The sequence below is a fragment of the Numida meleagris genome, chromosome 4 (assembly GCF_002078875.1).
Source record: "Numida meleagris isolate 19003 breed g44 Domestic line chromosome 4, NumMel1.0, whole genome shotgun sequence".
Lineage (NCBI taxonomy): Eukaryota > Metazoa > Chordata > Aves > Galliformes > Numididae > Numida > Numida meleagris.
Window position 1 is genome coordinate 18,828,551 of NC_034412.1, and position 72,089 is coordinate 18,900,639.

At 37.4% G+C, this 72,089-nt stretch overlaps 1 long non-coding RNA gene across 2 annotated transcripts; it reads left to right on the forward strand.

Annotated features, from left to right (window-relative positions):
- On the forward strand, positions 38,923-55,541 carry LOC110398744. 2 transcript variants are annotated; one of them, XR_002438590.1, is made up of 5 exons: positions 38,923-39,004; positions 39,663-39,718; positions 42,012-42,163; positions 43,972-44,056; positions 55,118-55,541. It is a non-coding gene; the product is annotated as an uncharacterized LOC110398744 (long non-coding RNA). The 2 variants fall into 2 exon arrangements; XR_002438591.1 differs by lacking the exon at positions 42,012-42,163.

Here is a 72,089-nt window from a genome sequence, read left to right on the forward strand (position 1 = left end):
TAAGTTTTTAAGCATGTTTTGCCTTACTGCAACATTCAGTAATGAAAATATTGATCTTATTAACTGTGCTAATTAGAGCTGAATGAAATACCTCCAGCAACTGCTAGTGAATATGCAATGGAATAACAATTTGAAATTGCTTTTCTGGTGTTTACAGGAGATAAATATTGTCAGGGATGTTTACTGTTCAGGAATATTGTGAAAAGAGGGCATGGTAAATATTTGCACACTGTAGATTTTAAATTCATGTTTTAGTACTAGAAGTTTCTCTTGTAAAATCAAATAATACTTTTTAAAATTTATTTATTCCAACTAATCTGCTTAGTAGGAGAAACAGAATTAACCAGTCTTTGCTGCATGAGTTCAATTCAGAGTAATCCCCAGGTGCCATAGACTCAGAGTAGCGTATTTACAAACTTCTTAAAGAAGGAGATAATCCTTGGGTACTTTGGAGCTACAAAGCGGTGATACCTGTGGAGAAATGACTTACTCTCTTCTGACAGTGACCCTGGGTACAGCCTATGATGATAAATGACGAGCATGCACTGAGTTTAGACAAGGTATGCTTTAATACATACTAAAACAGTTTAAGTTTTTTGCATATCAGAAAAGATGATTCTATAAACTACACTGTGGAAATGCTGGAGAATATTCAGCTGGCTGATGGTGTGAGATTCCGTTGAACTTTAAATTAATAAATCACATCTACTTTAGAATGTTTTGCAATGAACTTGTCTTTTAGCAGATTGGAAGTGAGGTTCTGGGCCCATTTCTTTTAAACGTGTCCAGTAATGTGGGTATTGAGATCTCACCCTGAAGTATTAAATTTTGTTTTACCGTCTTCTAATAAGCTGCCAGTCTGATTCTGGCATATGTTCCAGTGATAGAACTAGCAGTTACCACTGTCAGAATGAACTGTTCCATTGCTAAAATACTGTAGCCATTTTAAGCAACATGTATGATTCACATGATTAATTCATTAGTGTATTAATCAGTTATATTTAGTTCTAATTATTTAACATTTTTAAAGTGTTTTTCAAATATAACATACTAAGCATGCATTAGGGATTTTCATTAATACTACGAGTCCATGAAATTTGGTTTTTGTTTTGCAAATACAGAAGAGAATTGGTTTTAGATCTGCCTTCAACATATGGGGCCAGAATGAAAGATGTACCAAATTTATCATGCTGCACTGGCCAAAAGCAGGCAGAGTTGACTCCAAAGTCTGGCATATACTCCTTAAAATGAGGCATTTTGCCATGTTTTTGTTGGAGAAGTACTAACTGGGGTAGTAAGAATGAAAATTCTTAATTAATAACATCAACGCTTATATGATTTTTTTCAGAATAAGGAATTCACTAACTTCTCCTCTCCTCCCTTTCTTTACACTGCTTAGTTCTTTTGCCTGTGTTATTCTGTGGATTTATGTTCTAGTATCTCAGTTCTTCGTGTACTTTCCAGGCCCAGTTCTGCAACTTAGAAATTGAGTTCATTCTTGATGGTTTCATTTTAGGCATCAGTCCCACCAAGTCTCTGGCATATGGGAATGTTGATGGAATGACTCACATGAATAAAATTAAGGTTGTGCTTAACTAATTGTAGGATCAGAGCTTTAGTCACTAGTGGAAATGTACATTTGATTTCCTCCTGGAATTAGCATAACAGATGGAGAAGAATATATTTCTAATGGAAGAGAGGTAGGGAGAGTCTGGGGCCAGGGAACAGGAGCAAGTCACAGCCTCCCAGGTGTCTGTTCTACCTGACAACTTTTCTTGCAAAATGAGAGACTTAAACTTCAGGATTTATTTATTTATTGCTTTTAGTATTTCTGATAATTGTAATAAGAAAAACACACACCAGAATCATAATAAAACAAGATAATTGGCTAGGATAGATCAAAAGCTCGTGTTTCCCAGCAGGTTTTCTCTCCCTCATGTGATTCCTTCTACCATTTTTAAAGCTAATCACAGCAACAAAAGCTGCTGTGAGACTCAGTTCTATTGTGATTTTTCTTCTGGTGTTGAAAACAGTAACAGTTGTACTCTCAGATAGGACCTCTGGATGCTTCAGATTCTATTTTCTTGGAATTTTGTCTCCATATAACTTGTTTTCATTATTGGAGTACTTATAAGAGTACTCGTCTTGTATTTGTTTATTACGTGTTTGAAGCCCAGACCTGTATATGAATAAGAACCTTAGACTCTTGTCAAGCTTATGTTAGATTTTATCTGCTCAGCATCTTCCCTGTATTTCTCCTTTGTTCTCAAGAAATGGTCAGGTATGGTCTTGTGTAAAGTAGACTTGTTTGCAGCAGTGTTTTTCTACCCATTCTTTAGATTAATGTATTGTCTGCTTCATCTCTTGTGTCCTGTGTGGTTGTCTTGGCTGGGTTCATGGGTCTAGATATTTACCAGCATGATTCAGACTCTTCCCAGATGCCTTACTGGCATGTTTGTATTTTGTTAGTAAACTTAGAATAGCTCTGTTCCAGCTACTCTACGAGTGTATTTTTAATGACGCTTCTCAAAGAGCGCACAAGCTGTTCTTTACTTTGAAAAATGTGCAGATCATTTGTCCATGAGGGCTTGGGGCTTGAAACAGTTCAGCAAGCAGAGATGGCTAGCAGAGAGGCAGCAGCCATTGCAGCAGTTTGCAGTCTTCTTCAGGGGAGACCATCATGGAACATCTGAGAGGTGCATTGGCTGGGAGCTTCTGGCTCGCTGCTTCTGGAGGCCTTCTGTCAGCTCTCACTGAAATCTGCTGTTGGCTCTTTCTTGATGAGGAAGTGCTACAGCTGCAGCTGACTGCTGCTCAGTCAACATGTAATGTCAAACACCATTCAGCTGGCTATATAAGAGCTGATTTTCCAGTTACAACTAGGACAGTGGTACCAGTTGTAGCAGCAGTTAGCAGGGTTGCAAAGTGGCCCAGAAATTATGTTCCAGTCAACAAGGGAATTCTTGAGACTGTGTAGTGCCAAGGGTCATGATCTCCAGCACTGGCTGGAGTGACTTGGCACATCAGAGGCCTCAACCAGACAGGTCTACAGTGAGAGAGTGCTGCCATCCAGATCTTGAACTAGGTTGTTTGATATCTCTTCCTGCATGAGGAACATAAGATGCAATGATAGAGATTCCTATTTGACATAAGGAAAAATATTTTTTTACTGTGAAGGTGATCAGGCACTGGAACATAGTCCCAGAGGATCAGATCCACCTACTTGTAGACATTCAACAACTGGGTAGAATAGACCCTGAGCAAACCAAATAGTAGGGGAGTACTGAGCAAACTGAGTAATGGGGGACTGGACAACAAAGGTCCTTACTGTCCTAAATTATTCAGTTTTTCTGTATTTTTAATGGAAACATGCTAGTTGCACAAAGCCTTCAAATATTGGCTTTGGCATTGTTTATGTGATTAGTTCAAATGAAAACCTAAAGAATGATGGCTCAATGGGACAGCAAGGATCTTCATTTACTGATCCCATTATTCAGAACAGTGCTTTAGTATTTCTCTTCCAGCAAATCAAAAGGCTTTTGAATTTCTCAGTTTAGCACAGAAATTAAAGGTGACTCTCTGATCACTTTTCAAGAAATGACCCTGTCAGATTTGATGTGGTATTGATTTAAGTTTGTTGAGGGAGAGGGAACATTACAATTCATCTGATGTGGCAGTCTCAGTAGCCTCACAGGGCTATGATTATAATTATAATTGCTGTTAATCACTAATTAGTACTGTTAATTAGTTAAGAATTAGAATAAGCCTGTCTTGTTCTGCTGTTGTATTGTTTATTTATTTATTTAGCAGAAATAGAGAAGGTAAATTAATTTTAGGAAGATTTAATTTATTTCCTCTCACAAGAAGAGTAGCTCTTCATCCTATTACTGCTTATCTTTCTATTTTATGAAACCTTACCTTGTAGAATAGCTGGAAAAGAGCAGCGACTATGTACATCTCTTCTCCTTAGGAGGATTCTTGCTCTTTTACAGTACCTTCGCTCTATAATATAATTGTGGATCTGTGCCTGTTCAAGCCAGTGGAGGACTTGCCTTTGACTTCAGTGGCAGTAGAAGCAAGCCCCATGTGTCAGTAATTTATTTTTCTGTTTCAGAAACAGAAGTGACAGGGCTGGAGTATGCTTACAGTTTCTGATTCCTGTGCAGTGATTATGCTGAGGATTTTGCTATGTATCATGTCAAGAAGCACTCTGAGAAGCAGTTCTCTTGGCTCTTTGAAGCATGAGTTTGTAGAAATATTTAATTTCCTCTTATGGAGATTTGTGCTTTGAAACAGTAGTTGGCAAGAGAAGATAATGACTCATGGTGCCCTGAATTTCCAGAATAGGGGAAGACTGAACCAAATAACTTTGCTCAGTAGCTGTGGGGAAAAAATGGTATGTGATTCTCTTGCTTTCAATCTGTCAGTTTAAGGTCCACATTTTTCAAAAATTCAGGCAAAATTCAGAGGTTCTTGAAATGTTATGTGAATGATTCCAAGTAATTTCAGGGATGAAAACATGAAAACCTTCACCTGTGTAAGGGTGAATACTGGCTTACCCAAGGCAGGAGTACTGAGACTGAGGACTGGCATGCATACATGGTCCTTGTTTGAAAGAGTTATTCAAAACTGGGGGGGGAAAGCAGCATCATGGAATCATAGAATCATAGAATTAGCTAGGTTGGAAAAGACCTACAAGATCATCCAGTCCAACCATCCACCTACCACCAATAACCCCACTAAACCATGTCTCTCAACACAACATCTAAACATTTCTTGAACACCTCCAGGGATGGTGACTCAACCACCTCCCTGGGCAGCCCATTCCAGCGCCTGACCACTCTTTCAGAAAAGTAGTATTTCCTCATGTCCAGCCTAAATCTCCTCTGGCGCAACTTGAGGCCGTTCCCCCTCGTCCTGTCACTAGTTACAAGAGAGAAGAGGCTGACCCCCAGCTCACTACAACCTCCCTTCAGGTAGTTACAGAGAGTGATAAGGTCTCCCCTGAGCCTCCTCTTCTCCAGACTGAACAATCCCAGCTCCCTCAGCCGCTCCTCATAAGGCCTGTGCTCCAGACCCCGCACCAGATTCATCACCCTCCTCTGAACACACTCCAGGGCCTCAATGTCTTTCTTGCAGTGAGGGGCCCAAAACTGAACACAGTACTTGAGGTGTGGCCTCACCAGTGCTGAGTACAGAGGGAGAATGACTTCCCTACTCCTACTGGCAACACTGTTTATGCCATTGGCCTTCTTGGCCACCTGGGCACACTGCTTGCTCATGCTCAGCTGAGCGTCGACCAATACCCCCAGGTCCACTTCTTCCACACAATTTTCCAGCCATTCTGCCCCAAGTCTGTAGCTCTGCCTGGAGTTGTTGGGGCCAAAGTGCAGGACCCAGCACTTGGTCTTGTTGAACCTCATCCCATTGGCTTCAGCCCAGAGATCCAGCCTGTACAGATCTCTCTGTAGGTCCTTGCTACCCCCTGCCAGCTTGGTGTCGTCCGCAAACTTACTGAGGGTGCTCTCAATGCCCTCATCCAGGTCATCAGTAAAGATATTGAAGAGGACAGGCCCCAGCACCAAGCCCTGGGGAACACCACTCGTGACCGGTCGCCAGCTGGATTTAACTCCGTTCATCACTGCTCGCTGGGCCTGGCCCTTCAGCCAGCTCCTTACCCAGCAAAGAGTGTACCTGTCCAAGCCACAGGCTGCCAGTTTCTCCAGGAGAATACTGTGGGAGACAGTGTTAAAGGCTTTGCTGAAGTCTAGGTAGACCACATCAACAGCCTTTCCCTCATCCACCAGGCGGGTCACTCGATCATAGAAGGAGATCAGGTTGGTCAAGCAGGACCTGCCCTTCACAAGCCCATGCTGGCTGGGCCTGATCCCTTGGTTGTCCTGCAAATGCTGCGTGATCTCCCTCAAGACTGTAATTCTACTACAAAATAGTAATGTATCTTCAGTTGTGAGTAGCCTTTTCTCAGCTGTCATTTTATTCTGAAAAAAAATAATGAGTGTCTATGCTGAATAAAGGTTTTAGACATTTACATCTCTGGAGCAGGGTTCTCTCATGTCTTTTAGGTACCTCATCTCAAATGTGGGCATGCTGTAAGTGTATGGAGTAACTGTTACGCAAATGATAATGCCCCAAAGTGGGGAAAAAATCAACAGTGATCATGTCTGAGTTTCTGTAGCAGCTAAAAGAATGTGGAAGGAGAATAAATTTACACTAATGGGGGAAAATTATTTGTCATTGTGTAAATAGTGTCAAATATCATTGGGTATATAATTACCAGAGTTTCTCTTAATTTTTTTTTTCCCTCGAAGTTCCCTTTCAAATTTCAATTACTTAGATTTATCATTTGAACTTTTTTGTTTTCATTTGTACTTGAAATATTTTTTATCCGCTCAAGGTTTTATCTCTTTTTCCAGGTCACTTGATTCTTAAAAATGCTCAGAATCCATCCATGTCCTCTGTTTTTAATTAAATTCTCCATTTGTTGATGTGGGTTTGCTTTTGCTTTTTTTTTTTTTTTTAACCACACTTTTACGTGTTTCAATGACTTTCCAGACATTCAGGGCCAGCTTTTGAGTACTACATCAACTTTTTCTTTTTCTTTACAAGGTGGAAATTCCCTGTCTTTTTTGTAATTTTGCAATCAGATATATAACAAGCATCTGACAATATATAGTGAGGGCTACCATGTAGCACTGTGATTAATAAACTGAACACGTACATGATGAATTAGTAGCTGTATTCATTTTATAGATATAATTAAAGGAAATGCTGTTACATCTCAGTTCCTATGAACTTATTTTAAATATGTACATGTTAGTAAAAAGTAAAGGTTTTCTGAGCTAAAGGTTATCGTGAGAAGGTGCTCCTGTGGCTCTTGCCACCCACAGAAGGGAAGTTTCCATACTCCCAGTCAGCCCAAGAGCTCTATGCATGGATTGTCTTGTTAGCCCAGGATTGAAGTCACTCCTTTAAATGGTCCCAAGCTGTCTGGAGAAGGAATGTAAAACTTGCTTCAGTCCTACAAATATCTTTTACCTTGAATGTAATGGTAGCACTTGAGTTGGAATGATAACTAACTTTGTCCAATAAATTACGTTGACCGTTGCATTAAAAGCCTATGTTCTTCAGTAGGAAAGTCTAAAGGCTGAGGCAAGGCCATACCTCTGGGACTATGTGAGGGTGGCTAGAGAGTGAGACAGTTGCTGTCAGACCACTGGGAATGTTTTTCATGCAGACGATGCCTTTTCCATGGACAGTGTATGATGAGAACAAGCTGTGGAATTACTTGCCTGTGCTTCAGTAGCAGTTTTCTTATACTCAGTTGCTTGCTGCAGGAAGCGACTGGTTAAGAGAAATGTTTAGTCTAGACTGTATTGTGCCCTGAAGAATTTAAAGGTACTGTCGAACCTGGTCAGAAAGAATAGTTCTTAGTTGTTCTGGTACCATAAAAATATGTGACAGCAGAATCAAAAATTAAGACAATAACTAAGTACGAAATATTCACTAGCAGGTTTTCCCCCTTGAGAAAGCTTGAGCTGCATATGACAAATCCCAGTCCTGTTGTTCTGCGCTGTTGTGCTGGGTGTGATGTAAGAGGCAAAATGCAATGGAATGTGTAAGTTCCTTTTGGATTATTATTCTTAAAGATGATGTGATGAGATGCTTGTAGAATATTAGCTGTATATGTCAGTGGTCTTGCTTTGATTACTTTGTGTCATTATGATCCTAAAATTACATGAAAAACATTTTTGGGGTGAATGGTGTTAATGTATTTTACAGCGTGATTGAATTAGCAGAATGTACTGAAACACAATCTGATTCTCAACAGCAGAAACTGAAACTAGAGAAGGGCATTTCATTTCCGGTAGACAAAAACAGTGATTTCCATGACTTTCTGAGTTCCTGCACCTTGACTTTTGTAATGTTTTGTTGATTTGACTGTAGTTATGATTTGCAATAGCAAAATAGAGAAGTGTTGTAATGGCAAGATCATTAAGGGATGATTTTATTTCCCACTGAAGCCTTTGACAAATGCTCTCTTCATGCAAGTGGGCACATTAGTGAAGTGTACCTCTGACTTAAGCATTTAAATTATGGACAAAGGCTTGTCTGAGTACTCTTCAAAGTAAGGAACTTAGAGCAATAAATACTCATTTCTGTTTCTGTCCCTATTGTCATCAGATCTGCTGGGGAAAGGGGATTAAAACCTTTCTCTGTAACTAAGGTATCCTTTAAGCAGATTTTTCTTGGCCCTGCAGAGTACAGGCTGCTGGCTAGAGTCTGTGCTTTCAGATGAGGACTCTGTGGTAACTCATTCTCTACAGCTGGAAGTTAGTGCTGCTGCAGAGGAAAACGTGGATTTGTTTCTGAGAAAAGAATAAGGAGTTTTCAGATAGGAGACTTTCGCAAACACTGCCTGATTGAGTCAGAAATCTGGCTATCTGTTCAGGCTTACTGATGTGATATACAATTTTTCATTAATGAGCTCAGAGGATGGCTGTAGGTAGCATCTATAAACAAAGGTACCACTTCTACCCTCATTTTTGTATCAGTATATGTAAAATAACAGAATGGCTTAGGTTGGAGGGGACCTTAAAAATCATTCTGTTCCAACCCCCCTTCCATGGGTAGGGTTGCCAACCACCAGGTCCAGCTGCTCATGGCTGGTTTCATGCCTCATCTGCCAGATTTCTTATTCTGGGGGATAGAGAGCTCTTGTGCTGTCAGAAGGACATCCTTAAACTGCTGCCAGCTCTGTTTTGTTCCTTCTGTTCCTAAGGACAGTTTCCCAGGAGATGTCATCCAGCAATTCCTTAAAAAAAAAACCTGAAGTTCACTCTCCTGAAGTTCAGAGTCCTGACTCCACCCTTTGGCAGGCCTGTGTCCCTCAAGATCATGAACTCAACCAGGGCATGGTTGCTGCAGCCCAGGCTGCCTCTGATCTTAACCTCTTTTATGATCTCTTCCGCACTGGTGAGCAGTCAGGTCCAGCAGTGCTTCAGCTCTGGTCGGTCTGTGCAATACCTGAACCAGAAAGTTGTCATCAGTGGACTCCAGGTGTTTCCTGGACTGCTTGCAGCTCACCATGTTGTTTCCTTATGCATCTTTTCATGCATCTTGCTGGTAGAAATCCCATCTTACTAGATACGAAAATATTAATATCTTCTAGGAGTTTAGTATTTTTTTCTACTTTAATGACTAGTTACTTGCAAATCAGCAAGAAACATAAGGATATTGAAACCACCTAGTTTTAATGATGAAGCAAATCATGAAGCTGGTAGTTTTCAGAGAGCCAAAAGGAGTCCTTCAAGAATTAGAACTTCATAATAGAAGCAAAATAAATAAAATTCAAAGGTCAGCTTGTACTGGGGAGCCGATAGAAGCCCTTATTACTCATTTTCTGGTTAATTTTTTTCATCATAAAATTTCTCACATACCTTCCCGTTCTTTTTTCCACAGCAGGTTCCACTCAGACAAAGGTTAACATGTACCTTCAGGTGTAGAATATTTGAGGAAAAATAAGTCTGGCTGCTGTGGATGAAAATTAGAATCATTTTTTATATAAGAGCCTAGAGAGTATACTAACTTAACTTTAACAAGTTCGCTTGAGAGTTAAAAACATGTGTCCTTCCTCTGCAGGTGCCCACAGAGCTTCCTTGATGGACAGGAAAGGGAGCAAGGATAGCTCCCATCCTGGTCATCCAAGTCAGTGACTTTAAAAAGAAGCAGAAAAACTGTGCATTTTGACACCAAAAGAAGGTTTTCAGGTGTGGATTGAATGCTGTAGATTTGTTGATTGAATGTTTATCCTTGTGACTTAAAATAATAATATGGAAAAATGTTAGAAATATTCTGGTAGTGAGTAAGCTGCACCCGATGGCTCACTGCATAGCATGTAACTTCTGTGGGCTGCTCTTCTGAGATGCCTCATTGTGTCTGATGTGGGGCTTTCAGCCTGCTCCAGGGCTCTGCTGCCTTTGGAATGAGGTGTCCTAGCTCATTGTCTTGTAGGCAGCAAGGTCAGTTTTTAGCTGTGACCCTCTGTGCTCTTCTTTCCTTTAAACCTCTGTGAAAACTGTGGCTGTAGTCCCCATACGTAAAAAGAATAGTTTTGTCATCTTTTTATTGAGGTAGTAAGAATAACATTCCTAGCTGAAGGCGTTAAGAACGTTACCTAGATGCAAATGAAAAGCGAAACAAAAAAATCACCAACAGGCAACAAAATCAAATGTATATATTAGAAATATATTGCCAGTACATTGAGTTAAACTGCTCTAAAGCTTTGTGTTCTGCATGACGAGCTGAACAAGAAGTGATACCACATAGAAACTTAAGATGAACAGAAAACAATTTGTCTGTGAATTGTCACTGCTCAGAGAAAAAATGTTTCTTTTTGGATATAAATAACCTTAAGTCTCTTCAGAAAATTATGTGATGATGGGCTGAGACCTACGTGCTTCTGCCCTCTTGATCTCTCTCATGAGAAATGGGACTTCAGTTCCCAGTGACAAAGAAAAAATTTAAAAGGGCCAATCTCACAGAGAATGCTGTCCAGATATCAGTGCAAACAATGCCTGTATCCTTTCACTGATGACACAGACTGGCTCATCTGCATCTGAATGGAGGTGAGAGAGAAAAACAGAGCTTATGGTTTATAAATCTTTATTGAACAAAACCTGCTTCCTGGGCCTTGCAGCTGTTTGAATGTTTCAGACAAAATTGCAATTTTCTCAAAAAATTCACTTTACTTACTACTTGTAGTAAACAAAATAGTTACAGATTGGGGTTATCTGTGGCAGTACATTAAATTATACATTTGAGTATGAGAGAATAAAGAGGATCATGCAGGCAAAGCAGATTGTGGATTCCACATGCTTCTACCGAAGGTGAAGTGTGATTCTCATTTTAAATTGTCCCTGTGCTAGGATTTTTATTCCAGGTGAATCTCAATAAGGCTTTCACAGAACACACATTTTCTAAATAGAATGACAGTCATTTAGTTCTGATTAGAGCTGGGTCTGAGCTGGAATATTCTGCCACTCCTTGTGCACTGTGCCCTGTGCATTTCTTATTGCCCTGAGCACTGGTTTCCTTTCTTAACATCCTTTGTGTTGCTGGGGTTGGCAGGCAGGCAGGAGAAGACGGACGTCTTCTGTCAGATCTTTCTCTCTATAACTTCTGTTAGTAATATACCTTTATTTTAAAGTAAAAGCTGGTAGCTAATTTAAGACCAGACCTCTGTGCAAAAAGCAGTTTGGGGGAAGAAAACTGGATAACCTTATTCCTGTCTTCTGTGTCTCTGAAAAGATTATGATGACGGATCTAAAAACTATTGGGAATAGATATTTCCATTTCTCAGAATCAACATTTTAAATTGAAGAAGCAGAATTTGAAAGAGAGTAGTTGTTTGCTTCATGAGTTAATAGACTGGGGCCGATAGCATGTACATAGACTTGCTATAGAGGGTTTTGTCATGTGGTCAAGAATACTGACATCTTGATGGCTTGCATTTGGAACATAGAAAATCAGAGAAGTTTTGAGAGATTGTCCTGAGACAACCCCACCCTTCTAATCTCTTGCATGTACTTCCCAAGCCCAGTTTCCAACAGTTCTAATAGGAAAAACATTGTAGCTTCCTTGGAAATGTATTTAAGCATTTAACTTTTTATAGAGTTAACGTTTTTCCCAGTATGGCATTTGGTTTCTTTTACAGCAATTCAAGCCCCTTTTTTTCTCATCCTATCTACAACAGATAGCAGTATCTTCTTTGCAGTGACTTCTGTTTTGAAGAATAACCATGTGCTTCAGGCTTTGGTTCTGCAGCTAAAGAAACTCCAATTTTTTTCTCATAGGTCATGCTTTTAAGACCTCTAATAATTTTTTTTTGTGCCCCTGGGGACATCTTTAGCTGGTCCATCTCATAAAGCAGTTTCCAGAACTTGATCCACTAATACAAGCCAAGGAATTACTAACGTTCCATTTTAAAGCTTATCATCATAGGTCTTAAGTACAAATGTCCAGTCATACATGAGACTTGCCTGGTTTTTAATGAAATTAATTGCTTTTATGTAGGTCTCATTCTGGTCTTCAAAAGCTGGAGAACATATTTTCTTACTACTCGAGTGTGAGCTGCTATTATTTCTCCACATATTCAGTGATCCTATGTGAATGCTTTTGGACATATACTTTTAATCTTCAGTTTTTTATATTGATAACTTCTGTAACACAATGTGGAATGAAAAATAAAAAAAAACCAACTTTTTTTGAGGGAATACACCCCAATTCTAAGTTTTCATTTACCATTATTTTACTGTGATATAAGCAACGCAGCCATGCTCCCAATTTTTCTTTACCATCTTTTATTTTTCTGTATTTCATCGGTCCTTCCCAAGTTTTTCATATCCAAACAAAGCAGTCCTCTTCAGTCTCTCATTATGTTTGAAGCTTTCTCTTTTCATTCTTCTTTTCTGAGGCTGCTAGTTAAACAACATTCTTTAAACTAGATTGTCAACCATTAAAGAGGTGTCTCCAGATGTAGCCAAAACATAGATTAGTATTAAAATGCATCATGTTTCTGGAAGTATGGGATGGAAAGGTCCTTACATTCATATTTGTAGAACATGATGCATACTGAAATGTTGATCTTAGATGCAGACACAGTCATCAGATTTTGAATGTCTTTTCTGTAATTTTTATTTATTTATATTTAATTCTCTCCTATTCCTTATCCAGCATTCTCACTTGAAATAAATAGATGATCATTATGAGCGTTCTTATATTTTAATTAGGTTTTATAGACTAGAAAAGTGTGTTCCTCAATTATTAAAAACTCAAAATTTTTCCTGACTTCTGGAGCAACAAGTACAAAAGAGATGTTACCCAGGCAGCAATGTGCACTCTGAAATATCAGTTTAGTTACTTTCAGCTTTTAATAACCCTTCTAGTCTGGACTGAGTCTCATCAGTTTGTAGCTGGAGAAAGCTCACGTTGAACAGATTTGCCTGTGTATCCATGGTAAAGGAGGTGGTTCCTCTGTGAGTCTAAGCCTTACTTTAAAATTTCTGTAGGTTGGTATGGATACACAAGGAGAGATGGCTGTGACTGAGGTAAGAATGGGCATGATTCCCTGCCGTCCTGTTATTTATTCTATTTGTTAAGATTGTAGTGCAGTTTCTTACATACTTTGCAGAAGTTGCGTTAGATACAGGAGTGAAAAGATTGGGTGGGTATCAGAGAGCTTTGCAGAACCCTTACAACTGTATTAATGGAACACTCTAATTGTAAATGTTGGGCAGAGTTCCACTATTTCTTTGTTTTGAGTGCTAAGTTGATGATTCCAAAAAAGGTGGGAAAAATAATTTCCGATGCAGTATTCTGATTTTCTTCCTCTATGAAAGCTCAGTGTTTTAACATGAAATTATTCTGTAGATCCACTGAAATTTCCAAACCAAAATGGTGGTACATTCTTTCTTAATATCTATTGATATGTATTTAATTCTGTCCCACTTTCCAGGATGGATATTCTGTTTCCAAAACATCTCCACTTTTTGCAAAACAGGTAGGTCATTCTGTCTGAACTTCTGTCTTTGGATGTCTGTTGACAGTCCTTCTGTGTTCTTTATTTTTCTCCTGTGTATAGCTTCACTAGAAGTTTACTGTTCCATGTGTCTTGTTTTGTTCATGGCAGTGGGATGGGTAAACATTTTGCTTGAACCTTCTTTTTGAGAAGAGTATTAGAGGAAAGCATCTGCTTTGCCAGACGTTCTGGCACATAGAAAGAAGGACCTGTCTCTAGGGCTGACCCCCTTCTTTGTCCTTTCTTGAACAGATAACAATTGAGGGAAGTGCTCATGTCAAACAGCACACTTGTATATCACAATGTAGATTTCCCCTGATTTTAAAGCTTGTGTTACACACTGTGATCTGGATGATGATTTTTCTTAAGTGCTTAGATGTGTATTCTTTAGTTCCTTCTCTCTATGAGTATGGAGCACTGGTTTCTCTCTGTCAAATTCATGCATTTACCTGTCATTAGGGTACAGCTTACCAGCGTTGCAAATTTTGACTTATTAAAGTTCACGTTGCCACAGAAACACTTTTGCTTTCAAAATTATTTATATTTCCTTTGGGGCAACTGACTTTTCTGTATTTTTCATCATGCCTCTTATTTCATTTTTAAATGAATTTCATAGCTAGGTACAGTACCCTACTGCGCACAATTATTGCACCAATATAAAATCTAAACGTTACAAAGTCATTTCCAAAATCTAGTCAGTTACTGGTACTTGGTTGCAAAAGAACCAAGAGAAAAATCCTTTTTCTTTTTTTGCCTTAAACTGGGTCATTTACCTGACATTTAAAATATTGCCTTTAATATTTCTTTCTGCCTCATTAGAGAATTAAATAATCCATGAAACAGTGTGAATTAAAAATCAATTCAAAATATTATGATATTGCTTTTGAAAAACTCTCACAAATCTAACATTACCCTCAGCTGATACCTCATATGTTGGTTAACAGCCAAATTAATGGAATATTCATCTGCAATTTCATAGAGCTAGCTCTTATTATCTAATTAAAGGTAAAAATCAGGACAACTATAGTTGTCTTTTGTAAATTAAAAGTCCTCTTTTATGTGCTTTGGAGGTGTCAGCTCTATTATAAGGACTAATTAGGCTTTTTACAACATCCTGGTACTGGGGAGGAAGTGGTATTTTATGTAGTTTAAAGATTATTAAGTGTCTTTAGCACATTGGGGTTAGATTTTTCAGAATTCCATCAGGGCTTACCTGCTGTTGCAAGAGGAAGTACTTTATTGTCTTGTAAGAAGAAATTGGGCTTTTTGAAGAATTAAATGCTTGTCTGTAATGCAAGCTTACAATTAAGAAAGCCACTGAAAAGAACCAGCAAATTGTTGTAAATGTGGTGGACTCCATCTGTTCACATCCACTTACAAATCTCAGCAACAGAGTACAAATTTTAAATCACCCATTGTTTGTAGAGGGCCTTTCATCTCAGTTAATTCTATGAAATGCTTTGAAGAATTACTGCTGCTCATCTCCCCTGCCCCAGCATAAACCGTATAACTCTACTTTGTTTTCTTTAAAAAATGTAAATAGCAGAAAAAAACAGATTAAGACTGCACGCCTTTTTTGTAATAAAAATGGACTGCCCTATTCATATGCAAGCTGTGCTACACTTCATTGAAGATCTCATGATTTACAAACCAGGTTGAGATTATGGCAAGAATGGTGGGGACCAACTTGTGATCATAAATTTTTTTAATGATTATGCTGTTATCATTGAGAATTTACCTATAATCACATTGCCCCATGCTTCAGTTTTTGCTCCTTTAATCTACCTGTTTTTACGTGCATTCATGTCTTGAGTGTGAAATCCCTTGAGCTTCTTCTTGCTAACACTTTAAATGCCTAACTAGAAGAAAGAAAATCAAATATGCACATGCTCACTTTGTCTATATTTTTAATGATAGAAAAACTGAGATAAAATTATGTTAAAGGTTGTACCAGTTGTGACAATTACAAAATTTAGCACTCTTGATTGTAAAATTTGCCCTTTGTGAACAGAAAATTAGTAGCTAGATCATAGATTTTTCTGAAGCTTTTACTATATGAGTAGATCGGTAGATGAAGCACTGTGAAGACTTTAATCAGTTCTAAAGCCTAATTTTCTTTAGCATGTGAAGTTACAAAAATATATCTTTGGCTTAACTGTCTAAACTGAAATTAAATGAGAAAGCTCGAGTGCAAGCGCAATGACTTTTTAATAGACTAACAACTGTTTTAAAAAAATGCAACACCCAAACATAATGGCCACTTTTGAAACTAAATTTTCAGTGTGGTGTTTAGGGATTTAACCATGCAGTGCACATTAGTGTTAATGGGAAACTGTCCAGCCAAATCCCTACACATTACACTGCAAATGTACTCCTTAGTGTTTAAAGCTGGCCTGTTAACACTTATTATGAAACTGCACTCAAGAAGGCAGATTAAGTATAATGGTACCTGAACATCTATTGCACAGCAATGTGGGTCTCCATTTCCACCCCATTCCCACTAGATCCTTTTTATTTTATTTTATTCAACTAAGTTCTTTATGAAAGTATATAGTAGCCTATGGAAAGGCATTTTCCCAGGCTGAAAAAAATAACTGTTTCCCGGGGACCCATTTGAATTCCTTTTGGCATGGAACCTGTGAAGGAATTATAAATGTAGCAGTAATCTTTTTCTTTTTCTCTTTTTCTTTCACATCTCTTCTTTTCTTCATTTCTTAAATAGTCTTCATGCCAATCCCAGCTATCCTTGACCAGAACTTAGAGGTGAGTGAGGATAACGTAATGGAGAAAGCCAGATGTAAATTTGCCAAACAACAATTTTTTAATTTGAAAATGCTGATTGTGTAAAACTAAATTTTGTATTGAATGCGCATAAGTTTAACTAAAACTTTCCCTATCCACTGCTCAACTATTCAGTGACTAAACTTCTACAACTATCTGTATCTGTGTTCAAGGTTGTTCAAGTTCTTGTGTATTATTTTGTTTTTATGTTCTTTAGGAAAAATAATAATGAAATGGAGTAGAATATAGTTGCTATGGAGTGACTCAGCAGAAAAGCATAATTGCTGTTATTCCTTCTTTCCCAGTCAGTGAAATGGATAACTATGTAGCTACAATCCAAATCTAATAGAACTCCCCACTTCTGTTAATATCTCTCACTTGCAGAATCATAGTCCCTGAAACACAATTTCTTGTGGTTCTTACCACCCACCCTTCTTATAACCTGTGCAAGGAAAACTGAACTCAGGTTAATCCTCTGTTCTTTGGGATGCTAAAACGGTATGTTGTATATTTAATGATACTACAATCTCATGTTAAAAAATCTTTCTATTTTTCCAGTCACAATGAGCATTTTCTTTTTACTGATGGAGTGTGTGCTTTAGAATAAATATACCTTGCAGTTTTTTCAATCTGAAATCTCTTAAAATTGGCATGCAGATAAATAACACATGCTCAGGGTGCTCATTAGTTATTTCCACAATTAGTGGAAAAATGCCACACCAATGTCTAAGGAGTTATTAGGGGCATTTCTGTAAGAATGTAATCAATTCTTTGCTCCATGTAGTTAGCCAAAGCCAGCACAACTAACTTTAAATGTCCTTTTAAGGAAATTGTAGAGACAAGTAAAACTAGATTTGAAAGACCACAAAAACACTGTAGATGCACTAATGTGGTTGAGGCTCTGGTGTATGGTATTTAATTTTGTCTCTTTATAATGCTTTTTTTTTTTTTTTTTACAGGATTATTTAAAAGTATGTGCGTGAATTTCCCATAAATTGCTGAGGTGGCTTATGATAACATTTTATTCTTTCTGCATCTTCTCTGTAATGTATGTAGTGTTAAACTATCCCTGTTGCATAAACATTTATTTAATGCCCCTCTCTGCACCTCTTCTTACCATACATTACAGCATTACCCTTGCAATACCATGATTACTTTCTGCCTCCACTTCATTTTGGGTTCTTGAATTTCCATGATTTGCCCAATGTCTGTCTCTTGTTGGGACTGCAGCTCACAGAGCTGCCTGCCAGCTGGGTGGCCTAGAATCTCCTCACCTGTGAGCAAAGCAGAGTATGTTCATTGTACATCCCTGTTTAAATAACTTCACAGAGTTCCTTACGCTACTGGCAGTATTGTCTGAGTGCCAGTCTTTTCACTTAACTTACTGTCACCTTAGCTCAGTTCATCACACCTACTGAGTATAATTGTGGCCACTACTTCTACCTTGATACGACATCTTTGGCTTTTCTAATGCCTCATCCAAATCCTGTCCCGCCGAACTTCTTTCTGTCCTCTGCAAATAAAATAATTAAAAACAAACAAACAAAAATCCCAGCATTATATTTTTTTGCCTAACTTGGTATCCTTTGCTCTACATGTTTGGAGAGCTTCTGTCTTTAATGGGCCTTGGCTTAGGGATCAGCTGTTGACTGGGATCACGCTGTGGCCAAGGAGGTGCTGAGCTACCCAAAAGGAAATGCTGGATGCAAGACCCTAAGAGCTTCTGGTTAGCTGGGAAGTTTCTATTGTTCCTTCCCTATGACAGTTACACAGTGACCCATTGACACGAATTTCTGCTCTTTTGATAGAGAAGTGTCTTACTCTGATATGCACAAACATGGTCATACCACAGGTTCTTGCTGTGTTGCCAAGAGCTGCTTACCAGCTAGCTGCTGATGCTCTGTTGCATCCAGGACTACAAGAAGTTGCTGAAAGTTGAAGGCTTCAGTGCCCTAAGCCAGAGGCAGGATGAGAAGCTCAGTGCAGCTCAGTCGCTTCTAGCTGGGCAGAATGTGTTTCCAGAATGTTGGAAACCATTTATTGCCACTGAGATGGTATACTGTAAACCGACTACACCACTACAAACACTCTGATCTCTGATTAAAAGAACTCAAATCTCTAAACAGAGAGGCTTTCTGAATTAAGATAAGTATGGTAGTTAGTTTCTGCCTATCCTAGCTCATCTTGATTTGTCAGCTCTTTATCTTAACCACATGCAGATTGTGGGAGAATTACTTCTCCATCTGTACAATGTTACCATCAGTTCAAAAATGATGATGAATCTTCCTGAACTGTCATCACAATTTCTGCCTTATCCTGTGCTATAGCTCACATAGACTTCAATAGGTGTGCTTTGTTTGACTCCAGATTCTGCTGGTACCCAATGGACTAACTGTGCTTTGACTGGAATGCTCTGCATTTACACCAGTGCAGGGGTAAGGGTCTTTGGTTTGTGTAGTATTTCTGTTCAAACAGAATGACAGCTTTGTGATTAAACAGATGGATAATTAAAATAACTGCTCAGGGAACTCCCTCCCCCCAGCCCCATGTAGGCATTTGCCTTCTTTGTGTAGATTGTACCTATTCCACATCTCAATTGTAGAGAACTAGCAATTGAAAAGGGTTGTATTTCTTCCAAATTTCTTTTATCTGCTAGTGTATTTCAGCTCTCCACAACCACTACACAACTTCTTACCTTACAGCTCTGAATTATGTTTTTATTTTATTTCACTGTTAATTTGACAACCTATAGGAATACTATTTGAAAACATTCAGATCTTTTTAATAAAATATTTTTAGTTATAAATGCTGAGGAGATATTTGGCACAATATAGCTTGCTTTTAGAAGACAAATTTGCATTTTTACAGGAGCAGCTAGTATGACAGAATAATTTAGGTACAACAGAATTCTGGGTGACATCCAACTGCTAGTGAAGGAACTATTAGTAAAGTGCTTAAATCAATACCATTTATCTTTAACCTTCTGGGCACAACTCGTTTACAGATCTTGGGAAGAAACAGTGGTAATTTGTAAGCCCTGTGGAGTCTGCTATTTTCCCTCTTTATCTGTTGTTCTTAATACATCCAGTATTAATTTGTTACATACAATTAATACACATTAATTTGTTACATAACACTGTGAAAGTAACAATAATGCACAATAAGTGTTCAGAAGAGGGCTGCACAGCTGGCAACAGGGTGGAGGCATGACCTGGGAGAAGGAACTGAGGCCACTAGGGGTGTCCAGTCTGGACGCGGGGAGGCCCAGAGGTGACCTCTCTGTTCCCGGCAGCTCTCAGAAGCAGAGATTGGTGCCAAGCTCTGTTCCAGGGAACTGAGGACACAGCACACAGGAACAGCACAGAGCCGTGCCACTGGAGAGCTAGCATGTGTGTAGGATAAACATCTTTACTGTGAAGGTGGGCAAACACTAGAACATGGCTGTCAGTGTTTAAGTGGCCTTTGGACAATGCTCACAATAATATGCTGTAATTTTTGGTTAAGTGGTCAGGCAGTTGCACTTGATGGCCTTTGTGGGCACCTTTCAACAGAACTATTCTATTCCAATTTCATCTTCATTGAGAGGCTAACAGACATTTTTGTATTGCTAGCTTTTAAACTTTTCTCATAATACATCTCATTTTCTCATAATCATCATCTCACCAACCCTTCAATAAAAGATTCCAGGTGTTCTCTTTCACTGTCTTTCACTCTTGGATTTCTTTTTTCTTCACTAGTTCTCATTCAGCACTCTGAGCACTGTGGCAGACCCATACAGTGAGAGTATCTTTTTACAAATCATGAGTCAAGCCAAGTTTTGTTAGAAAGCATGGCTCGGAAATCAAGATATAGAAAATGAGGAGAGTAATTTAAAACCAGGGTATTGCCACCCTTACCATCCTCTTACTGGGGCCTAGAGGAGACCTCATTAAATTGCTTTTGCACAGCAAAGAACAAATGCTGTATTTCAATCTCAATGTCATCTGCATTTTTGTTCCTCAAAATTGCATTTCAAAGCCTCCTCCTATCATAATAAGCCAGCGCCATTAAGACTTGGAACTATGTGTTGATAAAGATGTTACCTTCTTTCAATGGCAACTAGTAAATATTGTACTTTCGGTCTGGTCTTACATCATTTACTTCAGTGACTTTACTCTGTACTTGTGATGGCATGACATTCTAGTAACACCCCTTTTGAATTTCCAAGCAAACAAACCAATGGGGATGTGGAAAACTTAAATTTTAACCTTCTCTTTTTCAGTTATGATGATCATACTGACCTCAAAGGAAGAGAATTCCTATTTGTGCATCATTTATCTTCTCTTTCTTGTACCATCTACACTTATTTGTAGCCTGCAAAGCCGCTCTTAGCTATTGTCATTATTATTTATTACAGTCTATTACAGTCACTATTATCTATTACAGTAGCACCAATAGCATCTGACTGATCTTGTCAATAGTTACACAGTCACAGAATGCAAGAGTTGGTGACCTGAAGCATGGTGATATAAACTGACAAAACAGACAAAAGGAGAGTGAAATGTTACATGGGTCAAAGATGCACAGTTAGTGATACAGCTGGGAGAGAACAGCAGTTATGTTGCTGAGCACCACTGCTTGCTAGACGCAATCCCTTGCAAACCTCATTTACTTCTTGCTTCAAGACACCTTCAGTATGTACTTCAGTAGTGTAGGAATCTCCACTATGCCTCTTTGCCAGACCCAATTGCCAGACCCAATGGCAGTAAAGCATGGTGGAGTGTATTTAATGAATCTTATTCATTTCAGCAGTGAAACACAATTCTTCAACTTTTTTTTACTTAGTTTAAGTACTATATGGAAGGAATTAATGTCATGAGCACAACAGTCTGGAATCTTCCTGGGTATTTTACAGTCAGAAAAATACTTTTATTACTAAGCCAAAACATTCTGTGTTCTAATAGTACTGTTATTTAAGTTGCACTGGAATCTGCAATACACGAGGCCTTTCAGTTTGAAAGCTGTTGTGGTTTTAATTGTCTAATTTAGTAGGTGGTGTTCCTCACTCAGTTTATAGTGAAGAGTAAAGCTGGAGTAATGGTGGGATAGGTCAGCACTCACATTAACTGAAAACATGCAGTGCCAGTGTTGGACACGAGACATTCACATTAACAGCAATAGAACAGTATGTCCCAAAAGCTTCCTTGGCATTTTGTCTTTCATTCAAAAATCCAAATATACTATATGAAATTAGTATTTACTCCTGGAAAGCCAGCATTACCTTTCAAACTGGCAGCTGGTGTAGTCACTGTGTGCGCTGAGAAGTTGGCTGAACCTTATCTTTAAAAGCTACTGAAGTAATGACAGCTCTTGATTTCCTATTTTGTACACTGAGCGATGTATTTGCCATGATACTAGATCATGCAACACCCCTAAGGATTTGGAAGATTTTGAAGTGTCTCATTTTAGGCATTTTGATTTCTTGCAAATGCAAGAGGAGTGGGAAGATCTGGTGTTAATTTTCAGTAAATGTAGCAAGGCTTCTGATACAGCCTCAGAAATATTCACGTGCCAGTGTAGCCATCAGAAACATGTGGCTGTGCTTTTGCCCCTGTGGTGCTTACTGTTGCTTATTCTCTTTCTGTTGATGCCTTTTGCTGCTGCTTTTTCTCTCGTTTAGCAGCTAATGTTGCTTTCTTACACAACAGGACTTTCTAGGGTTTCCTCCTGTCTAACATGCAACAGCTTCTTCAGTTACAAACAATAAAATGCTATCATCACACCAAAGACATTGCTGGTGAGATTGCATGGTTTGTGTTAGCATATGAAGGGCTGTGTCAGAGCTTTTAAAGATTTCACCCCTGGAAAACTTCAGTCTCTAACAAATGTAATTTTGAAAGGAATAAAATACCTGGCTGGCAGACTGATACTATGATACTGTCTTGCTTCTTCAGGTAGGAGTTGTGCTGAAAGAGCAACACTGTCTCTTGAGCTTTTGACTTCAACAGATAAAAACTGGTTTACATTTGGCTTATTTTTCAGGGCTGCATAAAATACTGGCTTTGGTCAGCATTGTTCTTACAAACAATAGGGTTCCAGATCAAGCATATGGTAGACTTGCACACTGAGCGCACAGATCGTATAATAGCTGCATTGTTTCTTCGAAGGGCCCCTAGTACAATCCCACTGTGCAGCTATGTAACACTTGTACTGCTTTATATGGAAAACAGCATTTGAAGAAAGTGAGCTGATCCAATTTCAAAGACAAAAGCTGATCTGCTCTGACAGTAGAGATGTGTTTTCTGCAATTACTATCTGCAAAACTCTTTTGTGGAGGAAATAGGAATTGATCTGGAAGAATCCTGCCATTGTGATGCTATCAAAGCAAAATTGTTTATTATCAATTTGCCATTCATTCTGAAAGTCATTAAACCAGTTAGAATTATTTTAATTCAGTACAATCATTGCTTCCAAATTATGGACGTATAATTTTGTTTCAGTAATTCTTCAGTGGCTCTCTTAATTTTATGTATAGTCCTACTTAAATGTTCTTTTTTTCAGCGTGATTTAATATTCATGAAAAATATCAGAAGATACAAACATTGGTTCTGTTTGTTGGATAAATAAAAAAAAATACAAAAGTTTACTTAAATTACCTCATCTGTGTCCTTCAATTGTCATGAAAGGAACCATCTCTGAGATGGAGGAAAAGTAGTCTTCTACCCCCTCAAAGCTTCTGAGCTTGCCAGTTGCTGAAGGTGTCCAAACAAAACAACTGCCCTGTAGAAACACACAAGTCATGTCACATAAGCCATTGAGCAGCAGTTGTAATGTAACAGCCTTGTTAGCATCTTTTGTATAGAGCACAGCTTAAGCATTTGCTTTTCCTTTTCTTGCTTAATGCTGTACTGACTTAGCTTGATCAATGGTATTCTTTCCACCTTGTTTTCTCTCTTTCCTTGCCATGCTAAAGATGGATTTACAAGGCTCATTGAATTGGCAGTGAGGTATAAAAACGTCCACCATTTTACGGTTAGTTCAGGCTTGTCATTTAAAATGTAAATATTTTTACTTACAACAAGGGCTGATATTCTCAGCCTTACTTTTGGCTTTAGTGGACCCCATTCAATTTGCTACACCTGATGAAAACTAACCAGAGATGGAGACAAATAATGGAATTGGCATTTGGGGATGAATTCAGAGTTCTATTCCTTTATGTGCCAGTAAAAAGCATTCATTTGGGATTCTGCAATTTATTTTTCGAACTGATGACACAGAACTTCACCTCTTAATTCCATGAAAGTTGTTACTACTTATAGATAGATTATGTGAATAGATTCTCTCTGTTGTTGCTGTTGTTGTTTTGTTGTTTTTTTTTAATTGTTCATTCTGTGAGTAAACAAAGCAAGTTATCCTTAATCTCAGATATGTATTGATACAATTAGTGCAGGCAGAGGATGCTGTGAATAATATACATGAAAAACTAAACAAGCCTGCAGGTAATGAATACTGCCCTTTCTTTCATTATTTGAATTGGACTGATTTGGTACAAACTGTCTTTTGCTCAGTCTCAGATGCAAGTTAGAGAGCGCTCTCTGGAACAGTCTATCCCTGTTTACAAAACCTGAACCCCATGAAAGAAGTGTCTCATATATCCAAAATAGAATCCAGTCCAACACTTCTCTGTTTCAGAAACCTGGCTTTGGAAAAGGATTTATGTCTCTTGCTCAGCTACATCTTTGGACAGGAAGAACATTTATCATCTACTATGTCCTGCTGTCATAAAGTTCTTGGACTTCTGTTTAATTTGTGCATGTATAAAAATGTCTTGTCTTAGGCAGATTACATTTTCCATGCAATTACAAAGCAGACTTTAAACATGTGAATGTACGAGGGCTGCTTCGAAAGTAATGACTCCTGTTTTACTGCGTTGGCCCACAACATTAGAGGCAGACGTTGGTGGTATGGCAGTAGAAGCTAAACCTTCCTGCCCATATTCTATTTTATTGCTGTGGGACAGATGACAGCAGGGGGGAAGTCTGACAGAATGGCATCTGACATGGAAGTGCAGATGGAGCAAAGGTGTGTCATTGAATTCTGCAGTGCAGAAAAAATGGCACCCATTGACATTCGTTGACACTTGCTGAATGTTTCTGGAGACCCAATAGTGGATGTGAGCACAGTGAAGCAGTGGGTGGTGCGTTTCAGCGTAGGTGACAGTGACATGAAAAACAAGCCATATTCCAGAAGGCCACGCAGATTTTTGCAAGTGCAGCATGCAGGTTTTGTTCATTGCTGGCAAAAATGCATAGCTAATAGTGGTGGCAATGATGAAAAATAGTCTTTTGTAGCTGAGAATTTGCTCTATCAAATAGTGTTATTGTGTATCTGTTGTAATTTCCATAGAAGTAAGTAGGAGGCATTACTTGGAGCAATCTGTGTATAATTGTAACCAAGTTACTGTTTCTCATATTTGTTCTTTTTTTCTTTTGTTTGTTTGTTTTAATCCAAAATGCATCTGAAAGAAATGGATAAAGAAATTAAATAATGTTTATACGCTACCTCCTCCTTTTTCCCATTCTTGGTAGCAACAGCTATGGCACTTAAAGTATCTAAGTCTGAATGTTAAATCCTGCTAGTTGAAGGGCATCCTTGTCTCAGTCTGTTTCCTTTTTTTCTTTCTTCCTTTTCTACCTTTTATTGTTCTGGGTGTCCTCCTTTTTCACGGTTAATTTGAACCTAATAGAATAAACTGCTGGCTGCAGCAGCTTGTGTCAAGCAGCAAAGATGATTTGGGAAGGCTAACCTGGAAGCAGCCTTGCTTTCCTAGCTTTGTGATCAGTGCCGTTGGGATAGTTGCTTAGAGGCACATTCCAATTTTCTGCAGACTGTTCTACAGCCACTCAGCAAAAGAAAATTGGGTTATTGCTTACGATGTGTAATAGTTAAAATTTGAGAAATTGTTGCTTTGTATTCACAGTTTTGCTAAAATCCTAGTGCAGAAATTCATTGTCTCCCTTGTCTCTTCTCTCTCGGGCCATTTAAACTTTGTTTTTATGCATTCAGTCTACACTGAAAGGTGCTAAAATCAGGCTGCTCTAAAATGAAAAGGGATTCGCAATGGAGATTTATTCATAGCCTCTGTTAATTTCTCAGGCTGTTTACTTGAATTTTGCCCCCAACCCCCAGCTCCCCTCTTTTTTCTTTTTCTTTTTAAAACTTTTTCTTCTTCCTTGCAAGCTCTGGGTGAGGGGAAGGCTGAGGCAGGGTCTTGCTGAACATGAGATGCTGGTGGAACCCTGCGGGGCTGGTTGCTGCCAGGGGCAGGAAATGGAACACATGCCTTTCACCAAGGCAAATTCCTTTTTCTAATCAGATCAGCAGTCGTGCAGGGAGAAGTGGCACTGACAAAATGTCAAGAAATCAATCCAGTTGTGTACATGGGTTCCAACTGCATCTTTGGATGGATGTCTGACAGAGAGGAAATAGCCATGGTCAAAATTGTGTTTTACATCATTCTTAGAGCTGTAAGGAACAATTAATTGAACCTAGATAATGGCAGATGTTAGAGTGTAAGAACCTGGCCCAAGCTTCCCAATGGAAAGTTAAAGTGAACTTAATTATCAACTTCAACTTGTGTTTCTTGTTATGCTGTATCACTGTTTTGAGGAATACCTTTTCTGCAAACCTTTCACTGAAAGGCTGCTAAATTTTAAATAAATCAAATACACTTATTTATAAGTTTTCACATTTAATACTTTATCACATATATATATGTATATGTTTCTCCTCACCTTGATCCCATTCAAGTAATAGTTACTGCCTTTTTTGATGATAACTCTCCTACTGGTGCTAAGCAATGGAGTTCACTGTTCATATAGAGCCAAGAGAAAAGCAGAGATGTCCTTATAGCTGTCTTTGGTATGCATTGCATGCAGCTCTGGCTGCTGTGTGCTGTAGCACTGCAGCCCTTTTCCTTCTCCAAAGAATTTATAACACACTCTTTCCTGGATTCTACACTTTACATATTTTAAATAGAAGATGAAAGACACTGGAATTTGTCCTAGATTGACGTCCTCAAATGAAAAGGATTGGGAATATGTTTCTGTCCCTTCAGACCGCTGGAATTCTGGGATAAAAATTTTAGAGCAAAAGCAGCACAATGTCATAGCTGGAACTCAGTTTCGTTCCGTGGACCCATGCTGTAAGGTGCGAATTTCAGGTGCAAAGCTCAGAATAACTTAAGAAAGAGCACAGAAGCAGTTTTAAAAAAAATACACTATTGCACTATCGAACTTTGGCTTTGATACTTTAGCATTTAACTTCTTTTAGCAAAATATTAATATTTCCATCACACAAAGACAAGTTACAAGAAAGTTCTTGAAGAAAGAATGTTTTAAAAATTTAACTTCGAAGTGCAGGAGTAAATGCTGATTAAAAATGTGAAGAATTATGAAGCCTCTGAGTCTCCCCCATACAAAGAAGGAAGGGAAAGATTAAGACTGTTAAACAGGAGTGATACCAACAGAATTACTTATGTATTTGTGAAGGCTTGGGAGAATGAATATTACTAAAAATGCTTCTATTTAATTTGCACAAAATGGTGATGTGTAAATGTAAAATGAATTACCATTGTGTCATGGTTTTGTGATTTTTGGTTATTGGTATTCCACATCATAACATCATGTAGTGGATATACCTGGTTCTCAGAAGAGAAGGACTACTACAGTCCCCACGGCACTTTGCTCCTCTGTTACCATTTTCCAGCCGGAGGGAAAAGATAAAAGCTCGCAGTATAAAAATTTGCAGATCACGAGACCTCGTCCCTTTTCCGCCCGTCTCTCGTCTTGGCAGCACCTCGCTCTCCAGCCGTCTTATCGTCGGTAGTAGAGTAAGGCCTACCTTGATTTTGGGACATTCTCTCTCTCTGTATTGGATTTATCAGCTTAAATTGTAATTATATTGTATTATAGTGTGTTGTTTTGCATTCTGATATCTTATTTAGTAAATTAGTTTGTTTCTCCTCAGATTGTTGCCGCTGTTCTTTGCTCTCAGGGCCATCTCCTTACCATTTTCCCCTTTTCCCTTTTCCCGGGGCGTGGACCTGTGGATCGCCCATCCCCTTCGTCACGGAACCGGGCTGAACGCCTGTAAACCATTGACACACTGTCTTCAATTAATTTGTGGAACTCACTGCTGCAGGTTATTGCTAAAGAGAAAACCTTGTAATATCTTGTAAAATGATGATTCGTTTCATGAGTGAGCAGTAAGATAGGTGAGAAAAAGTGCTTGAAATCTATAACAAAGCATATACTGATTATGACTGAATTTGTTGTTTGAAGGACCAGTTCACAACTGCCCATTGCATTCTTATGTGCATGAGCCTAATGTACGCCATACAGTTGCTGTCAAAGAGAGGACGCCGTTCCACCTGGTTCTAAGAAATTTCCAAAAATATCATAATCTCTTGAGGTGATGTGTGTGTGTGTCAGGTGAAAACACCTACTCATGTTGATGTTTCAGTACATCCTTTGTCTCTAATCCTTTTATTTGCCTCTAACCTTGGCAATATGAGTTTTAGAACTCTCTGAAGCAATACAAGTCTTTTTTTCTATGAATGTTTTAAGACTTAAGATGTCACCGTTTAGCATTTGTTGTCTGATATTCATAATCCTTATAGGCATTAGCAAATATGGCTGTGAATAGCAAATACAAATCTTCGCATTTCTTTTCAGACCAAGCACAATCTTAATTAAAACCAAAAGCATAGAGATTCTGGATTGCAGCTGAGGGTACTTTCCATTGCATCCTAATGCTGCAGGCATAAGAAAGGGCTGCTGGAATATCTGACTGTATACTTGACAGAATCCTATTCATGGGCTGTGATAGTTGAGATCAGGTTGATAGCTAATTATTTCCAGTGCCAGTGAAGGCTAACTCAAAAAAAGATGTATTTTGCTGATTGTATCACTGCCATAAACCCTGACAATACATCATATTGACAGCACATATTATTACCCTTTTTCTAAAATATGTCCATGACAATTGACTGCCTACCTCTTAATAGCTCTGTTTTGCATCACTTGGAGAATGAACTTATTATTGATCAAGTAGAGGTACCCAAACAGTTACATGATGGTATGTTCTGATCCACAGAAATATAATACATACAGTATGCATAATTGTATTGATCTGCCACTGATAGAAACAGTATGTTAAAGTGTACTGCTGTAGTACTTTCGGCTGTACGGCTGTAGTACCCTCAGTAGCTCCATGGGCTGGTGTAAAGGTGGCCTGAAGGAGAATCCTGACTTGGTGATGGAGGATATTTTTCAGATGTATGACCTTTAACATCAACTTACCTGTTAAATTTTTTCTTTTAACGCTGTAAAGATTTTGGTGTCTGACACTTACAAATACATGTTATCTGTTTTATTTTTAATATGTAGTCAAACCACATACCTGATATCTGATGGCTTGGTGTATGCCTATTAGTTCTGGAATAGGTTATTTTCATTATTTGCTTTCCTTCCTCTATCTCCAGGCAGAATAAATCTAAATTCAAATTTTAGAGAGGCTGGGGCCAGGCATGAAGAGAGGCTCAGCTCAGCATGCCAAGGTTCATCCCAAAGCAATTTTTACAGCTGCATGTTAAGCCTGTTTAAAAAAAAAAAAAAAAAAAAAAAAAAAAAGGGGGTCTGGAATAGAGATTTGAACCATCCATTAACAATAGAACCGCTGGGTATTGCTAGGATGTCGGAGGTTGCTGAGCATTGCTGTTTGATTGAAACAGTCTTCCCAACTTTAAAAGAAGATGTCAAGTGTAGACCCTCTCTCACTGGGGGGAAAAAAGTCTTATTGATCCATTTAGCTGGTAACGGATACGAATCAAACCAAACGTGTATTCTTGAGCATTCAAGTTAGATAAATGTCAAGAGCTGCAATTGATCTAGCGTTCACTGCAGAACTTCATGGCCATATAATGTTGTAGACTAGTGAACTCTGCAAGAAGCAATGACATTCTGTAGAGTGATTTTGTCATGTTTTCTCTGAGAAACCGCATTGACAGAGTAACCTGCTCCAAGGTTGAGTGTTAAAGCTCGTGGCACCAGTAAGAGCCAGAGAAACTGGGCAGAATTCCTGAGGCTTTTTGAGAAGGTATAATAGAATTGTATTAGTTCTGGTGCAGGTTTTGGTCAGTTGGATTCACTCATTTTCTTACATACTCTTTTCTATAACACATTTGTTATCTTCAGTTATCTGGGGTCTTTCTTTGAGATGCTGTTATAAGAAAGATAACAACTGCATTGAAGAGGTTTTTCCATGCAGTCTGTTAACTGTGCTTTAACAAGTGGTTATTGCCTTATCCTTCTTTCTGGGGGAATGAAGCAGATAACTGCCTACACTGACATCTCCTAATTACCTGGGTAACCTATCTACGTGGCTGGATCTGTCCAGAAAAGAATAACAATGAATTCTACCAAAATGAAACACAGAGCTGCCATTGCCTCGAGGCTTAGCCTATATGGCTGAATGCTGCATGACTCCTGCTGAATGTGACTGCGCAGCTTGCGCAGAGCTGGATTCAAACCCTTTTTCAGCAGAATTTATTATTCACAGTTCCCATCAAATGAGGCAGGTCAAAAAACATCTCAGGAATTTCACAGGCTCGGTATTATTAATAGCAGTATAAGGACTGTATCGATTACCATGGTAGCTTATTTGTCGATTTATGAAGACAGGCTCCTTAACTTCCAGCGCTACAACATCAAATTTATGAAGATGGATTTTACAAAAAAGTATCACAAATCAATCTCTGCACCTACTTGTACCCAATATTTTTTTAAAAATGGGAGTATTTAAAAATAAATAAATTTAGTACACAAATAATTAAAACTAGAATCCAATCCACAAATACAGGTCAGTTTTCACATGCTCTGAGTTATTCAAAATTACTAGCTCACAAAGGTGTATTTTATGCAATAATGTCAGCAAAAAGGTGGCTTTTTTTACATTCAAAAATAAAAAATATATAAATTCAGAATGCTTTCAATAGGGGGTTGTATATATGTTGTTTGCATAAATTTGATTTTATTTATAACAGAAAATTGGGTCAAAAATGTATCTAAGATAACCTTTTATAGAAAAGACTTTGTTGTTCTGCACTAAAAATTCCATATCATGCTGTCATCATCTATGGTACTGTGACCCAACAGTATAGCAAAAGCATCAGACAAAGTAAGAAGCCAAGAATGAGGTATGAGAAATAGACATAGCAAGTGATGGGTATTACTTTTGCCTCTGCAACTGTGGAATCGTGGCTGCTGCAGGTGAATGCACACGTGAAGCTCATATTGTCTCCTAGGAACACAAGGCATATGGAGTCTGCTGGTTCCTCTGTGGTCCTGTGGTTTGACTAAATTGATCTAATCCATGTCCTGGAAGAACAGTGGGAATTTTTTAGCCATGGCTGAAGGAAAAGAAAAGAAAGTTAAAGAGACAATAAGTGGGGCAAAGCTCCATTATTTTTTAACTTGCAGAACCTGATATCAACATGGAAAAAACTTGATGTTCATATTCATGATATGTCATGAGAAGATAAACTGAGGGTGTACTATCCTATAAACTTTTGTGAAATGTATATGAAGTGAATTTGTCACTGCAGCTTCAAAGCTGGGTATTCAGTTGTTCCTGTATCAAACTGCAGTAAACCAGGAGCAGGAAGGGAAAAACCCTTGAATATTTTTGCATCATTCCTATTTATTAATTATGCTTTTGCCTTTGATGGTTTTCCACTGGATGATGTAGCCCTGTGTATGACAAAATGGTGGTAGTCATATGGAATTAATATAATTAACACTAGTGAGAGAAATCCATATATGACCAAGTTCCCTTTGGTAACTATGGAGGAAAGATGAAGGATTTGTTGAATATATGCCCACCAAAGAATTTCTTGGCATTCATTTTTCCCAACATAAAATGCTTCAAGTTCAGCTGAGTACAAGAAAAATCAACATGAAGAAACCTAGGGGTTTTGTCTGAAGGATCTCATCACGTCTGAATGATTGCAGCAATCGTTTGTAGCACAGAGTGCCCTTCTATTCCCTCTGTCTGCTCATGGAATGATAGCAAGCTGAGAGTGATGTGATCATGTGCTAGGCTCATCCCATTTCCGCCTCTTTGGCATCCTATTCAAAAATTGATGTAAAACTACAAGACATCGTGTTTGCTTTCTGTGATAAATATGCAGTAAATGCCTATGAACTGAGGCTAAAAAAGCTGCATAATATTTATAGGTATATATACGTACTTATAAGGGATACATATAAAACCAATCAATGCTAATGTATACAGCGAAGGGAAAATATTTTTTGGTGGACAAACAGAACTGGACAGATTTCTTGAAAGTATTGCAAGACTTCTAAAAGATCTTATCCCCACAGTGTCTTAGGTAATCCTACACTGTTCTTTGATTCTCTCCCTCCTCAGAAAAAAATTTTTTTTGAAACAAACGAATTAGATATTTAATAAGAATTCAGAGGATTAAATGCTCCAATACCCCAAAGCAAGAGATCATTCTCATTCTGTTTAATCTTTTGGAAGTGGAAAAGGTTTTAAAGCAAAGTCCATAGCTCTGAGCACTTTCAAGTCTTACTGATAGCTGAACACATTCATATTGCTACCCCATATACAGCTGTTTGTTCTTGGCCTCAGAGCTTTCTACTTCTACTTTCTACTTTCTTACTAGCATTCTTCCTTCCAGTGAAATGAACAAATTTATCTGCAGATTTTTTAAAAAATGTTCTCTTAAAGACACAGTAACAGCTCCACTTGAATTATTTTTATGAATGTTTGATCCTATGTTGCAGAGCTGCAATCAACAAATTAGTTGTGGAAGTTATCTAAAAAATCTTAGTTGGAATATTTTCTACAGTTGAGTAACCATTTTGACCATTTAGAATATGAACATGTCTGGAGGACTGACTATATCCTAATTTGCCCATAGGGCACTGGGCAATCAAATCAGTCCCAAAACAAAATAACAGTTCTTCCTAGCCAAATACAACAGTGCACACAGCAAAAGTAAGGTATTTTACTCTTTTTTTTTTCCCCCAAAAATAGTTTAAAAGAATGTTAGATATATGGTCATCCTCACATCCTGCTTTGGTGTTGCACTTGGTTTCCTAATAAATTATAGGTAAAGGAGGATAACATTTCCTTTGCCATAAGTTGGAACAATAATTGTTATGTTACTTCAGACTTTATGTAGGAATTTCCAAAAACATTCAAGATTTTTGTGGAGATCCAGAGGAGTGTATTCAGCAAGAACAGTTCAGCATCTACTTGAGGCTCCAGAACCATTGACACTGACATGCCTGCCAGTCCCAAGATATGTCCCTGGTACATTCTACGTGTGTCCCCTGAGGAATTAATAGTCCACCCCCAAGATTAGGAGTATGCAGTGAAAGAAAAACACGCTTAGGAGTGTTTGAGAGGGTAAAAGGGACTACACTAAAACAGCTTTTGCAAGTCTAGGAAACTGAACTTTGTTTCGTGAAAATCTGAGATTATACTGAATAGCTGAACACTTATTTGCAAGCTGAATGGCTGCCAAATATAGCAGAAATCAGAAGTTTCTCAAATAGTGGATCTCTATGTAAATGAACAACCTGGTTATGCCCTTAAGATGCCTTTATCTTTAAACTATATTATTTAAAATATCCTTTTTTTCTCCTGAAAATAACTGCTAATATCATCACTACCGGGCCGTGATTAGAGAAAGTTCTTTCTGAGATGGTGCTCAGAGCTTAGACTTTGCAGCAAATTTTTGCCTAGCAATGCTGGTTTTATGCTCTTTCAGCACAGAATTGGAAAGAAAGGGCTTAAGACTTGAAATTACAAGTGTTTGCACCCCTCCCACCATCCTAAAGTCACCAAGTCTGATATGAAAAATAAGAGCAAACGTTTGTAATGATTCATGAGATACTACCACCCTCTCTTGAGCTCTCTCATTGCCTGATTCCTTATACACATCAATGTGGGCTTTTATTGCCATTTAATAATAAATGGTATTTTGTTTGCCTACCTGACACTTTTATTAACTTTACTCATATGCGTATGCACATATGTTTCTCCAGGTATTATTTCTCCCCACCTCACCCTCCCTTCTATTCAGGGGAAGGAAAAAAAGGAAGAAAAAGTGCAGCTTTATTTGAAGAGAATTTGTCCCTAATCTGTTGCAGCTGTAGGGGACCGTTTGGCCAATTAAAGAGAACAGGCTTTGGCTCCTTCCCAAACGAGGTGACCACATGTTACATTTGGATTGGTCACCTCAGGGGAACAGTGGGTCATAGGGGCATCTGTTTGTCATTTCCTCTCTGATCAGTATGAAGCAGGCATACAGCAGCAAGGAGGGAAATGCATATGTTTTCTTTATCACGTGGCTTGTCCTGCAGCATCAAAAGGTCTAGTAGCTTCTAATCAGGATAGGAGAGTCTCTAAGAATGTGATGCGGTCTAAGATTTAGGAATTAAAGCTGTTTATTTGCTTTGCTTAGTTGTGAAGTGTTATTAACTTATTTCTGTCTCTGTGCTGTAAGAGAAACAGAAACGTGGAGGCTCTAATATCGAAAAGGAATTATGACAGGTTTATACTGTTTTAAGTGATTTCAGAGTTTCTCTCAAAGATAGGAAATATACTTCCTTTAACAAGGCTACTGCCACCTTCTGTTGTAAACAATCAAAAAGGTCAGGTGCTATTCCTAGGCAATAGAGGTCTGATATAAATGTAAGAAGGCATCATGATCTCCAGTGTCTCAAATGAGTGATGTAATCTCACACTCAGTGAGGAATGTAGACTATGAATTATGAACAATTTTACTAGTTGATCTGTAGTTTAATCAACTTCTGAGATGTGTATGTACCCAGGGCTGAAATACAGGCTACTGGAGCCATCACAGTGAGACTGTCCTCAAAAAAAATCAGAAACATCTGGTTTCAACTAAGCTAAGGTACTAATAAACTAATGCTTATCATGAAAGGGGGAATGCTTCAATCAACTAGCCAGGTCATTGAACTCATTTTCCACCGAATGTGGCTGAGCTCCCATTTTCAAGCTGTTATGGTTACCATAAAGTGATTATTTAGCTTAGTAGATGAAGTAGTGTCGCTGGGGAAAAAAAAAAAAAAGATTTTCTTGATATGAAGCTTTGATCTTCTCCAGTACAGTGAATTCTGAGTTGTAACATTTCCATTCCAGGTACTGAATACCACAGTAGTTGAGCATTACGGAACAAGTTTCCTCATGGCAGCTGAGCTGATAAATGTGTTTTCTTAGCTGAGACAAGTGAGGCTGTTGGTGTTAAAGGGCTGTGAGCCTCACTCAGAATTGTCTGAGGGAAGGTGAGCACCCATGGCACAACTGTTGAACCGTGGTAACCTCCTTATAGCCTCACCCTTGATCAGAGGCTGGAAAGGAAACCACGATCTTGATCCCCACATGGTGGAACGCGGCAGATTGTGCTATGACCTCAGGTTATGAACTAGTATCAAATCTGGCAATAGCTTTGCTGGGGGAGAATTCAAAAGTGATGTCCATGTTGAATTATGGATATGTATTATTTTTAAAGCAGGGACTTTGATCATAGTTACTCTAGTCCCAAAAGCAAACTTCTTAAATTTTTTTGTAGTGAAATAAGAAACACCAAGTTTTAATTTCACTCTGGCTTTATTAGCTCTCTTTCTGTTTCCCCTCAACAGAATTTTGTTTTATTTTTCTGAAAGCTGTTCTCATCTGAAACTTAAAACTGAGGGCTAGCCTGCCATATTCATAATGATACAGCCCTTCCTGAAATTCAGCCATTCATCCCCATCCATTGCTGTGTTCTACTTCTGTCACACAATTTTCCAAACTGTTGCGTACAACAGATTTGTCTGAAGAATTGTATGCTTTTAGTAACAGTGATTTAGCATTCTATGATTTTCTAGTATCTATACATGGTCTATTAGCTTTTCAATTTGCTATTTTTCTTTATAACTCATTCTAAATATCATAGAACACCTGCACAACAAAACTGAAAGTCAATGTGGTTACAGATTAGTTCTTATTTATTAAATGCCTCTAAGTCTAGAAGGAAGAAGGGGTAAAATTTAGCGTATTTTTTTCTTCTTTCTTTGGACTCCAAATCCATTTTTCCAGTGGCTAGCAATAAAATAACAGCTGCTGCAAGAAATTATATTTGGACATTTTTCAAGAAGACCTAGAGAGCTGAATTTTCAAGCTTTGTAAAATATAGTAGCCTTTTGTCCCCTAAAACCAAAGCTGAGAATATCAAATGTTTTCCTCTGAAGGCATTCAGATTTTGGGGTACATTAAGAAAGAAAAGATCAGTCTTTTATTAAATTTCAAACAGATTCATCTCAAAACTTGATCAGACCCTCTGGAGAGCTGGTCACTTAGCAAATTATTCTATTTTATAAAGTTCTGTCTGAAAATTTCATCCAAACCTTCCAAAACAGTTGCTAATTTCAGCAAATATTTTGGTTCCTCGGTGAGGAAATTTGACATGTATCAAACCTTCAAGACTTGTTATGCTTTGAAAAGGATAATTGCTTTTATTAAAGAGGTTCTTGTTTGGGGCACTACTAAATAGAAAAGCATTCTGAAGGAGGACAGTAGAGTATGTCTACATTAGTGAGTTGTGTAGGACCAGGAATGAAGGAGTAGGGTTTGATTGTCCATGAACTGCTCTGGTTCCGGCACCACTGATACACGTTGAGTGGGGGTATGCCTTGAGTACATACTGAGAATCAGGCTCTCTAAATAGTACCCTTACAGGTGGCTTCAACTTTCCTTCCACCAGGAAGCTGATATAATTTTACCATTGATGTGCTTGGATGCAGGCTGCCTGACACCCATGTATATGTAACCAAATTTGCAGCTAGGAAGAAACCACCCTATGCACCTACTCATTAGCAGTACCTACCCCTAGCTACCCCTTAGGAGCTCCTGAAAAACATCAAGAAGTCGGTCTCTCGAGCAGTGAAGCAGACTTGGCATTTTATGATGGAAATTCTGAAGATGTCCATGAGTCATTACACCAGCTGCTTATTATAACTTGGATGAAGAATATTTAACTACATTTACCATTAATCAGGAAAACTGCTATATTTTGACTCAAATGTAACACTTTTAAATAATTCAGCAGGACACCCTCAACTGTAGTGCGTTGCAGTAATCAGACTGGGAAGTCAACACACTTTCCATGACTCTGATGTCCTTTTAAAATCTGCAATTCGATCTGTGACACTGTAAATTGAGATTTACGAAGCAAAATAATTATAACTTCTGATATATATTGAATTCTACAATTACTACAGTTTTTTTTTTTTGTTTTTTTTTTAGCACGGTTAGAGCTCATTTTGCAATTGTGGCCAAATATGCTTGTTTTCTTCCAGTTTGGAAGCTGACACAAGCTGAAAACATAGCATATAGGTGCAGTCCCCTTTGACATCTAAAAAATAAATCTGCCTTAATACTAATTTGGCTCTAGAAGATAAAAATGACTTCCATGGGAATCTACTTATTTATGTCTATGGTGTATGTGCCAAATGGTATATAATCAAATATAGTAATTGTGCACTACATACTCTGGTGTAATTTTGTCTTTAATTTGCCTCTGAGTCCTCTGAAACTGGCAATGTGGCTGAGGAGCTAGTGAATGATACCTAGTCAGCTTGGCAGTAAAACCTTGATTAAAACCAAGATGAGATTTCACAGAACTTTGGAAAAAGGGTTCAGAAACCTTTTTTAATTTCAAAATTGAAAAACAAAAAGGGGGGGGAGGGGGAACAACAAAGCTTTAGGTAGTAACTTTAGGAGTAATTTTTAGAAGAAACAGCAAACTCAACACATTTTTTTTTTCCATACACATGCTTTTGCTCTCAAGAGAGTATGGACATTAGCTACAAGTGTTTCTAAAACACAGTGAGTTATGAATGCACAATCTGTCTATAATGGATGGCATAAGAAAACCATGGCAAAATCCTTAGCAAGTCAGATTCCGTTTTTTCTTGCATAGTCTACAGAATTCCTACAGTATTTTGAATTGGTATTTAATAATGGCAATTCTCACGAATTTCCAAATTAGAAAATGAGATAGGATTGAAGCTAAAACTGGACTCTTTCTGCTCTAAGATATGGACCTCAGAATCTTGAAATTTTATGAAGATTTATGTGTTACTTTAATCCATTTGTAATTTATGGATATTAATAAAAATAGACATAATAAATAGTCATAGGGCATGTTCACAAATGCAGTATTTGTGAATCTCAAATACTAATCTTGAAATTGAGATAGCTCTTTTTCAATCTCTGGACTGCTTAATATCAGAACTGCAGATAAACAAAGTATGGCCTTATAACCTGCAGAGTTTGACCGACATCATGTTAAACTAACACATTTGTATCCTAAGAAAATACAAAGGAAGTTTTTTCCAAGGTAGAAGGAAAATTGCTGGCCTTTTTCCCAAAGGTCATGCTCATCTCACTTCTGTTCCCCTTAGAAAACCTGGCTTGTACCATCTTCCAGAAGCATAGAGAAATAGCATTTTACATTAATAAAGTACTGCTTTGTTTTACTCAGATTAGATATAACCTCCAGTAAACAGGATTGGCAGAAGTAAGAATATTTGAAACTACTAGTTTAGAGGTAGTTTGCTTAGGGTGGATGCACAGTGTTATCTACGTAGACTAATCATATAGGAAACTTGTTACTTCAGATCAGGTGAGTGTTGTATCACGCAAACTGAAGCATTTGTTACCAACTGTTCAAAATTCAAGGCCCAAATGCAAAATTCATCACAAAAATGTCTTTGGCTTTTACAAAAATAACTTTGAACCCTTAAAATTAGGTTTCCTGTTAAGTTTCTCTTAAGAGTGTCAATGTTGTTCTTGCTGAAATCAGCATCTAGCAAGATTAACCCTTAGGTCCTTATCCCACAGACATTTATATAAGAGTTTAGAGTTTTACAAAAAAATTTACTCACAGTTATCATCTTTGTTTTTTTTTTTTAATTACCATAGATTTAGAAGATTTTAGCCTCCTACATGTAAGCATCTGTTACAGATTAGCAATCTGGAAAACCTGTACAAAATAAAATAAAACCTCTGTAGTCTCTGTGAATGATTCTGTCGAATTTGAGAATTATGTGCCTTTTAGAGATCCCTAAAAACTTATAGGTCAGCAAAGGAAATTATATTCTTGCTGCAGTAGTTTTATGATTTTAGGAAAACTTTTCAGCATGCAGGAAAAGACAGATTTTGGTCCAGCTGATCACATCTCTGTAAATTAAAATCCCTGATCCAGTACCTCAGGAGGTAATTATGACCTACCACTGAATTTCCAGCCTTGTGCCTTGTTCTGTGGTAAACTGAACTGGGACCTGAATAATTGCAAATGCTGAGGGGAGAGCCTTTCTTGTCAGGATCTGTCTGTGTCAGTCTCCAATGTTTAAGAATCCATAAGACAGAAAAGAAAATATCTGGGATGTGTTTTCTCTTTTCAGGTGCTAAAGAGATGGAAATGAAGAAAACAAAACCACAAAAAACTCAAAATGAAGATAGCATCTGGCTACATGGACAAAATTGGTAGGTAGGCCACTGAAGAGAAATCGTTTTAGTGATCCAGATCATTTTAGTTCTCTTATAGTAGAAAAAAAAGTTCAATCTTCTATTAATATTATTGATTCAATAAGTAACATGATATTTTATCTCATAAAACTACAAGCTGTAATGGAAGTTTGCAGTACGGTTGAATGCTGGTTCAGTTCAAATATGTGTATCTTAAGCTTGTTTAAGGAGATGTACAAATGCAAAATCTGTAACACTGGTGTTGTATTTATAGTTTGTTTGCACAAGAACTCTAGTGAGTACGCACTGTTTGTTTAGACAAGTGCTACTGGATTTCGGAACTGGCCCTGCAGGTCAGTGTCAGCACTTTGCAAGCGCTGCTGGAAACCATTTCAGGAATTTTCTAACCAGGACTGCAAGTCAGGTTTTCCCATATTTGCCAAAGAATGTAAGTGAAAAAACAAAGATGTCACTGTTGTCTTAATTTTCATGTTTTGTATTTGAAATACAGCAATAACTTCTCAGCGTCTTTGTTTATTGCTCTTTCTGCAAAGTAGGGTACATCAATTTTCTCTGCAATACGTACAAAAATACATACTCCTAAACTGGCAGGTTTATAGTATCAGCAACTAAGTCTCACTGTCTTTTTGAAGATTATTTTCTCTCTTTTCTCTAGGTGAGACAGTTGTTTGGCCGCAGATAGAAGAATTGTTGATATTGGAGATAATTCTCGTGAGTTTAACATTGCCTTTATTTTATTGATTTGAAAATTGAGACTATTTGAATAATAAGTTAATTGTATGCAAGTACTTTTCTTGGATTCCAGAGAACTGGAAGCTACCCATAAAGATACTCAAATTTGGTTTAGAGAATGGCATCTGAGGTAATACTGTTGGAAATAATCTGGAAGGAAGCATGGCTTGGTGACATGGATGGATGATTTTCAGTCCTTCTTGACTTTCACGGGCAGGACATGGGCTTTAGGTTATTTGAGCAAGAAGTGGATGTGTATGTTTGTAAGGACTTATATACATTTATCTTGGACTCAGATATAGAGTAACTTGTCTCAAGTTTTGATATCATCACAATTTTTCTGGGTGTGATCAAGGTATTCAGAGCAGATTTCTGGAGATGCATGTATACAACAGGCACCTAAGATCACCACCACTACTGCCCCCTGCTCACCAAAACTCACCCCACAAAGTAAAACAATCCAAGGAACACCCCCCCACCAGAAAGATTCACTTTTTTCTAACTCTATTTTGTTGTAATTATATTCTAAATATACTTCAATTACACAAGTAATCCCTGACCTTGTAAATTCAGTTTACTTCCAGAAGTAGATTAGGTGCTTCTTCACGTGAATTTCACAACAGCTGGCTGTCTGTAATGTGCTTTAAAAAACAAACAAAAAAGAAACCACTCAATTTTTGAGTATCTAGATTGACATATTTAATTTTAGTATATTTTAGTTTCAGTATCTCTCTGTTCTAATGGACATGTTCTCCCTTCAGGATTATGTTTGCCTTTTATTGCACATTCCCTCTTTTTTATCGTGTGAGAAAGGAGCAGGAAAATACCTGGGTATCTGTGCAGAAAGATTCACTTTGGTAGAGCCTCATGAAAAGTTTGTTTTTCCAGAGTAACTGTGCAAATTGCAAGACCCAAAGAAACCACCAACTTCCCATCTAACAGCTACCTGCAAGGGAAAACAAGCAGATGCAAACTTGATCTGAATTTCTCTGAAGCTTTTCCACCTCCCTGGTTATCCCAAAGATTGAGCTAAGCAAGAGGCTTAGAACTGCAGCAGTAGCGTCTGCAAGCATAACGTGTACCACTGCTTCTAATTCCGCTTTGCACTTTACATATATTGGATTAAGTCCTTCTCTATGTAAGGCTGTCCAAGAAGGGCATTCCTTTAGGTTTTCTCCAGAGCTCCCTCTGATAGAAGCTTTCCGGTTTCCCTACCTGTACCTCGCTCATTACTGTTGCCATCTGAAAGTTGCCTTTTTGCTTTACTTCTTGCTGAATCTTCACAGATTTGTGGAATCTTTATTTTCTGCATCTTAAGCCCTCTACTATGTGTACTTTGAAACAAAGACAGACTGTTAATATCTCTTTGCACCAGACTTTCACATTCTTGATGACTTATATTCGCTGTCATTATTCTTAGGCATAACAAACCTGTTTGCTCAATCTGTACTCAATTTTTTTTATGTTATGCAACACTGCTTTCTGTCACTGCACCCATTGAAATTGTATATGAATCACACAATTCCTGGGAATCTAGGTAGAAAAAACATCTTTGTAAAACTTTCAAGTCTTTAAATTATGAACAGATGCATCCTTTCCTTATTCAATCACATCACTTTTTGCTGGAGAAAACTTAATATCCTTGGGATGCTGTGTTCTACAGATCAATTACAAACTAGTTAACAAGAACATTTCAAGTAATCTAATTTTAATTTACATAACCTTTGAAAATTGGATTGTTAAGGGTTATGAATTGTAATGTATGCATAGAACTGGGTACATCCTGGCTTAAAGTGCATGAATCACTTGATCACTAAAGAAAGTGCAGTATTTTATCTCATCTCATTGTGAGCGTTTGCTGAGGATTTATTTGGAAGCACAACCTGGAAGTAGTAAACTGCAAAGTGTTTCAGGAAAGAGTTAATTTCTTAATAGTATTTGTTTCCCAACTCCACGTTAGAAAGGAACAAGTAAGAACTTGTTAACTGGAGGAGGTGGGAGGGCTGTGGATTTGTAGGCAGAGCAGGTGATAATGTAACTGGGAGAGATTAGACTAATTATGTGAAACTGGCAATTGACTGCCAGGTGTGCAAGATACACAGCAGGGGAGAGCAAAGGGGCAGTTGGTGGGGAGTAAGCAAGCATGAACTTTTAGGTGCCCTTTGAAGCACTGGGTGATCGTAGTTCTTGTTAGCAGTTTGTTCAAGATGGGTTGCATGCATGAGAGGGAAGGACAAACTAGTAGTAAAAGAAGTTGTCTGTGTTTTTACAGATTATTTTCCAAGTGTGATTTCAAGCTTTGGTGTTGCATCTGAACGTTCCCTAATACTGTGTGTCCATCTGATAGTCAGGAGATACTCATATATCATTATGAATGAACGAGAATTCCACTTTGTGGTATTGGTATAATATCCTTGAAAAAATGTAAGTTGTTTTCTGCTGTTTAAAGATCAGGTTTCATCCCATCTGGGACTACTGCCTTTTGGACAAATCCTTCGTATTAGCTACAGCTTGAAATAGAATGGGGATTTGTGGGAAAACTTCTGTTACTCTCAAATCCATGTGCTGAAGAGTAATTCAGTCAGTACATATTTTAATACAAATTACAGCATCCTGAGGAGCAACTATAAATAAGCCTCTGCTGCCGTGTGCCTAACAGGCAGATGAGTGTTGCGCTCTCACTGAGCAGCTCCATAATTGAGAAACAGATGCTCCTAAGTTCTAGCCCTGATTCCGGTCTTTGCTTCATATGCTTGAATGATTGCCTATATCAGCGATTTGAAATTAATCAGTTAGTTACTGTGAATGTGCAGATGACGTAAATGTGCTGCAGAAAGTGTTTAAGGAGATATTTCATTGATCTACTTCTTTCTCATCAGACACGCACAGTGCAAAATGTTGAAACATACCTGGGTAAACACCAGTTTCACTAAAGAAGGGATGTTAATATCTGGGTCTCTGTTCTGTTCTTTTATCAAGCATAGTGTGAATATGGATGCTGCTGTTTTCAATATTTTCCTGTAATGAAATCTTTTACTTATTCGATAGGTAATGTAGATGTTTTTAAAATCTTAACCATCAGCTAGGGTTTTATACTGTTCGCATCTGCTAGTGTAGGTACATTGAGCGGAATATTTCCTTTTACATCGCTATAGTGTTTGTTACCAACATGAATAATTTTTACCATAGATGAAGACGATGTAACAATAGAATGAAAATATATCACTTCCACAGTAACAGAAAGCAAAGTAAACAATACATATTTATGATTTTCAAAGGAATGGACTCTGTATGCTGGAAAAAGAACCGATAAACTCATATGCACTTCATCATGTGGTTTTTCTGGGGTACATTGTAAGACTGAGAGCAAACGTAGACATCTCATGTACTTAAAAGAAGAGGTTACCTTCCCTAACATTTCTATAACAGGGGTGTTCGTCACATTTTCAGCAGTTGTCAAAGCATTTAGTGAATTGCGAATGCTGGAATTATGGAGTATTTCAGGAAACAGGAAGTAACTTTAGTATTAAAACATTAATATTCTTTGGTAAGCAGTTAATAACTTGACTACTGGATGCTTAAAACATAGTTCTTTTAATTTAGAAGATGTACAAAGAAAAGTATGTGGCTTCCATTGTCTTTTGGGCAAAAATTGCAGCAGTTTCCCGAATTGCACACAATGCAGAGACATCTGGTGGCTGAATATCCTAAATGTAGGTAAATAACCAAATGGATCGCGTACCTGCCCAAGTGCTGGATAAATGCTAAGTAAATTCCAGTCCAGCAAATGCCTGAGACTTAGCCATCCTGTATAACATCTGATGTGAATTCTGGAAGAGAGTACTGTCTTGTGTTTAGACTCAGCTACATGAGTAATGAGCTCCACAATGTCTATTTGGATCTTGCAGAGGGTTTCAGGGAACAGGGCAAGTTGATAGAGAATTCTCAGTAGCTCTCAGGATCTGTTGTAATACAAACAGAAACACACAGCCTGGGAATGGCTTCCCCTGAAATATGGTGATCAGGATATCAAGTTGCAGCTGCTAAAAGCATTTTTGCCTCAAAGAGAAAGCTGCAGGTGTTGCCTATATCCCAGGATTGTAATGCTTGTGGTGCAGGTGTGAGTGAAGTACAGTCTTTCTGTTTCAGTGCAGTAGTGTTTCTGTGATGTTTCCCTGCTTCCTTACTGGTATTTCCATTATGTATATCTAACTATGATTGCTTGGTTTCAGCCTCTGAAGTTTGAAACTTCTTGTTCCTCTGGACCATGTATTATGGAGCTAATAAGAAACCCAAGATTTCATCTTGGAATGTGAGGTAATGTAACAAGGGAGGGGAGGGATGGGGTGCAACATGGCTTTCTTGGTGGTATGGAAATACCAAGAGTGAAGACTTTACTTTTATCATTTGAGAATTCTGCTATGTACTTCACTTCTCTCAAAGAAAACTTGTTTAAAGAATTTATAATACATCAAATGTGTATTATACTGGAAAAGTGACAGCCTAGGTACCAATTACAATTCACTTTAAACTATGCTGAACCTGGCCAGTCAAGGCCAATTCTATGATCTTTATTTGTTATGCAGCTTGAAACTTTTTAAGGAAGCAAAATGGTGTACTTTACCTTTAGTCTTACAGAATGCGTGTTAACACTGTCAAATAGTCTAGGTGTGTAGTTTCTTTTTCATTGTTTTTTAAATTTATTTTGGGGGATTTTTGGCTTATCTGTTCTTGGGTTCATAGGAGTACTAGTTTCTGAGAATAGTACACTTAATGTAATACTTAAGAATTACTTTCTATGGCTATAAAAGCTAAATGAAAAGTTCACAACATTCTCAAACTTAGTATGCCTAATATTTATGGTACATACAAGTTAATGTATTGTGAGTCCCAAACATGGATTCAGAGAAAGTATAAGTCTATCATTCTCAGTCCTCTGCATGTCTGGTTTCTGTTCTTTGTACACAAAACTCTCACATCTTGATTTGGTTGTGTTTTTCTTTTTTTTTTTTTTTTTTTTTTTTTTTTTTTTTTTTTTTTTTACTGTTTAATCTTATCCAGAATGCTTGAACATGTTGATGGTTCCTTTTCTTACAAACAAGTTCTATTCTGTGGGCTGGTGAATTCCTAGCAGAGCACATCTTCTTGATTCATTTGAAAATGGAACTTCTTTTCTAAATCAAGCCATGTTAGTAATAAGATATACGCCCCTAGCTTAAAAATATGAACTGAATTCTATTATTAAATTAACTGAAAATTAATTCAAACAACAAAAGAATGCTGAAGTATATTATTAATGTAATTGCAGCATTACTTTAAGCACAACTACCTTGTTGTAAACTGTAATGAAGTTAAGTTTGCAGAATTACCTCTAGAAAAAAAGCACACCCCATCACAGGGAATTAGAAAGAACTCGAAGGAATGTTTCTGAAAAGGTATTCCAGTATGTCTTTACACGTAGGTTGTTTTTTTTTTTTTCACTTCAGATGGAGGCATGTGGAAATAATGAGTTGAAAACCAAACTGAAGGTTTTTTGTTGTTGTTGTTGTGTTTTTACCACAGTTTCAACTTTTTAAGGCTATGGTTCAACTTTTGGTCTCTTCTATTTGCAAATCATTGCTCTTGCCTCTGGCAGTCAAGACCAACTTCTGAGTCTTGAGATGTTAGTCATCAAATCTGGTGATCAGATTTTCATTTCATTTTTGGCTTTTTCTGCTTAGTTGTATTCAAGACTGTGTCAATCAGTGCCAATCTAAACTGCCATTTGGAAATCAGTTTGCCTGAGAATTTGTACAAGCTGTTCCAACGAATGGCCAAAAATAGATGTAGTAAAATGTAAGCTGTAAACTTCTATCAGAGTAGATGTGTGAAAACTCAGCTGTGGACACCTATGTGAAGTTGGAGTTCAAATGTACTGAGTAAACTTAATACTTGGTTCATTTTGAAACATACAGACCATGGACCTGCTTGGGTTTCATATTAGAATTTAGATTATGTTTATGTCAGCAGATAGAAATTCTAATGATGCATAATGAGAAAATAACCCCTAATAATATGCAGAGTTCAAATACAGTTTAAAAATGGTAGCTGAGCTATAAAAAATGTGAAATAATCTCTATGTGTAGGAATGTGCCTCTTCAGGCAATCCAGGGAATCTCCCCAGCAGTAGTGTTATCCCAGAGGTCACTAACCTTCAAACAGCCATGTGTCATGCTGCATTTCTCTCCCTTAAATTAGAAACTCAGCAGAATCTACTAAATATTGCCTACTTCAAGCCAAAAAGTTGATCAGCTATTGTGCAAGACACGAAGTCTCCAGTCCTGTGACAATTCAAGGTTCAGTGGTACCAAGAAGCCAGAGTCTCCTGCCTCTGTCTGTTTTGCTTTTGAAGGTAGTTGTCCCTTGCTCCCCAGTAAATTGGGGATTACTAGATCCAACAGGTCAGGCACTGCTTTTGGACTGGGTTGATGTTTGCTGCTTTAGAAAATGATCATAGCTGTGGTTAGGTGTTAGTGCCGGAACCTGCAGCTGGAGGTAAAAGAGAATCCTTCCTCATAGCCTCAGATACCAATAAGATGACTGTTATGACGTTTTTCATTGAAGGAGTTCAAAGAGTTTGAGAAATATTATGGTTCAGATCATGCAACGAAAATCTATGTATACTGCAAATACTTAATAGATTTCTGCGATGGTATTATGTACTGATTTTTCTTATGGTTCAGAAATGTTTTGTTTAATTAACTGCTCACTTTCAGTATAAAGAACCCCTTTTGGCAGAGTGACTCCATGTGAGATCCTCTATCAGAAAAAGTTTTTGCCAAAATAATAATTACCGTTTTAAAACTTGTGAGTCTAAGAGGGAATACCTCTTGCTCCTGTTGAGGCATGCACATTATCTGCAATATTCTTCTTTTAGCGCAGCTTTTAATTTATTTGGCCCATTTCATGACAGTGGTATGATTTCTTGGGGAGAAGTATGGGGATCACTGAAAAAAAAAAAACAAAAAAAAAAACCACCTTTATGATGTTTCCTTATGAGAAAAGCTCAACTTCAGAGAGCAAGAGTTGGCCTATGCAGAGCTCATGGCAAAATCAGGTTAGGTGTAGAACCTGAACGTTGTAGGTCTTTTCTCCCTCGGTCACCTTTCTTCCTTCCCCCCTCATCAGTACAGCCTTTGGAGCTGGTGGGAATCTGAATACTTGAAGAAATTCTAACAACTCTGGAAAAGGTTATGAATAAAAGCAATAAGGAATGCTGGATGTGAGAAACATGGCTTATGAAACGCTGAGAGAAAAATGTTTGTGGGATATGAGGAAAGAGGGAGAGCTATAAGAGAGAGGAGTCACAACATCTGCAAGTCTTCTGATTGGATTTCTCTAATACCAAAGAGTAAGGAAAGGCCTTGACATACAGAGCAACTAAAATTAAATGTGTTGATAATGCAGATGTAATGATTTACCCAACTGTTTGAAAAAGTTCCTGGTGCCTGATCTAAAATGCATTAAGTTTAAAAAGAGTCTTTAATGGGCTTTGGATTGTACCTTGAAAGACTAGACCTGCCTTCAGTGGACGATCCCCATTTTGTCTGTTTGCTCATTTATAAAACTTAACACTTTATTTTTGCCCCTGCCATTTCAAGAGAGAATGTATTTACAATGATACCATTAGGATGCACCATAAAGTTTTAGGTGAATTAAGAGGTGCTGTATTCAAAAAGCTATTTTCAGTAGCCAGAGCCTGGTGGTCATCCCCTGGTTTTTAAGAAAATGTTTCTCCATGTGCCTCCATGCTTTCATACTTGGAGAGGGAAGACTGTGCAGTATACGGAGGTAGCAGTTTTTGCATTTAGTTGCTATCTCTGTAAAGAGGGTTTTCTCTTTGGATTTCCTCCTATTGTTTATATTTTTCCACAGCCAGGCTTAGCCAAACAGCTTTGGCTATGGCATCATGCTTTCAATCTGATGTGTGCATACATCATATTATATATATTTTAAAGATTTTAGTGGCTTTTATGGCTTCAGAACTACTTTTCATGAATAACATCGAAGACAAATATATCTATCTCTGCATTGTTCCTGTGCTTGAATGGAAAGCTGGAAAAAACACCAATTTAGACTGCAAGATACTGGAAGCACTTCTACTGTATATGGTGTAATAGAACAAGAGATTGAACCTCATCTCAAGTATGAAAGTGTGATTTATTTCCCAAGTGTGACCTCAGACTTCGTTTCAGATGGTATCTTTTGTGTGATATTGTATTGACTTGTTGATTCTTCTCCCATTCTGTGTGTTTTTTTAAGCAGTAGTTATTTTAATTCTGCAGAGGAGAAGAAATATTGATCTTTTAGCATGATTCAATAAATGAAAGTTAGATAGTATAATCATAATTCTTATAGTAGATTTCCATATATTCCTACGAATTTTTTTAATAGATTGTATGACTGAAGGGAAACAAACCAGGGTGGGTTTGGGGAAGGGCTTTGTTATTAGTGGCACCAAGGAGCTACTTGATACTCAGTACTAGATACTTGTCTAACAGGAAATTCCTATTATCATAGAATATTCCTAAAATAAACTTTAGTTCTCTCCTGGAAGAATTTGCTCATGGAGACTGTAAGACGTATGAGCTTTGTTTGCGTTTGTTTGGTTTGCTTTCATAAAGCAGTTTGGAATTGTAAACCCAAGTGTAATCAAGTTGCATGACTTTTCTTTCAATGCTATAATTACATTCAGATGTGAAGTGTGAATTGCTTTGACAGTGCTGCAACAACTTTTATTCAGAGCTTGGAAGCAAAAGGAAGAAATGAAAAATCAACTATTGTCTTTCACTGAGAATAATTACATTAGAGGTTCAGTCACTCTTATCCACCTAATACACTGTGGAATAGTGTTTATGTGCAATGGGATGTTTACAGTGAGCCATTTAAAATAGTAGCTTATTAGACCATTCCCTGATGCATGCTGCTATACCTGGGGAGCTTGCCAGATACCATCAGTAAAATGCACCATAAAAGCAATCTGAAACCTCCATTCTTAGTGGAATTTATCTGATAAATACCTTGCTAAATCCCAAGTGTTTCATTCATCTTTTTAAAGTGTGATACACTGATCTGCTCATCTGTTTAGCCTCACTGGCAGCATATTCTCTAGAGGTTAAAACACATAAGGCAAGATATATCCATTCACTTTAATAGAGTTATCTCGGGAAGAATGAGGCCTACAGAATCACTAATAAACATGACCTTAGTGGAGTAGATCTCATGATGAAGATGCGTGCACGGTTGTGTTGGTAAACTCCGTTTCAAGCACAGATTCACCATCTCTGACCATTTTCATGTCAAGTAAAATCTTATCAAGAAAAGAGCCTGTGTATCTAGAAAACATAACTTTTAATAAATATGTAACCAATCCTTTTTACCTGCTTCTGCCATCTGCAATGAGTGATAGTGGAGTGACAACAGATGCATAATCCTTTAATGTCTTTATAGGACTAGTAATTATTTTGCTGTCAAAGCTATGTGGAGGGTAGATAACATTTAAGACAGAATTTGTTTAATCACTGTTTCATGATTTTGTATTTGATTTTCATTCCATTTCAGAAGACAACTGCAACAATTCTAAATACTTCTCATAGAAGAATTCCAATAAATTTATGTTTTGTAAAAGAATATTTCAGCCAAAAATCAAATTATGTTTCTGTTTGAAGAGCAAAATAGATTTGATTATTTTTGTTTAAGTATCCAAATGTTCCATGTTGGTGATTTTGCTGGTGGAAAGAATCTGTAAAGTCACAGTCAGAAAAGGTGTTCTTTTAGCTCTCTCTTTATGTTTAGGTCCTTATTTCTTCTTATGTAGATGGCTACCTTCCATTCCCACACAATTTCAAATGCCTCTGCTTTCTCTTAGATGTTTTTTTCCCATCCATAAGATATTTGCTTTTCTCATAAACTAGATTAAGTAGACCTCTATCTTCAGACTGAATGAAGAGGAGATAGTAGGAGCTGCTGACATCCTAATTAAACAGAGGCACATAGTATTTGGCTGTCCTTGAAACAACGGAAAGAGCAGCTGTTGTATGTTCTGAATCCAAACAGCAGGGTAAATCTTCAGTTCTGCTTCTATCCCGCTTTAATTAATACATCGCAATATAAAAGTGGTATGTTGAAGGCCCCCTTTTGCTTTTTCTTCAAGACTAGTAGTAACCAAGTGAGTAACTGCATAACTCCTTTCTGCACTGTTTAGTGTGTGTGAGGTCCCCTAAAATTTGGGAAACAAAGACATACCATCCAGAAATCAGTTTTGTTCTAAGAATGTGCTTTTACAAGTTGAACAGAAGGTGATATATTTTGTATCTTATTCAAGGTGTCCTTTAGGATACTTACCTTGAACAACAAAAAAAGAGCTCGATTTCAATGTGAACACAAAATTGTGAATGCTTTGTAAGGTAGAAATCCTTAATTTCAGCCCAGAATGAAAACTTCTGCCATCCGTTCTGAAGGCACGTCTTCACAATAGTTCTGTCATGAGATAGATGGGACAATGGACCCTGTCTATTCCAATCTGTGGGACACTGTAATTATAGGAGGAGTTAGATCTTCATATGCTAGTAAAAACACAGGTGATATTTCTAGTTTGCATGTAATGAAGTATGCTCATAGTACACCTTATCAAACATATTCTTTACCAGCAGTACTGGAGAGTAAATTTCTTGTGAGCACCTCCAGTCCAGTGTTATGTTAACCTGAGCAGAGGGAAGTGGTTTCCAAGCAAAATGGCAGCTATGCATTCTGGAAGTTCTGGTGAATCTTTTATCAAGACAGCTGGTTTGATGGGCTCCAGTGTGGGGTTTAGGCTCCAAATTAAAGACTTGAACATCTTATATAGAAGTGACTGACCTACATCTGGGCTAAAAACTTTTGGGAGATGAGCTTCTTACTTTGTCTGGGTAAAATCCTCCAGAGGATTTTGTTTCATTCTCACGAATCACATGGAAAATCTACTAGAGCTGTGTGAGAGCAGTCCTTTCCTTCTCAGAGGCTGTACTGAGAATGAGCCCTTTCCTTCAAAACCAGACACTAGATCTGGATTCTGAATAAATATCTTGTGTACATATGTGACTCTCTAAAAGGGTCCATTTTTAAGCAGTGTGGAATATCTGAACTGAGATCAGTCATATAGGTTGAACTAAGAGATGTATTAGGCCTTGAGTGTGAATTAGTGTCAAGGACAAGATTTATAGTAGCCTTTCTTGTTAATGAATTACATAGTCTTTATTTTTGAACATTATAGATCTGCCGAACTTAAGGAACTAATTATACTTTACACCCAGAAGAAAATGGAGAAAATAAGTGGTACTTTGAAGGGTGGGGATTCTGGTTCCAATACAGATTGTTACTGACATTACATGTGTGAAATTGCACCGAAGATGCTGATAGACAGAATATGTGTTGTAAGTAGCTACATGCTCTAATCAGTGATGGTTTGGATGTTTATAAAAAAGAATAAAATTGAAAGCCAGTGCTCCAACTGTTTATCAGTGCAAATCCATAGACAGACTGTTAGAGGAAATAGCTATTGAAATGGCAAAGGATAATGGGTCTACTGCATCCCTGCCTGCAGGTTATACAATTTTCCACTTTGTCACTTCACTTAGAACTTCTTTTTAGGTCTTAAATGTCTGAAATGTGTATGTTTTTACAGGTTTCTGTTTCTATTTTTGCTTATAATGAGAACTGCAAAACAAAAGAGCTAGAGAATGTCTAAGCATTCAAGGCTTGGTGAAAATACTTTCAAAAATTATAATTTTGATGCGACGATATTCTATCACATAGTAGCAGTTATTTTAATAAGTTTTAGAGCCATAGCCAGCGAAGCTGATGTTTGTAGCCATGACGCTCGTATCACAGGCCCTCTGGATTGTTCAGGCATCAGTGGGAAGAGGTGAGGAGTAGCAGCCCCTTGAAACTCAGTGTGGAGAATGTTCCCAGCTTAGTTAACAGCTACACTTCTGAGGGAAGAGGTAATCTACTTCATAGTGTGCTGGGAAATGCATTCACAAAATTAGATGAGAGCTGGAGTGTATGCATTACCGCTGCCTGTATGAGGCTAGCTGAAAAGCATTTATTATGGGGGAGGAGGGAATTTAGCTCAAACACCTAAAATGAGCTTGATTTTCACTTTAGCTTTGTAGCTCACCTTTAAGAGAAAGCAGAACGCAAGTGGCTGCCCAATGAGTGATTCTGTGCCAGCTGATGTGGAATGTAAAGTCTTTTATGTAATTAAAAGCAGTGATGTAAAACATCTGCTCATGTCCCTGTTTTTTCTATTTCACTGTTGTTCCATAGTGAATGCTTTTAAATTTGATTGTACATTTTACCATGTAGTATCATATTTCCAGAGTTATCTTTCTCCTTCTCCTTTCTCCTTTTTATATTTTTTGAGAATCTGGGGATTTTTTTTCCATAAGACTTTGTCTAGTGTCTGTTTAAAAAATATTTGTGTTTGAGGTTGCTGAGAGTTGGTTGCTTTTTTTTTGTATGGGGAGAATAGTAGAAGTATTAGATGCTATAAAAGAAAAAAAAAATCTCGAGGAGAAAATATTTTAGGAAACGTGTGCCGTGATTAAATTTGCTGAAAAGGTATTTTCTATTTTTTTTCTATGAACAACTGCAATTCAGGTGTGCTTTATGCCTGTTAGAAGAAAAAAGTTGCTAACTGAGCTGCAAGATGCATGCTCCACTGGTATGATCATGCGAATCTGCTGTCTGTACTGATTCAGGGTCTGATTGCTTCTGTTTGCTTGGTCAAAGAATGACAGCTAGCCCTAGAAGTTTGTGGAAATTGTTCACTCTCCCTCAAAAAGCAAGGGGCTACGTTAACTTCCAACCATAAGGAGACTCTAGAACATTAAGGTAGATATAGACTCAGGGAAATTCACTTTAACAATAGCAAGGAATTTTACACGCTGAGGGTTTGCAGCTTTCTATGATGAATAATTGTGTGTATATCATTTTGACTGTGAACAACCTAACCCCTGTTCTGGATGCTTGGATTTAATATGAGGAACACAAGTGTTCCCTCTGTCAAATATTTTTAAGACCAAACTTTTCTGATTAGCCTAATACTAACCTTGATCATATCCAGACTTGCTGTTGTTGATAGCTTAAACTGCAGCTCTTTACTTTGCTCTCTGCACACCCTCCCCACAAGGAAATATGAACTTTGGATCCATCAAACTTTCATTAAAAGCCTTGATATGGTTTTGTTCTTTTTGCAAATTATCCATTATGACAAATTAAAAGAAGGAAGGGGAACTGTTAACAGGATTTTTTGTTGTTGTTCCTCGTTTAATTTTAGGGAACTATCCTTTTAATTTCCTTAGAAGTACCTAGGAGCTAGACATTTGCAGTTAAATAATTTTTTTCTTTAGGGCTTAATGGGTTATGAAAATATTTAAATGGTTAATCAGACAGACTTATTAGTAATGGAGAATGTTTAAAAATGTAGTAAGTAACTTCAAACTCATTTACCACTTAGAATCTTTGGAAGGTTATAGATCTTTAACTACCCAGTAAAACTATTGAGAATTTACTGATCACTGTTTTATTGGTATTATAATGTAACTACTACTTTGAAGTTTCATTACAGACTGTTGAAGCTTTTTACAGGATGACAGAATATCCATGACAAAGTATCTATTTTACATTTTGAATATTACTTTTAAGAAATCCATAAGATGGAAGCAATATATAAATGTATTTTAGGTAACAGAATAAGAAATTAAAATAAACTAGAAAAATAAAAACTAAAATTATGAAATGTCAACAGATAACAAAGTTTAAAAAAATGCTGAAATGGGACATTAAATGAAAATATCACAATTATGTCAGTGTTATTAACTTGGGAATAAACATTTTATAGTTGTGTTATATCACTAAGAACAGGAGAGGAATTAATGCTGAGGGTTAAAGTTCTTCTGGTCTCAGGTATAATTTCTTAGTTCAGTTTACCTCCAATAAGTGCAAATTGTTGAAGTCTTTATGGTCAGAGGGTTTGGAGCAGTATAAACAGGAAAAGGCTTGTATTTAAGTAGTGGGTAGAGCCACTGATAATCCCAATTAGAATTAGAGTAATTAAGACTACACTCATAATTAGTTGGACATGTTTTTGCACAGCTTATTGGATCAGACCAGTTGTCCCAATAACTTGCAAGCTTAAATTTAGTACCTTGGCTTCATAGTAATGTAGGAACAGCCAGAGCTGTGCAGGTCCTTGGGTTCCACAGGCACAGTGGGAGCTGGATTGCACCGAACCCCTGGTGTTATGGGGCATCAGTTGTTCCAGCTGTAAAATGGAAGCAAAAGACCTTGACATGGTGTGACAAATTGCTGCTTATATGTGCTAAGTACTATCAGGAATATTTCTCCTTCCTCCTGCCGTTCCTAAATCCAGCTCTAAGATGTTTTGTTAAGTAGAACTGCAAAGGCCAGGAGGGAATGTAGGATTTTACTGTTTGTTCTGTTCATGGTGTTGTATAAAGTTAACTCTGTGCTGTCTGAGAATGAAATTATGAATATGATGCCTTCCATAAAACATGGTTTTCAGCTCAGAACAACAACCAAAGAATTTGAGATAATTGTGTGTACTGTCGTTTGCAATTACTTTCAATAAAACTGAATATTTGCAGCTTGTCTTGCACCAACACACTTCCAAGCTGCTGGCAGATTTGGTTTTGAACAGCCCATAAAATGGTCTGTGCCTTCTCTTAGGTCAACAAACTTTTCTTAATGTAACTTTTTCCCGTGCCATTACTCTTAAACTAGCTCAAAAAACAGACAGACATATATGTATATATTTTTTTTCCAACTACTGTAACAGTTGTAGTACCCCAGACTCTGAGCTTTGTTTCATCTGATCTCATCTAGTAGGTACAATGTTTATGTTGGTTTGCAACAAGTTCCATGTGTAAAGTCTTAATCTTTCATTTACTGAAGCCAATAGCATACGTGCCAAAACTTTGCGGTATGTTAGATGTGAAGACTATTTCCAGTGCATAAGGAATTTGCTGTTTTGTCCGTTTGCCAGGTGGAGGCGTAGCTTCATTGACAGTAGCAAGGGAGAGGAGTAGGAAGCCACCTCAAAGGGTTTGTTCTTTTTCATTAATAGCTAGTTAACACCTAGGCTCTTAAATAGTTGAAAGCTATTTAGCTGTGAAGGCTGATATTAAAGGGACCTAATTCTGGAGTAGTGCCAGCTAACTCAAGTAGCTTTGATATACTTTCAAGCAATAAGTTCAGTTGCCCCACAAACTCAGATGATTCTTGTTTGTATTTTTGTCTTGCTTCTTCCTGACATTAATTCTTTTTTTCTTCTTTCAGTATCCTTGGAACATGGAAAGCATGTGGACTTAGAATTCCTGTTTTTGTCCTCAGTATTTATCAAACAAACAAAGACAACCTCAAAAACCAACCAACCAACCAAAAAAACCAACAACAAAACCCAAACAAGCAAAATAAGAATAGAACTGTTACTCATATGCTAACTAGATCAGTTTGTGTTTTAGTTTAACCTTTTTCCAAATGAGAGAAAAAAAATCCTACCTTTATTTCTGATAGGCAGCAAAAGTGTACATGTAATCTGGAATTACAGGACATAATTCCTGTGTTAACACTGGATTTACCACTGTGTTGTATGTTGAGGGAAACAGGTTCTACCTTGTTGCTCTTACGGACTGGGGGACAAAGAGGAGACTCCTCATTAACTCTGATGTCTCATCCTCCAGTCTTATTTTAAAAGGTTGTTGAAGGATGTTGGTATGTATTAAAGAAAGTTTTTATGTCTCATTCTGGGTAGCATTTTCCTGAGTAATTTGGCTGCTATGTCTTGTTTTTATGAAAACTGGAAGTTTATCTTAAGTAGAGTATTTGGCAGAGAATATTTTTGATCATGTGTATGGTACCTGCTCTATGACTGACTGCCGTACTGACCCAGTGAAGTGTTGTGCTGCAGTTTTTTGGTAGTTAAAGGTTTCTGTCCTCTATGATGTTGTTAGAGCCCCTATCTGCAGGGAAGACCTGGAACTCACACAACCTCAGCTGTGAAGGTGAGCTCAGGATCTCTGAACAGCTGCACACAGAAACAAGATGTAATTGTCCCAAATGCTTCTCAGGTTGTACCGACCCAAATATGAACCATTACACAAGAAATAAATGGTTAGATCTCATCTTTCACAATCCTATCAGAGGAGACAATTTTCTATCAAAAATGTATTGAATATTAATGTTGGTAGAGCAAAACTAATATGTGAGAAGTTTCTTCTGGGCTTTAGAATTTGTTTGAAAATCAAATTAAGCCAGTGCATGCTTTTATGTGGTGAGGGCCAAGAGTCTGGGATTTTAGCTTTTTCTCAGGTAAAGCTCAAAATAAGCTGGAAACAAACTCCGTTATCTTCCCAATATGAAGGTGAGCATAGAATCAGTGATGCTGTATGTTTAATGCAGGTAGACTGGCAAAATGACAAGCATGTTCTGCAAACATTTAATTTAAGCCAAGCCAAGTGAAAGTCTGGGAGGGGAAAAAAGTATAACAAACATAAAGCAAGACTGCTCTGAACTCATTCTTAGTGTACATAAACTTGGGAAACATAGTTTGGAAAAGCATGTAGAATTCTTGGAAAACATAACTGAGTAATATGGGTGTTACATATGCTAATATATCTTGCACTTTGGACAGGATATGTGCTAGGTCTAACAGTTTCTTTGCCACTATTTTGTGGTTTCCAAGTTTGTTTTTCTTAGCAGCTATTGCTGCTCAGTCAGGACTGACTTTTCAGTTTGTGGTATTGATGGCTTACTGTATGGTGTCTGGATCTGGGGGAGAAGGGAGGATAATATGGCAGTTGACCACACAGGGACATTTAAATTACAGGCACTTAAGAGTGAAGAAAATGAAATAACTTGCATCCACTGACCAATGTGGTCTTCTAGCAGCAGTAATGCAAGGACTGCTCTGAAAGTAATGCCTCCTATCTTATTATTTTGGCCCACGACATCAGCAGTAATGTTGGTGGTATGGCAGTAGAGGTTGAACCTTCCCACCAATATTCCATTTTGTTGCCATGTGACAGATGGCAGCAGAGGGCAACCTGACAAAATGGCATCTGACATGGAAGTGCATATGAAGCAAATGTGTGTCACTGAATTCCTCCATGTGGAAAAAAATTCACCCACTGACAGTCATTGACCCTTGCTGAACATTTTTGGAGACCCAGCAGTGGATGTGAGCTCAGTGAGGTGGTGGGTCGTGCATTTCAGCAGTGGCGACAATGGGTCACCTCTGCTGTTGCAGATTTTTATGAATGCAGTGTGCAGACTCTTGGTCATTGCTGGTGAAAATGCATAGCTAATGATGGTGACTATGTTGCAAAATAGTGTTTTGCGGATGAGAATTTGCTCCATCAAATAGTGTTATCGTGCTCTTCGTACCTATTGTAGTTTCCATAGAAATAAATAGGAAGCATTACTTTCAGAATGACCTAGGAAGAGGAATTAAGAAAATATAACATTGAGGAAATTGTCACCCAGATGTTTCATTTCCAATCAAATGTCTTCATATGATGTTACACAGCCATAGCATAATAGCAAGTGGCTGCTGAAGCACTTTTTTAATGTTCTGAAGCTTTTGAGGTCTGATCTGAGCAGGGAAAACTAGAGGTAAGGAGGCTTTCAGGAGGTTAACATCCATGTATTGTCTCAAAATCCCACTGAAACCAACAATTTGGACAAACAGCAAAGAAACGTGGAGGGTGTTTAAGTTCTGGCAGTTTTCTCTACTAAAAGTTTTGCAGAACTTCGATTTTTGGAGTAGATAATCAAAAGGTCAATTTTGCTTAAACAAGACAGCCCAAACTGTCGGGTATTTACAATCCCAGGAAAAACAAATGGCCAAAGCAGGCAAAGGAGCAGGTCCCACAAGTAATCTCTGTTTGCTTTCACTGTTTTTGTCTATGTTCGTGTATTGACAGTGTCATTGTCCTGTTCAAGGTAATTTTTGCTGAGATGCGTTAGTGTTCTTGTTCAGAGATTTCTCAGAGGAGGCAACAAACGTGGCAGAGGCTTCATTCTCTAACCTGGATCTGGGTGACTAGCGCTGTACTATATAAGCTTGCACAACCCACAAGTTGCTGCAGCCAGCAGAGGGAGAAGCTGCTGTTCTCATGCAAGTCACAGGCCCTTGTCAGCCTCAGTGCCACCAGAAGAAATAACTGGAGATGCTGATGTTCCTGAAGCTTTGTACAGCTAACAGCCATTCACACTCAGTATGCCTCAGAAAATGAGCTTGAATGTCAGCTACCATTTTTAGCTCTGGCTTTAATGTAGGAGAGTTCCTGGTCAGAGCTAGTTGATAGTCCACGCTGAAAAATATGCTTAGATATTAGTCAGACATAAGAAAAGAATTCAGATCAATCCTGCTATTTCTGTCTGTTAATTTGCTTATAGCTCAAGTACAAAGGTCTTGAAGCCAGGTGAACCCCAGCCCCCCAGCACTCACCTCTCCGCAGCCTGGTTGTGATGCTGCTTATCCATCATGCAGAGCCAGTTGTGCAGGAACAACAAAGTGATGATGTTCACCAAAATCTGAGTCAACTGCCTGTTTTCACATTATAGATGGAAACCTCATGTTATACCCTAACCTCAATGTCAAACAATGTAAAGGCGAGTAGGATTCCTCTTATCAGCTGTCTTCCTTTTCAAGAGCTGAACAACAAATTGTACTTGGACCTATTCAGCCCTTGTTTTCCACCTGACCTTCGTTCATTCTCTAATATATATTTTTTAGTTTTTCCCTCTCTTTTTCCAATATCCCCTCGCTTCAGGGAGATTTGAAATCTTCACAACACGGTACCATTATTTTCAGCACATTTCAGCATAGCCTTAGTAGCCTGACACTTTAATGTGACTGTAGAGGTGCTATAGGTGACATCCATGTACAAACAAAAGAAAAAAAAAATATTTTTTCATACCAAAAATCGTATTTATTTTTGCAGCTTAGTTATATTCTAAGTGATCTCTTAGTGTTCATTGTATATATATTATAAATACTAATAAGCTTGAGAGCATGGAAGAATGGCATACAGGAGAGGTGATCAGAGAGTATTTCTAACCATTTGTTCAGCTGTCAAATCCTTTGAAGATGGCTTAGTGTCAGGCATCCTGTTACAGTTGCAACTCCTTCATGCTTATGCTTGTTTAATTTATTGCCCACCAGAAGTTGGCAGGAGTTGCCGCAACTTGAATGAGCTTGCACCTGGAGTTTTGAGCTTTTACCTAGGAAGTCTGCACAAAATCCCTTCCTCTGGGTTACTGAGGTGGCTTGCATCCTGTCTTTTTTCATGCCAGTATCAATATTATTAATATTGACTGCAGATTAAGCTTCTGTCTTCAAAGCAAGATAACTTCAGTTATGGTTGAAGTCTGCCTCTTTGCTTTTACTTTGAAGTTGGGCTTTTCTCTGGATGCTGTTTTCACATTGAGATATATTGTCATGTAAAGCCTACTGAGCTTTTCCCTGCCCATTTATTGTGCAAAGTGTTAAGGCTTGATTCCGTCCCCCCAAGCATTTCCTTAGATTTTGAATGTGTGCCTTTATAGACTTTACAAGATGAGTTACTGCACTAATCACTAAAATCAAACTAATGCTTAAGGTCTTTAATGTTTGGTCCCAAGAGCCATCAGATATAATACGTGAAGTTAGGAAATCATTAGTTTGATGATTGTGCAGAATAAAGTTGTTCCGTAGAGCTTTAAACCTTTTGTGAAGTGGTTTGCACTTCTTGAACATTTCTCTGCCTCACATCCCAGTACCTGTAGCGTTGTTTTCACACAGCCTTGATGAGTTGGGTCTCCAATAGCAATCAGTTTGAATGTTCATCTGTGTCTGACTGAAAGCTTTTTGATAGCTTCTCCTTTTAGTAAATAAGTCTTACTGTCCTAAAAGCCAAAATAAATAAAGTTATTTTTTGTTTGGAGACAAATGCAGCTTTGATCTTCAACAAGGTCTGTGCCCTGCTTAAATAAGAGTAGGGTATATTAATCAGAAATGCAGATACTGTTCTGCAGGGGTATTTGGTTAGGGACATATTTTGGGGAGGAGAAGTGAACTGAACATTCAGCTGACCACAGTGTGCTCTTTGAGAATTTACTTGCTGTGTTGGGAAAACTAACTGGTCAGGGAAACTTACAGTACCTGTCACGGTTGCTCTTTCAGAAAAAAAACAATCACTTCCATCAGCACAGCTATTTAAATAAACTGATCACTTCTTTAATCGATTTTGAGTGGTGAAAAGTTGCCATGGATACAAGATCCTGCAGCAATCAAAGCAGAAAGTAAGTTTGGAATTGGAAGTGACAGATTTATTCATCACATAGTTAACAAGCCTTTGAAGGGAAAGAGAGTTTGCTGGAGTCCTTAGGCTGTGTATGAAAAGATTGCAGAGAAGTATGCACAGAATTGCCAATAGGAACTTCAGTGGGGGAAAACTGGGTAATATTTGCATTACTATTACGCAAATATGCTTGCTTGAAACTTTTGCTCTGGGTGACAAAAACTTGGTAGTTTACAAACCTATTTCATTTGTCTGTCAGTTTCACTGTAACAAGCAGCCTGTTGGAAATTGCTGTGGCTTGGTGGAAGGTTTGAACTGTTGCAGCTTTGAAAGCAATTAATGCAATGAAACCACATTTGAAATCAAATAATTGAATCATTCTTTTGTTCTAAACAGTTCTTAGAGTCTTCCTTGCTAAAAATTATTATAATTCTGCAGAAAATTTTATTGGCTTTCAATGGGATCCTACTGAGCTGGCTTCCACTGTATTTTATATTTGCAAGTTTACTAAATTTTAGTGTTCATTTGCTGATCGTGCCACATAATGGTTTATTTGTTGCACAGAACTTAGCCCTTTGAAAGTTGTTCACTGAAACATGTGACAAGAGAAAGCAATCAAAAAGACTTCTCTTAGCTGTGAAAGGACAAAGTTTAAGATAATTATCAAGAAAAACTGAAGTGCTGCAGTCATGTTCATTCTCTTGTTTGAGCTTCTTCTTGTCATCTCAGGACTATACTGAAGTTAATTCTCTCTGTTATTTGGAGTCCTTTCTACCTCCTCTGAAACAGCCTTTTACTTTACCCTTCCTTCCCCTAAGCTGAATGTACATTTCATTAAAGGACATACAAAACAAACTTGTTTCCCGATTTCTCCCATATGTAAATGTACAATACTAACAGATGTTTTTTATTTTATTATTGTGAATCAGCATTCATCAAATAAAGCACGTTCCCTCAATTCAGTGTATGACTGGATTGAAGGGTTTTGTTTCAAGGTTTTGAAGGTTTTGATTCAAATCAAGAAACCTTTGTGGTATCATATAAACATGCAGAGGAAGTTGGTAAATTGATGGGATTTCTTTTTTTGTTGTTGTTTCTTTTAACTTTAAGCTTTACAGTAAAGATCGGAGATGCAAATTCACTTGCAAAAATCCCAAACCAAAATATTTGATAAATGCGCATGCAACAAAATAGCTATTTCTAACTGACCTACTCAGGGTACCTGCCTTACAGTTCTTGTGCAGCATTTGGTGGCACATGGTAAGACTTGAAAATACATAATCAATGTTTACCACCTGATCAAATTGACTTCCTTTAAATCAGCATTATATAGTGTTTAATGACACGTTCCTTGGAGAACCTCTCCAACGTGAAGAGGTTTGTTTTACTGCATTCAGTAGTACTTTTGGTCCCACTTAGTAATTCAACTCTGTGTTTACTGTCACAAAAATGAATTTGGTTTCTATGGCACCGTCAATTTGAGAATCTTGAGAATTACTGCTTTTGTGTTAGAGTTCACATATGCATTGTAAGCTCAAAAGGTGCATTACATTTTTACAGATGAATAGTGAACCAACTGGATGCTATTTAGTTTCAATGGACATAATCCAATAGAGCTGGCTTAATTAGTATAATATCTTATATCTTCCTTCTTAGAATTTTTAGGCTTCCAAATGAATTAAGTACATTTCAAAAGAAAATGTGTTCATAAAACTGTTTACATTTTCATTTGCTACTATTTCAGAAGCTAGTGTTATTCACAGTTCATTAAAATTTGGGTGGCTGCTCAGTGTTCTTTTGCAAATCCTTAGTGCTTCAAAGATAGACATGGGAGTGTGATTTATGGTGCTTTCTGTATCCTGCATCTATTTCTCCTTTGTCTTAATCCTCCCCTCGTGAAGAGCAATATGTTAAGGCTTACAGAACAATGCCAACAGCGAATATTAAAGGCTGCAGGGGACTGAACTGCATTTGTCCAAAATACAGCTAATCTTATGAGTAGTGTCTAAGAAGTCTGGGAAGGATAAAGGAAAGTTAATGATCACAAGATTGTTGCATGCCTATCTCTTCAATTATGCTGGTTTTTAGCCCCTGTAGCTCTGTGGAGAAGCTGTAGTTGTCCGTTGTCCCACATATATCAGCTCTTACATGAGCATGTCTGGTCTCTCTCAGTGCATAGCGAGCCTCATTAGCATAAACTCTTTTCTTAAATCTGGAATGTCAGATTTTGGGCAGCCAGAAGTGATGAATCTTTTTTCAGTCCTTCAAATAGGTTTAGTTTGGTGTTTTGATCTGAAGAAAAAGCACAGTCTATTACAGTGTGTCATTTATGGGGCTACGATGTCTTACACTACCCTGCAATACCAAATACAGCTCTGTCCTTCTTGCACAAGAGAGGATGGACAAGTGTAACAGAGTTTATCTTAATCTAATGTCAGCTCTTTCAGAAGTTTACAGAAGTTCATGTTGCATATTTATTTATGCAGTTTTTATTATCTTTCTATTTATAATATAATTATCTGAAATTTGATACCTCCTTAAGGAATGATATACTTAAGAAAAGTAATTTGAGTGCAACATGAAAATGTGGTGTTTGAATGCCAGTTTTCTTAGCTAAAACATGAGAGAACATTACAAACATGTCGCTGCTTGGCATGCTGGGAAAGCTTTTTGTAGTATTTGTTCCAGGTTAATTGTTACATGATAAAATTAAGACATTTTGTCTCATGATTTAGATCTACAGGAATTCTTTCTTCAGTTACTGTGTTAGCAAGTACAGCATGACCTTATTAAAATGGAAATCCTGTTAGTCAGTCCTTCATATCACAGTTACGAATCGCAGAGATTCACTTGAATACGCTGCGATAGGCAGTCAGCCTTGAAAACTCTGAATGTAGCTTACTTTGGTTATCCTTACTGCTTCTTAACATACAGAACTATTTTTCTGTGTATCCTCGGTGTACTTCATAAAATTCCTGAAATAAGAGGTCAGGTATGAGAATTAATTTTAATCTGCTTAGAAAACATAAAACAAACCCTTTTCCACAACTACCAAAACTGAACTGATACTTTTTTGAGAATATACAGTTGTATATATTACCTGATTGATCAATTCTCTACTTCTCCTCTTGAAAGCTTCTGATGAATTTAGATATAAAAGAAATGTTGTAGAATTTATTAACAGAGAAAAGAAAAGAAAAGAATTCATACTTCAGCAGTGGACTATAATTCCCGGGAAGGTAATGGAATTGCTGTTCCTTGAAGCCCCCAAGTTGATAAGTCCCAATTTGCTTCTTGCCTCTGTAAGACTGTGTTGAGGGCAGGCAGGTGGCTGCCATCGGTTTAAGCTGCACGCACCTGTTCATAGGTGCAAAACCTCAGCAAATTTTGATTTATAGCTATGCAGGCTCAGTAATTACGAGTAGATGGACAGTTACAGTTTTCAGTTAAGTCCTATTGTATCTGATTAAGCACTTCACCCTCTGAGGAATGATGTTGGAAGATAGTATTGGGAGTTGTATAAAAATTCTGATCTTTTTGTAGTGCTCTTTCAGAGGAGTCATTGTGAAATGGGAAATTTGTCCTGACGAACAACTGTCATCTGTTAATTCTGCCAGAAGTTAAGTACATTGCTGTAAAGCTGAAAGCACAAAAGGAATGAAACCAAACTCATTTCCTGTTCAAGCTGTCAAGTACAACTAGAATCTAATTTTTTTCTTTTTTTTTTTTTTAACTGACACCACTTTTTTGAGTGAACCTATTTAATGCTTCCTTAAAGGCTGAACTCTCGATTTCAGGAGAGATTGTCAGAGTGACATTTTCTGCTTGACAGCAGTGTGATGTTCATTAATATGACTGAGCAGATAATTAGACTGATAATACTAACTCAGATCTTGATCACTTTGGTAACAGCAAATAATGAAGCTGATAATTAGGAAGTGTAATTAGTAAAGTGGATATTTGTTCATGGAGACTAGATTAACTAACAAAAAATATTTTTAACAAGTTTTGCTGACATTCCCTTTTATATTTTGGTAGTTCAAAAAAATTCGGGGGGAGATGATAACCGTAAGTTATTAATAAATTCTGGGTGAGTCAAAAATGGTTGGGGTATGAAGTCACTAAATAATTCATTATATATTCAACTATTAATACTTAATTTTACATTTTTTAGATAATATTGAAAGACTCATTAGGAAAATAGATAAAAGTGGTTCAGAAAAATAAGTCACTTTGACTGTTAAATGTGTTATGATGCAAAGGTAAAGATTAATTAGTGAATTTATATAAACTTAATGGTTAAATTTGCCTGACTAATTTTGTACTTCGAAAAAATGTTTTTCCCAGCACTTCTTCATCTCTATAATGAGAAATAGCTGCTTTGCTTCTTTGAACACATAGCAAGGAGCATGTGAATTACTTCAAGATATTGTCACTTCCACATTTTCGTGCAGGGTTCTGTCAGGGCATTCAGCAAATCTAAACTACCCATCTTTCTGGATGCCCCTCCAGTCTATCCAGATTTCCCTCTTCATTAAGTTTTCCTAGCCTTCAAAATCTGTGCTGTCCTTCAAATCAGTATGTTGTAATTTTATTTATTTGTTGTTATGTAGGGAATAGCATGTATTCATAGCCTTTTAATTTCCTTCTGTTAGGGGAGAACCACAAGAATTTCTCCTGCTGTTAATTTAAAATTTGAGTTCATTTGCATAGATCAATTGTTTGATGTTTGCTCTCTCAGTTTTTAGAAGCAGGAAATTACTAGAAGGATTTGCTGCTGACACAGCAAATTTTAAATGGAAACTAGAGAGCATTTGTGGGAAATGTGTTTCATTAGCTGGAGTAGGAACATTCAGCAGAAACTTAATTTAATGAGTAACATTCATTCATTCACTGAAACTCATCACCTTAATACTCCATGATCTGCATGGTTAAAGAAATCAGCATGTTTTGAATGTTTAAAAAAATTACCAAGAAAGAAGAATTTTTAGAAATTACCTATAAGTGATAGTTCCTTAACCTGTATAAAATCGTAAGTAAGGCAGTCATCTAATAGGGAAGTCCTAGAGTGAAGTGTCCTTCTGAAACTTACAGGGAAGAAAATGAAAAGGTCTGTATGGTTGATTGTCTGTAAGTGAAGAGAAATGAACAATTTTCAATGGTAACAGACGTATTGCTGAGGCTAAACCTGTATGTGTGTGTGATACAAAATACAGCAGCACCTAAGCACAGCTATATGAATCAGTTTGTAGGTTTCCCTATATATTTTGTGATGTTTGCACTAAAGGCATGGTAAAACCATAAATGCAAGTGGAGTGTACTGATCCCTCCTTTCCAAATGAAAGGTTTATTTTTTCCCTTTCTTTTTTTTTGCCCCTGTTAACAGTAGGTAAGTACAAGTGACAAAACAAAGTAAACAGAAAAATTATCTTGATATTTAATGAAATTACAGAAATGTTGGATCAAGATAATTGAGAAAAAAAATGGTGCTAATGTACTGCATAGTTTGAGTCTACCTCTGGTATAGAGAACCGCCCCATTCTTTTATTGGTTTTATGCTGACGCAACCTTTGAGCTATGAAGGGTGAGGCTGAGCAGTTGTGCTCCTTGCATCCACTAACTTTTTTTCATATTCATGAATGCCCTGTTCTCTTCTTCCAACAAATTATTTTATGTCGATTTTTATATCCAATTAATTACAAGGCAGCCTTAGAAAATACTTTTTCCATCTTAATGTCGAGGGAATACCAGTCATTTGACTCACTGTGGATAACATCCAGTTGGCTCACGATGTCTTCAAAATTAAGTGCCCCTCAGCTGTGATATTGTAATGGCAGGTTCCATGATATCTTCCTAGCCTAGCGAAAACAAGAAATGTCCTCAGCCCTCTGTGGTGGCTTGGCTCCACTCACTGTGATTTGCATTTGCCCTGCGCTGGGTTGGTGGCTGGTGCAGTTAACTCATTTCAGCTGAGGGTAAGCAGCTTCTCCAAATGTACTGAATCATTTATTTGTGGCTGCCTGACCCTCTTCTTTATGTCCTTCTGGTAGCATAAAGAGACTTTGAGGCAGCTTTAAAGAAATTTCTTCTTGATTTAATAAATAGAGTGAAATAGAAGGGCCTTGGTAAAGAAGTTGATAGGCTTTCTATGTCTTCTAGAAAGCTGTACTTAAAAACATGAACATTAGCTTTGGATGCAATTATCCAGTGCTTTTGGGTGATATTTCAGAGAGCGATGTGATGAAATGGAGTTAGTAGAGGAAAATAAGAAGAAAATTGTCACAGATAATCTTCAAAACTTTAGCTATCATCCTAAAACAAATTACATAATCTTGTAAGTGAATTGTTCCACTGAACCGAACATAGTTACGTTCCTGAGGGAGCATAGTTCCTGTCAAAATGAGACACAACCTGGGCTGGCTGAGGCCAGTGGAGATCAGGATGTGCCATTTGTAGCTACTGATCCAAAATAACTTATGTCAAATGAGAAGTCCACAAAGTCCTATGTCTTATTGTTAAACTGAAAAATAGAAATTTTTTCTCCACTTTCAGTTGTGCAGTGTAATTTCTTTTCTCTTTTTACTTGTCAGTACAGAGGTTTTCAGGAATATGCTCCACAATTTGTTGAGGTTGTCTTTTAAATCTACTTTCAGAGTAAGTACATGTAGTTATTACTAGGGCTGGCATTGACTGTATTTACATTGGAAGTACAGACTTCAGTAAGTATTTCAAGAAAACTGCAATACTACATGCACTTCCCTTTGCAGAGATTGATTTGTTTTCACTAGGCCTTAGATTTTTTCTCCAGATTTGGTATACAGACCCTGAAATTCATTAATCACATATTAACTCGGGCACTAAGTTAACTTTGCAAAGGAGTGGAGGGTGTAGAGTGAGAGAAGGGTTGATTTTCCTCTTAGAAATAGCACTCCTGGGCAAAGCACTTCTTAGAGCAACAGATTTTTTTGCTATTAAGTTTCCTAGTCCCTTGTTGTTCACACTGTTCTTAACAAAAGGGTAGTTCTTGATTCCCTGAGTAAAACTGTGGAGAGTCAGAGGAGTTTAAAATTGTCTGAATACCAAAACTGAACAGTACATATTAATTTTCTTTGCTAAATACCATGTGTATTGCTACATGTTTCCAATCTTTCATCTGATATGTTAGTCACACATTATCAGCGTATAATGAATGTACAAAGATGTTTCTCCTAGAAATGACAGCAATACAAATAATTCACCTAGTCAGAAATCCAATGGCTGTGACTTGCCTTGTCATTGCTGCCCTAGCAAGGCAGAAGTAGAGGGGTAGGGAATATCACTTGTGGATGTTCAACAAAGGATTTCATTTCCTGCACATTAGAAGTTAAATATTTCCAAAATGTAAAATAAAAAAGTTAAAAAAAAATGCAGATGGTTTTACTATAATTTTTATTAGGAAAGCAGTATCTAGACATGAAGAAATCTTTAGTCTATTTAACTGTTTAATGTCTTAACTAGCCCTAACAAACAAAAAATAGTAACAGCAACAAAAGCATTGCTTGAAAGTTAGTGAGTAGTGTGAGTAAGGAAGGAGGATGTGAAATTTGTCATTGTGAAGTGAAAGGGCTGACATTTCAGTGCAGATGCAAGCAACATGTGCAATGATTTCAAGGCAAACAAATCTTTTACGACAATGCTCAGATCAGTATTATAGCTCTCTGTAGCTACTTGTGTAGCTTTTAGTGTAAAACCAGAACAGAATGAAGTAAATTGTAAAAGTTGGTTATTATTCTCTACGTATGTTCTAGACTTTTTCTAAAAAGATTTCTGTATCTTAACATCTTTTTCTGCTCCAAATTTATTCTTTGTATTTAGAACTTTGGCTGAGCCAAAAACTTAAGATGCCAAAATATTTCTGTAGATATTGTGTAAGAGTAAATATTTATATGAAAGCCTACAAAATTTAGGCTTTCTTTTGCTTTCTGTAGCTTGAGAATGTACTTTGAAGAGACTGGTACTCATTCTACGTGAATGAGATTCTCATTTTCTTAAAGCTGGAGTATTATGAGAGGAAATAAAATGAAACAAGTCTTGAAGTCTAGATGTTTTACCTAGCAATGAATAATTCATATTAGATGAACAAGAAATAAAAGACCATCTTTACAAGTGAAAATATAAACAATTATTTCCCCCTAAAGTTACTACGAAGTGGGTAACTACAGAAGTTGGGGAAAAAAAGAACTTTTTGAAATATATAAAAAACTATATATTTATGTACTTTAATTTCAAGCATCCCTTTTGGTTACTTTTCTGCAGTTCACATAAGCTAACTAGATTGGTAATGTAGTTTTACTACAGATCACATAGTTGTTTTTTTTCCAAAAACTATGTATGTGCGAAAACATTTTTTCATAGTGGTGTGTAATTTTGAATGGCAACACAGATTTCAAAGTATTCAAGTGCTATTGATCTGCTTCCTGATGTTATATGCATTTTGGTAATCCCTTTTCCATAGCTGATGATTATATGATTCACATGACGAGAAATTTATATCCTGCTATCTTTCAACTAAACAAGTTTATAAAGGGGTTTGTTTGTTGTGATTGCCGATGTCTTGTGTTGCTGGGAAATGAAGTAATTTCACATCTTATGAATATTTTCTATAAGATGTACTAGGAAAAATATTCTTAAGATATCTGCTGAAATTACTTATAAAGTATTTGAAGACCCATAACTCTATAACTTACTACCACAGATTATATTAAAGAGGGAGAATGAAAAAAGTAATTCTTTTGCTGATGGAAGTTGGCAGCTGTATCACTCATATTTTTTTTTTTAGTGAAATGGATTCAGTGGAATTAATGTTGGACATAAAAAAAAATCCTTTGAGAGGCAAAACCGCTTAAATTACAGCCTTATAAATATGACAGGTCTTCCATTGGCATAAGAATGAAGACTTCTAATAAACTACGGTCTTAAACGGAAAAATGGTTTAGAAGCGTGGTAGAGAGTATGCCCATTTCTAAGAACAAAGGACTCCTGCTGAGCAGCAAACCTCATCTCACAAGCAGATGCAATACCTGTGGCTTTTTCCTGGACAGATTGCAGCACAAATAACATGGCCATTGGTACTGGAAGCCTTTCAAATGTTTTTGGTCTTCTGAATTGTGGAATCTTGCTTTGGGAGGCTTTTTGTTTCTTTGGTTTTTTTTTTTCAGCAATTGTAATTTTCTCTCAATCTAGAGTTAAATTTTCAGACTTTTAACCAATATGTTGGCCATTCTGCAAATCACAGTTGATGCACTTTTCTCATGAACAACCTTTCATTGTTCTGTTCTCCTCTGTTCTAAACACCTGTTTTTGTTATTCCAGTAAGCTGCTTTCATTCTAAAGGTCTTTCTGACCAGATATTAAACCGATGAATGGCTATTAATATTATTACTTTAATAGTGAAGATGCTGTTATCTTATGTCTTGACCAAATGTTTTATTTGTTCTTTATTTCTTTTTGGAAAAACAACTTAATGTCTTTGGAAACAGACATTCATAAGAGGGAAAGTGTATTTTATACAGATCACATCATGACTATCTGGGTCAGTAATTATGTCTTTAATTAAATAATTATTCAGAGAAACAGCCTGTAGGCACAGAGAATTGCATTCATTTAAGATTGCTAGCATTTGTGTGAGAGTACAGGCACATTTCTTATTATCAAAGTTTATTTTTTTGTCTGAGGTTTTTTTTTTTATTGTGTTCTTCATTTAAACACATTTTTTGATAGGCATTATTAGTAGGTATAAAATTGTCTTTGTTGTGGTGGTGCAGTACAACAAGCAGCTTGGTACCTCACAGCCATTCGCTCACTCCCCCCTCCCAGTGGGATGGGGGAAAGAACTGGAAAAATAAGGTTAAAAATTGGGGGTTGAGATAAAAAAAAAAAAATTACTAAGATGGAAGAGAGAAATAACAGTAATGATAATAAGATATATACAAAAAAAAAAAAAAAAAAGCAATTGCTTACCATCTTCTGACCGACACCCAGGCAGTCACCCCTGGCTAATGCCGCTCAGATTTATCATTTTTTCACATGACTCCATCTGATACGGAATATCCCTTTGGCCAGCTTAGGTCAACTGGTGCTGGCTCTGTCCCCTCCCAGCAATTTGTGTCCCTCAGTCCCTTCGCTGGCAGAACAGTACAAGAAGCTGAAACCTGCTCAGCTCTGTGCTGCACTGCTCAGCAACAATTGAAATGTTGGTTTGTTATTAATGTTGTTTCTCTCATAAAACAAAAACATAGCATGGTACCAGACACTGTGAAGAAAATCAACTCCCAGCTTCAACCAGGACAGTTGCCTTAAATGAATCTTTTTGAAGTTGATTACTCAGTTCAAGTTGCTCTTTTTATTCTATTTAGCTTGTCTTTCTGAATTTTCAAATGTTATGGGGGGCAGGGACCTAACCAAGGAATCCCTTTTACTGCAGGTGATTTATGTATCTATGTAAAACAAAAAAAATTGAAGTGCTTTGCCAGCATTAAGAGACCCTTATCATTATGTCCAAATTGAAACTGATTTTTCCAAAATTGCTTGAAATTTAATTTCCTAGTTTAGTCCTTGACCAGCTGAGCCTATTACTTTCTTTCTCCAAGGTGCTTCCCCACTTGTCATGTTATTCTGCTACTGCACAGTTGTGGTAGCTGCTTTGTTCACTCTGCATTTTAGAGAGCTAGTGGGCCCTCCCTGAACTGAATGAATCTGACAGTTGGAGACATTTGTGATGAGTTTTTTGGCATATTTTTCATCTTTTCTTGCTGGAGTAGATTTTTTTTACCACTATAACATGAATTCATCAACAAATTAACAATCACAATTGCAAGTGACGGTTCCCTTCTGCAGGTTAATGTCTTTGCCTTCAGTGTGCTTTACCCACATATAGTACTCTAGCAAACTGAAGTCCTCAAAGACGATTGAAGTCAATGTGCTTGAAAGCAGAAAATATTTGAATTGGTTTATGGATGCTCTCATACAGAAGTCAAGTAGTCTTAGACTGCTACAACTTAATCTTCTTAGCAACATGTGGCATCACATTTTCTTGAGAGGGCTGTATTACAGAGTTGTGTTAAACCTGGATGGCAATTTATACTTGAATTTCAATGTGTTTTGTTGTACTGCTATTCATGGCTTTAGCTCATTTGCTTTTATATAAAAAAAAAAAATTGGAATTCAGTACTTGAATTGTGGATTCAATCTTTATTTGTAGAGCTGACTAAAAATGTGGAAAGTGTCTTTGCAGTCTTTAAGTGCAATTAAGTTGTCTTCAACAGCCACTGATTTGTTTAAAAACCAGACATCTTGGTATGTTCTTGCATGTTTAAGACAGTAACGTGCCCTTCTCACTTTAACTAAAATATGTTCAGTTTACTCCTTTTCATAATTCACCAGGTGACTTAGAGCACAGATGATCAAAATTATGTATTTAGCAAGATTAGCAGGTCTTCAGCTGGCAAATGAGTGTATTTACTAAGTGCATCTCACTTGGCTTGGGAGTTTGCAGAAATGTCAGCATTTGGGAATAAATCAGTACGCACTTGGGAAATTAAATGGACGTTACAAATGCAGACATTCCCAATTTTTATTTTTATTTACTTCTTTTCTCCCCAGTAGTAAAATACAACAAAAAGTACTCTCAGCCTTCCTCAAGGACATACTTGTTATTTTTCCATGCAGGTTCAATACCTGGTAGAGGTGAGTTATGCTGCATTCTTTGACTGTCACATTAGTATCACATTTTCCTTTCTATTTTATGGAAAAGAAAATAAAAAGTCTGTGTGTTAGGTTAAGTAGTGTTAAGGAAACAGAAAAACAAAAACAAAGATAGGTGGAGGGAACCAGTAGAGTACAAAAATGGGATCAAGTGAAAAGCTTGGGGTTTAGTAGGGGCTAAGAGGGAGAAAGAAAGGGGTCACCAAAATAATAAGACTTCAGCC